This window comes from Pan paniscus, chromosome 9 (assembly GCF_029289425.2).
Source record: "Pan paniscus chromosome 9, NHGRI_mPanPan1-v2.0_pri, whole genome shotgun sequence".
In the NCBI taxonomy this organism is placed as follows: Eukaryota; Metazoa; Chordata; class Mammalia; order Primates; family Hominidae; genus Pan; species Pan paniscus.
In genome coordinates, this window is record NC_073258.2 from 125,009,648 (window position 1) to 125,071,154 (window position 61,507).

A 61,507-nucleotide genomic window follows, 5' to 3' on the forward strand; every position below is an offset into this window, starting at 1 on the left:
ATGCTCTTTTGATAATTCTTAAATTTTTCTACTAAAGTAACTTAAATGGCAGACAACAGTTAATATGCTAAAGGCATGAAATGAGGAAGAGAAGGCAGGTTAAAATTGAGGCAATTTTTAAGTCTCATTTATATTCAAACTTCTCTTACATCAACAATTTTAACATAAAAATTGCTGGTTTACACCATCACATTTTTAAGCCAAATTAGGTCTTTAAGAAAATGAACTCTGTTTATTCTTTACATGAGTTTTCCCAAGTCTATCTTCAGCTGTGCCTTGTCCACAATTTGAGAAACACTGTATTGTTTCCTTCCCAGGCATGTTAAGACACTGTGAATGTTTGTGAGAGATTAATGTTTGTGGATGATGTTATCACTCTAAATAGATTGTAAACTTTCATGCAGAAAGGTATGTGTATATGTATTGGGTCTGACATTTCATTACAAATAACTGTTTCTCAATATGTTGAGATTCTCTTTCAGGTCTGTAGCCATAAAACTGATAGTTTCCTCAGAAGTGCATATACATCTTTGCCTGTACCCATTTTAGGAAAAAAAAAATCCAAGCCCTTAAAGAAGAAAGGGCTTCATAGTTTTCAAGTCAGATGAATCATAACAAATGATATTGTATCAAATTTATAAAGATTTACAGTTTTATTTATTCACATATTTAACTTATCTTACTCTCATAACGGTTTTATAAGAAAGGAAGAATTGGAGTAGTGTGATTTCTTTACAAATGAGTATATGCAGGAATGCAGTTTCACAAGTGAATCTGGAGCCAGGGCTTCCTGTCTCCTGATTTACTCGTGACCTCCTTACTAGGAAAGAATAAGGAGACCAAAACTACAGCCAGTTCAGAAATGAGTCTGTATTAATCCGTTTTCACATTGCTATAAGGAACTGCTGGAGACTAGGTTATTTATAAGGAAAAGAGGTTTAATTGACTCACAGTTCTACATGACTGGGGAAGCCTCAGGAAACTTACAATCATAGCAGAAGGGAAAGCAGGCACATCTTACATGGCGGGAGGTGTGAGACAGAGCAGGAAAAACTACCATTTATAAAACCATCAGATCTTGTGAGAATTCACTCACTATTACAAGAACAGCATGGAGGAAACTTCCCCCATAATCCAACCACCTCCCTCTCTTGACACACAGGGATTACAGGTCCCTCTGTTGACAAGTGGATGTGGACACAGGGCTAAACCATATGAGTCCTTGACATGTAGTATAGTAAATGGTCGTATTTGGCTGATTCTGTGAAGTTAAACATTGTTCCATTTGTTTATTGGCTACTGGACATTCTGTTTTCAATGTAAACTGCTGCTTATATCTTTTGCCTGGTTTTCTATTAGGCTTTTTGTCCTTTGCTTATTAATTTGTGGGGCTTTTAAAATTATAGATATCAATTATTTTGTGTTTCAGTTATCCTTTTCTGATTTGTAACTTGCCTTTAGCTTTATGTATGATGCCTTTTATTGTAAAGTTTTTTAATGTGGCTATATTTATGACTCATTTTCTTTAAAAATTATGCTCATTTGAAGTCATAAAGTCCTCTATGTTTTCTTATTTTTATATTATAATCATTTCAAAATAATTACATACAGCAAAATGAACAGGTATTAAGTATATAATTCAATGAGTTTTGATAAATACATTCACTCAAATAACTAGCACACCTATCAAGATAAAGAGTAGCGGTGCAAAACATGGGTTATGGGGCAAATCCAGCCCAGAGTTTAGTATTGTTTATGAGCTAGTATCACTTTTTACATTTTTAAATGGTTGAAAAAAATCAAAATAAAATTGTGTAAAATTTAAATTTTAGTGTTTATAAATAAAATGGTATTGTAGAAGACCACATTCATTCATTACAATATAATAGTTGAGTAGTTACAATGGAATCCTTATGATCTGTGAAGTCTAAACTATTTGTTATCTGGTTTTTTAGAGAAAACACGTCAGTCTCTAATGTAGGCCATTGCTATCACCTGAGAAAGTTTTTTTGTGTTTATATCCAGTATGAGTATTTACTTCTTCCAAAGAAACAATCACCATTATAAATTTTATCTTCACAGGTTTATATTGCCTATTCTTGCACTTGAAATAAATTGATTTATACTGTGTGTACTCTTGTGTTTGTGGTTTCTCGGACTAGACATATTATTAAATGATATTCATCTGTTTGGTTGCATGCCACAATAGATTGTCCCTTTTCATTACTAAGTGGTGTTCCATTATACATATATTCCGTAATTTGCTTCTCCATTTATCAGATGATGGACATTTCTTGATTTTTTTGCTATTATGAATAAAGATTTAATAGACATTCTAGTATATTTTTATTTCTGCACTGCTTAACATTTTACACTACAACATGTAATATTTGAGAGATGCCATTTCTCTGAATCCTCTCCAATACTTGATATTTTAATCTTTTAAATTTTAACCCTTCTAGTGGGTGTGTAATGGTATCTCTTCGTGGTTTTAATTTGAATTTTCTTGATGACTATTAATATTGAAATGGCCTAATGTATTTGTAAGCCCTAGTATACAGTTCATATAAAGTTTCTTTTACTCATTTTTTAAATAATTGGTTGTAGGAATTATTTATAAAAGTTGGATATAAGTCATTCGTTGCACACATTTGTTTTGTGTTTGTATATGTGTGTGTACATTATTTTTCCAGCCTGTGTGTGCACTTTTTTATTCTAAAATAGTGTCTTTTAATAATAAAAAATTTTAAATTTTGATGGAGTCACATTTATCATTTTTCTTGGTATTCTGTGTAAGAAATGTTTGACTACCTACCAGTCACAAAGATAGCTCTTATGCTCCCTTCTGTAATCAATCTCTAGTTAGCGTGTGTGTATGGTGTCAGGCATTGAATCAGGTTCAGCTTTTGGATACAGACATCTAGTCAATCAGAACAATCTGTTAAACAGATTTTCTTTTCCTCGTTGATTTCCATCAGTGCGTATGCCTGAAAATAATAAAGATAGACAATAGAATATAGGGTACAAAGTAGGTCCCTATATAGATGGTCAGTTGATCTTAACAAAGGAAAATGTCAAGGCAAGTTGATAGTGCTATGATGCATGCAAATCATGGTGAATCTGAAAGTAATTATGCTGAATAAAAGACATCAAGTAAAGAGTATATACTGTATGGCCTTATAAACACAAAATTCTTGGAAATGCTAATAATCTACAATGACAAAAGTGGATTCATGATTGCCTAGGAAAGGGTGGAAAAAGGTTGAGGGAAGGATTATAATGGAGTATGAGAAAAGTTTGTATACAGTTCAAAAAAAAAAAGAAAATGACCAATTGTACAAGTCAATATAGTGGGTACTTCTTGAAGATGGGTATTGACTCGGGAAAAGCAAAAGGGGGCCTCCAGGAGTGATGCTAATATTCTATATCTTTACCTGGAGAGTCACTAAATAGATATAAACATCATTAGCAATTTAAAGAGCTATACTCTTGGTGCATTTTCTGTGTATACATATATAAAATTCATTAAAATGCAGTGGAGGAATGTCTTAAAAACTGATTGGAGTAGAAGATAAAGCCCTTTGAATCCCCTGTATTCAACACAGACACACAAAAATAATGTTAAAACACCCCTAAAACATTATCCTCATTTATTTGCATGCTACACACTTCTTTCAATATGAAAAGAAAAGAAAGAATGTCTGTTAAAGCACTACGGATTTTTCATTCAAGCGCGTCATACATATCAGTATCATTTATCATGCCCGTCTTCTTAACTTACTATATACTTTGCATATTGTCCCTGCCAGTACTATTTCACAAAATTATTTTAATGATACCATATTTATTCTACTGGATATCTGAATCTTACTCAAACCTATAACTTTGAAGAACATTTAACTCAATTCATTATTTTGTTATTGTCAATATATTTATAGCTCTGCCTTTGACATTGTCACTTTTATTTCTTAAGTATGCATGCCTAGAAATTGAATAACTTGGTAAAATTGTATGGAATTATTTGGCGTATATTATTTGATATATATTATCAACCTGTCTTACAGAAATTAATACAGTTATCTATATATATTATCATTCTTGTTTACCTCACCTTTAAGATTTATTAAAATATTATTTACCATTTCACAGGTAAATAAGTATATGACTTATTTTATTTGAATTTTTATTTTTAGTATGGTTGACCAAGTTTAATAGCTACTACATATATATAATGAATATTATATATATAATATTCATATAATATTCACAGTGAAACTTCTGCATACTTTTCTATGGGATATTAATCTTTTTTGTATTAACTTCAAATCACCATTTACGTATTTTTATTTTGGTCAGCTAAAATTCTTTTTCTCTTCTCCATTGTCCTTATTTTCCCTTCTGTAGTAAGACAAAAACATCCTAATAGTGTGCTGATGAGGGTTTTTTCAGCAGAAAAAGGCTTTTGTGTCACTTTTCTTAAGAGTTACTTCGAATTTCCCAATTATAATTTTGAATCTTCTGTATTTCTTGATTCTACTTTTCTCTAAAATAGCCTTGCCATTTTTTTCTCTCTTAACTGATTGGAATCTGTTTTTCTAAATCCTAGGGTATATGTAGGAAGAATGAGGCACCTCTCCTGGCTTCTGATGTTCCCATCCATGAGGAGGAACACCTATTACTCTAATACTCCCGCCTCTTTTTCACACCTTTACTCACTTTACCCAGGAACGTGGGATGACTTTTCTGATGATTAGTTGTGAAAAAGAAATGGTTCTCTTCTTTGTTGTTCTTTTTGAGAGTTAGCATATTTTAGAAACAATATATCCTTGGTTATCCTTGCCTATGAAATTCTACCTCTACTAATAGAGACCTACAGGGATCCAGCATTTTCTATGGTTCAAGTGGCAATTTTGTCTAATGCTAGAGCTTGGTATTAAGAAATTTATTTGCCCCAAAATATACCTTGCCAAACAACCAGCATCTGGTGGTTTGGACCAGGGTTATGAAGAACTTAAGAGCAAAAGTAGATTTAAGTACAAAAGTGTACTTACAAGTTTGGGACTTTCCATGAGGAGAGAGGATTTTGACCTCAGGAGCATGCAGTGACATTTATTTTGCAATATTTTATAGTTTACAGTTTATGTGTAACTTTTAACTGTAGTGATCCCAGCAGGCAGCTGTGGTTCCTGACCTCTGACAATGTAAGATTTTAACCTCCACTGGTGCATATACAGAAGAGTTGTTTACAAATAAGTGAATAACTTTAGAAGAGCACAGATTCATTCCCCTGGAGATCATGCTGCTAGTGCTAGGCCCTAAGCAAAAGGCAAATGCCTCAGGAAAGGCTGTCTTCTGAAAAATGTGAGCAAAGTGAGGCTCCACAAAGCCCTGGGTCCTATAATCCTAAGTAATTGTAGGCTGGATAGTTTGAGCAACCTTAGCAACTGTGAAAGCCACTTAAGAATCAGCAAATATTGGTGCAGCTTAAAATTGAACACAAAGGGGAAGCTTTTTTCAAGAAAGTCATGATATGATTATAGGGAAAAGAGAATATTTTCATATAAAGGTATTTTAGACACAGGGGATGGGATAATAATTGGTTATTTTCACAGTTTCCAGCTTGTCCACATGCTTGAGGGTTAACTCTCACCAAATGGTCTCAAGCTCTCTCTGGATTTGTTAAATATATAAGTTCTGAGCAGGGCTACAAATATCCGTCTTCTAAATTGTAGCTTTCCCTTTAAAGGGGTGGTAGATTTCACTCATGAACCAAAAAATAAAAAATAAAAATAAAAATAACGGGGGAAGAGGGTCTTAGCATAAAAATAATATTGCATCTAAATATACTGAGAAAGCGAAACAGTTCAATTGAATTATTGGAAAGCTAACAACTAAGAATACAGTTTTAAAATCTGGGTTTGGAACACCCTGTTTCTAAGAATCAAATCTGCTTAGAAAATAAAGTGATTTAGAAAGAATCCTTCAGTTTTATAACCCTAACAAGAGCAGAAGAATAATGAGACTAAAAGTAAAATAAGTTAATTAAACTGGAATAAGAGAGAGAAGAGGACAGGTTAGAAAACTATGTGACACCAAATGATAATTTGAAGGTCAGGATCCTGGATTCAGAAAAGTGTTAATTGCACTATTAAAGCTGCTGAAAAAGAGTAAGTAGTATGTGTCCCCCTCAAAAAGATCTTAAGGAATGGGAGGACTTGAGAAGATATAGGCACTGTATCTGAGAAACTCTAAGAAAACATTAAAAAATATTAGAGCAAGGCATACAGAGGAGAAGATGTATTAAGGGGAAGGTGAGCAAGGCCACGGTAAATGTTCAGGACCTGGTTCAACAAACTGATAGGAAGATGTATTCTGGGTGAGATTATCAAAATGTAGGAGCTAAAGGTAGACAAGCTTTGTTAGAACAGTAGGATTTTGGTAGATACAAAATTTACTGATTTCTTATTTCTTGCTTGGAATGATTCTTTAAGCTAAAATCTAGAGTATTAGGTTGTAAAAATTATTTTGGCAGAAACAAAGAAAAAGTAAAAGGAGAAAGGCAACTAATTTCAGCAAACACTAATGGTTTAATATGTGATATAGAGTGAAGAAAACTAACTTGATATGGAAGTTAAAATGCTAGAAATTCAATGGAATATTCCTGGGAAGAAGAGAAAAAAGCTGAGGGATGCAGAACAGTAGAGGCATCCTATTACTACCCAGCAACATACAAAAGCTAAAAACAAAAACAGAAGGAAATGTTACATGAGACCTAAGACCTGTGAAAACCCAAGAAAAGCATTGTATACAGAGCTCTTGGTACCTACTTTTACTGTAAGGTCACATGCTCAAAAACATGGACCACAGCTTCAGTTCAGGAATCTGCAGAGGACAATTCTCCAACTGAAACAAATGTGGGAGTTATATCTTCCCTATGAGGAAGGTTTTTCAACCTTAGGCAACTCCATTGCAATAGATAGTGAAAACACGTGGTCAGAGGTCCCTTAGTGTAGAACTGTGGTGTTAAAGTAGATATAGAAATACAAAAAAAAAAAAAAAAAAAAAAACCAGATCCATGAAGAACAACAAGGAAATGAAAATAAAGAGATTTTTAATATACTGAGTAGAAAAAAAAATAGTAAAAGCGATTTGAATAAGACCTGCTGACTAGATTTGCTATTCTTGTTCTTAACTTTTTCTTTTCTTTTCTTTTTCTTTTCTTTTCTTTTCTTTTCTTTTTTCTTTTCTTTTCTGTTCTTTTCCCTTGTGTATTTGTCTAATTCCCTGAAGAATTAATAGATATCTGGGATCAGGCTAACATACCTCTTAGCATTCATATCAGTGGACAACTCAGTACCTCCCACATAGCAAGTATTCAACAAGCAAACATGGGATATTAGGAAGAGAGGACTAACATCGGAGAAAATCTGAATTCTCATGTCTTCTCTATCATAATTGGTAAAAAAAAATTAAAACTACCTAGACCTCAGTTTTCCTATCAAAAGATAAGAATGTTAATACCTGCTTTACACAATTCTTTTATTTTGTTGAGAAAGTTGAATCAATCATAGATGGGAAAGTATTTTTAAAATCTAGATATTATGTATGTTACAACAGAATAACATGAAAATAGAAAAAAGGAATACATGTTCATTGGAACTATTCATTTTTCCCATCTATAAATCCCCCAAATCAGGACTCATTTTCCTACTAAGACCTTCCTCAATGCTTTCTTCACATCCTTATTCCTCAGACTGTATACTAAAGGGTTCAGCATGGGGATCACCGTGGTGTAGAATACAGAGGACACCTTCTCCTGGTCCAGGGAGTTACTTGAAGGGGGCTTGAAATACATGAAGGTAATGGACCCAAAGAAGATCCCCACAGCCATGAGATGAGAGCTGCATGTTCCAAAAGCTTTGGACCGGCCCTCTGAGGAGCGGATGTGAAGGATGCTGTAGAGGATGAAGGCATAGGAGACAGCAACAGCTAGAGTGGGCACCAAGGTGTTAAACCCCGCAATGATAAAAAGTAGAAGCTCATTGAGGTGTGTGTTGGAGCAGGAGAGATTGAGGAGGGGAAGAACATCACAGAAGTAATGGTTGATAATGTGGGATTTGCAAAAGGACAGTTTCATCATGGCACTTGTATGAGTCAAGGCAGAGAGAAAGCCCAAGAAGAAGGCAGCCAGCACTAGCAGTGAGCAGACCCATGAAGACATGATCGCATTATAAAGCAGTGGGCTACAGATGGCAACATAGCGATCATATGCCATGGCAGTCAGGAGGTAACCCTCAGCCACCACAAAGACCACAAAGAAAAAGAGCTGGACCATGCACTCAGAGTAAAGGATTGTATTCTTCTTTCCTAGGAAGTTCACCAGCATTTTGGGAGTAATGACAGAGGAATAGCAGAAATCGACGAAGGACAAGCTGCTGAGGAAATAGTACATGGGGGTGTGAAGTAGAGGGCTGACTGCAATCAGGAGAATCATGCCCAGGTTGCCCACTACTGTGACCACATAGATTCCCAGGAACAGGAGGAAGAGGGGCAGCTGGAGCTCTGCTTGCTGTGTTAAACCATCGAAGACAAACTGAGCTGCCGTAGAATAATTTTCCATGGTCATTCTTCTTTAGGCATTTCTGTGAAAATAGAAAGTATGAATTACCTTAACATGGACCCTCACTGCTCTTCCAAACAAAACCAAATTGCATAAGGGAGGTTGACAGCAGCTAACAGACTGAGTCATAGTTTTCATTGTCTCTAAACTTGATACCTCTGCTTTGTCTCCCTAAAGTTCCCTGGGCCTTCTCCAAGTTGGTCCAGAATTTAAGTTACAAAAAAGTACTTCCTGACTGACTCAGTAACATTTGCCTCCTGAATTTGGTAGAAAAAAAGCAAATGTTTACTTTGTGGGGAGAATTTCTGATAGCCAATTTGTCACAGTTAAACAGTAGAAGAGATTGAAGGAAGATTCAATCACTTTTTCAATTTCCCCAGTTTTCTCCTACTCAAAGGCCTGCACATACTTCTCACAATATCTGAAAACAAGGAGAGGATGACGCCTCAGCCTCAGAGAATTGAAAGTGTCTATTACTTCCAACTGGAGTGATGGTGGGCATGGGGTTGGGTGTAAGGCATCTACTCATTATGCTGAATAAAAATACCTCCAGTGTAAAAATACTGCAGAAGTGGGAGTCTCCACATAATACCTCTGGCCCTCTGCTAAGCTGGAGAAGGGTGGGGGAGGCAAAAGCTTCATCATTGGAATCACTGATGAGAACAATCTCTTGTAACCCAGGTGTTCATCTATAAAGTTCACAGAGTCTTATCGGACCTCAACTATTGCCAGAAGAGTTGGCTGGCTGGAATCCTAGCAGTGAACTACTTCCCCCCTGACTTACGAGATCTGCACACCCCACAGAATAGACCTTACGGTGGCAGGAAAAGGTGCTTCTGAAGGTGTCTGAGAAGAATGTTGCTATGGGTGTAAATCTTGAATTTTCCAAAGTGTGGTACCCTTGGTGGTTTGGGCCCTGGATACAAAGAAATAAAAGAGAATGCTGTACTTTTCCCAGAAGAAGCACTAGAATCTAGTTGGTCCACCCTTTTCAACATGAACTGGCTCCCTGGTGGAGCCATTTCAGAGGAGTGTGTGTGTTGTCAGGTGCCAGTTATTCATTTAAGGCTCCAAATAGTCCAGCTAGAAAGAAACCTGTTCAATTTTGCAAACTCAGCACTTCCAATGTCTATTTGACAACAGAAATATTGAATGAGCGTAATGAGGTGAACTATAGTCTACTCAGCAATGAATGGAAAGGTTTGGGTATCAAAGTAGGTGTATTTCAAGGGTTGACTTTACTGCAGACCAGTTTGTAACACTGGGCAAGTCATTTCATGTAAACTTCATTGTTCTAATCTGTGAAGTGGGATACCTGTTTCAAAGGTAAAATGGTAAATGTAAAGATTCATTATCTAAAAACACTTGTCAACATTTCATGTGGCACATATTGTTAAATACAATTGAACAGAGAAAAGTACATAACATCAGGAGATGAAAATACACTACCTTTGTATGAAGAAAAGACAGACACATGTGTTTCTTTGCCCTAGGTCCTTCACTTTGGTAAGAATAACCAAAATGTTTTAAACATTTGGTGCTGGTTAGGTTTTAAAATGTTTGTTTTCAGATTTGGAAATTTTGAGAGGGATTTAAAGTGTTTGGCCTTTTTTGAAGGAGTTGGGGGCACTGAAGTGTTTTCATCTCCAAGGGACATGTGCTTATGAGGCCAGGAGGAAACACAGCAGAGCTATGCAAGCTGAATGGACCCTTGATCCATCTCCTAGTGACCTCAGAACATTTTTCTTTCTTTCTTTCTTTCTTTCTTTTTTTTTTTTTTATGAGATAGAGTTTTGCTCTGTCGCCCAGGCTGGAGTGCAGTGGCGCCATCTCGGCTCATTGCAACCTCTGCCTCCCAGATTCAAGCAATTCTCCTGTCTAAGCCTCCTGAGTAGGTGGGATTACAGGCATGCACCACCAAGCCCAGGTAATTTTTGTATTTTTAGTAAAGACAAGGTTTCACCATGTTGGCCAGGCTGGTCTCAAACTCCTGACCTCAGGTGATCCACCCACCTTGGCCTCCCAAAGTGCTGGGAGAACATTTCTTTAGATGGATGAGAAGGTAGGAATTTATGTTTAATACTCTGTCCAAAATGAATACTCTACCTGGGATTGTATCTTTATCTCTTAGACATTTGAGCCAGGCGTGGTGCCTCATCCATGTAATCCCAGAACTTTGGGAGGCTGAGGTGAGCGGATCACCTGAAATCAGGAGTTCAAGATTAGCCTTGCCAACATGGTGAAACCCTGTCTCTACTAAAAACACAAAAATTATCTGGACGTGGTGGTAAGCATCTGTAATCCTAGCTACTCGGGAGCCTGAGGCAGGAGAATCGCTTGAACCTGGGAGGCAGAGGTTGCAATGAGCCAAGATCGTGACACTGCACTCCAGCGTGGGTGACAGAGCAAGACTCCATCTCGAAAGGAAAGAAAAAGAAGGAAGGAAGGAAAGAAAGAAAGAAAGAAAGAAAAGAAAGGAAAGAAAGAAGGAGGGAGGGAGGGAAGGAAGGAGGGAAGGAAGGAGAGAGAGAGAAAGAAAAAAAGAAGGAAGGAAAGAAAGAAAAAGAGAAAAAGGAAAGAAAGAAAAAGAGGAAAGAAAAAGAAAAAAAGAAAGAAATTTGTATGTGTAGGATGGTGTGCAAGAAGACAAGTAACACTAATAAATACGTAAGCCAGAAGAATTTCAGGGAAGCAAACACTTCAGTCATATGGAAATTCCTGCACCAGAGCTGGTTGAACTTAGACTAGGAATCATTCCTGCAGATTTTGTGACCCAGGTTATAAAGAAGTGACAAGGCAAAATCAATAGAAGAGGAGAAGGGAGGACATAACCTAGAGGAGAGAACGGTGGGGCAGGTGCTCCTCAGTAAAGAGAAAATGTTGCACAAGGGTCAGCATGGTTGTTAATCACCAATTGCCCTTGCATTAGATATAATATGATGGTCATAAAGGAGATGGGACACTTACCTTGGTCCTGCACAGAAACAGAATTTCTTAGGAATTGTTCACTTTGCTCAGGTCGCAGATCCCTGTAATAGCCAACAAAGAACAAAGTCTTTCCTACTACCTTATACACACATTTATATGCCAAGGGCTGAATTATTTGGTTGGCTAAAAGTAAAACATCAAAATATATTAAATAGTACAAACAACTCTTGGACCCTGAAGCAGATCATGATATCCAGCTCCCCCAATCTTAAAAGCAAGAGGGCAGCATGATATGCAGCTTTCATCTGAGGTTTAGTGAGCTTAGGGATATCATTAGGAATAAAAACACACCCATACACACACAAATCCCCCAAGACCTATTGAGCCCAGAGATTACTGGTGTGCCCAACATTTAATAACCCTCTGCAGAAATGATCACATCATGTCCTGGGCCCCCTATTGCCGTTTATCCCAAGAGTGTTGGAGGTCCTGAAAGAAGTTTCTTATTTTATTTTTAATGTTACCAATAAGGATTCTGTAACACAGAGGAATTAGATCAATGATTCCCAAAATTGATTCCGAAGTCAGTTGCTGGTTCTTGACTAAAAGTTCATTAATGAGTAAAAATTGTTTTAAACTGAAGAAAAACAAAGACAACATAATATTTTTTCTAAAACTAAACTTATTCAATTCAAAGGCTGTCCTTTTCTGAGGTTGTCAATTTTACCTCTTTAAATGTTTTGGGATTCGAAATATTCTTTCATTTTATTGTATGGTTCTGACAGTAGATAATAGTTATGTCTTTTGGTTGCTTGCTTATTTATTTTTACATTGTATTTGAATGCCTTTACTTGGAAAACCAAATTTTTGGCAACCCTATTGTGGTCTCTCATTGCAATTATATTGTCTTGGGGCTGGGCGCAGTGGCTTACGCCTGTAATCCCAGCACTTTGGGAGGCCAAGGCAGGTGGATCACTTGAGGTCAGGAGTTTGAGACCAGCCTGGCCAACATGGTGAAAACCCATCTCTACTGAAAATACAAAAATTAGCCTGGCGTGTTTGCACATGCTTGTAATCTCAGCTATTCCGGAGGCAGGAGAATCGCTTGAACCTGGGAGGTGGAGGTTGCAATGAGCCGAGGTTGTGCCACTGCACTCCAGCCTGGGTAAAAGAGCGAGACTCCATCTCCAAAAAAAAGGAAATTATATTGTCTTGGGAAAGCCAAATTCTGAGAACTGTAAAGTTGGTTACCATAGATAAGCAACATAGAATGTCCTGGTTGTCCTTGCTGTGAAAGAGTTCAGATCAGAAATCTGCTAAGATCCTGAGAAATATCTTCCATGGAATCTTTTCCACTGAACCAATTTTTAATTACCAGAATTCAGTAATCGTTCAGCCTCTGCTCCTGTACTATTCCCTGTGACTGCAGTTTATGTCACTCAATGGCTTAAAAAGCTTTAATCTATTCCACCCTGTCCAGGGTACCTCCCATTCCAGGTCACATGAGTTCTATGCTTTCCTGATGTAGAGCCACCGTCAAAGGGGATGTAGCTCTTAAGAGCCACCTCAACTTTTTTGTATTGGTCCTGCCAGAAATAAACAGGATTTCCCCAGTGACTCACTTCTTTAGTGAAGTCAGCTATAAAGCATCCACAGATCTCTAGTAATGTTTACACATAAAAAATATGTTAATACAGTTGATTCAGAACTGGATTTACTCAGTAGCTTGTTTTAATTTCAAATCTGCCCCAATACTAATATCATCAATTATAACAACTACTCCTTTTTATAGTATCATAATTAGTAATACTGCTTATAGATGCTCACTGTGTAGTGGGCATTGAACTAACCACTTCATATATATATATATATTATATATAATTATATATATATAAAATGTTCATTTAATTAAAATAAATATGTGTCTCTAAGGAAGTCATTGAGACTCTAAGACTTAGATTCCTTATCAATAAAATAATCAGAATTAAGTAAATTATTTTTCAAATTTCTTAGTGCTAGAACTTTTATAATGAGAAAAACTTCTACCAGAAGCAGAAGGATTTTTTTTTGTAGTTCAACTATTCTTTGATTCAGAATTCATGGTAAAAATGTTTTCAATTTCATACCAATAATTGTTTATGATGAAAAGATAGAAATAATCCTGGTTGGCATTTAGGAGACTCAGACTTTTATCTTGGTTTTATAGTTACTATCTGTGGAAAAGGCAATTTAACCTTGTCAAACTTTAATTTTCTCATCTGTAAAATATTCCTCATTTGCCTCACAGGGAAGTCATAAAGTAATATATATTACAAAATGCAGTTTGAGGCTGGGCATGGTGGCTCACATCTGTAATCCCAGCACTTTGGGAGGCCAAGGCAGGCAGATCACCTAAGGTTAGGAGTTTGAGACCAGCCTGACTAATATGGTAAAACCCCATCTCTACTAAAAATACAAAAATTAGGCGTGGTGGCAAGCACCTGTAACCCCAGCTATTCAGGAGGCTGAGGCAGAAGGATAGCTTGAACCCGGGAGGCGCAGGTTGCAGTGAGGGAGATCATGCCACTGCACTCCAGCCTGTGACAGAGAGATTCCGTCTAAAAAAAAAAAAAAAAAAAAAAAAAAAAAAAAAAAAAAAAAAAAAAAGCTATTTTAACTGGAGCGAGATGATATTTCATTGTAGTTTTGATTTGCATTTTTCTGATGATCGGTGATGTTGAGCACCTTTTCATATACGTGTTGTCATTCTTATGTCTTCTCTTGAGAAATTTATTTCAAATGTGTTGCTCTTTTTAAAATCAGATCATTAGATTTTTCCCATAGAGTCATTTAAGCTCCTTATACATTCTGCTTATTAATCCCTTTTCAGATGGATATTTGGCAAATATTTTCTTCCATTCTGTGGGTTATCTCTTCGCTTTTGTTGATTGTTTCCTTTGCTGTGCAGAAGATTTTTAATATGATGTAATCCCGTTTGTCCATTTTTGCTTTGGTTGTCTGTGCTTATGGAGTATCCCTCAAGAACTATTTGCCCACTCCAATGTTCTGGGAATTTCCCCAGTGTTTTCTTTTAGTAGTTTCATAGTTTAAGGTCTTATATTTAAGTCTTTAGTCCATTTTGATTTGATTTTTGTATATGGTGACAGACAGGGGTCAAGTTTCATTCTTTTGCGTATGGATATTCAGTTTTCCAGCATCAAGTATTGAAGAGACAATCCTTTCCCCAATGTATGTTGGCTCTTTTGTCAAAAATGAGAATATGTATGGATTTGTTTCTGAGTTCTCTATTCTGTTCCATTGGTCTATGTGTCTGCTTTTATACAAGTACCATGCTCTTTTGATTACTATAGCTTGTTGTATAATTTGATTTCTCCAGTTTGGGAGGTAATGTGGTTCCTCTAGTTTTGTTCTGCTCAGGATAGCTTTGGCTATTCTGTATCTTTTGTGGTTCCACATAAATTTTAGGATTGTTGTTTCATTTCTGTGAAAAAATGCCAGTGATATTTTGATAGGGATTGCACTGAATTGGTAGATTGAGTGCAATGGGTAGTATGAACATTTTAACAATATTGATTTTTCCAGTCCGTGAACATGGAATAACTTTTTATTTGTGTGTGTGTGTGTGTGTGTGTGTGTTCTCTTTCTTTCATCGATGTTTTATAATTCTCATTGTAGAGATATTTCACTTCTTTGGTTAATTTCTAGGTATTTTATTTGAATTGTAGGTGTTGTAAATAGGATTACTTCTTAAATTTCTTTTTCAGATTGCTCACTGTTGGCATGTAGAAATGCTACTGATTTTGTATGTCAACTTTATATCTTGCAACTTTACTGAGTTTGTTCAGTAGTACAAAATGAATTTAAACTTTTCTGAACAATTTGAACTTCTCTGAAAAGTTCAAAAAGTCCAGAAAAAAAAGTTCAAATTGAATTTGAACTTTTCCAAATCAGTTCTAATAGTTTTTTTGGTGGCATCTTTAGGCTTTTCTAAACATAAGATCATGTCATCTGCAAGCAACGATAACTTGACTTCTTCCTTTCTAATTTGGATGCCCTTTCTTTCTCTTGTCTGATTGCTCTGGTTAGGACTTCCAAACAATTAGTTCTGATTTATGGGAACTTGTAAAGTGGGAGAAAAAGAGAAAGGGAATAAAAGAGATTATAGGAAAGGGGGAGTAGGCATGTTCAGATAGTGGAAAGGATAAAAAGAGATGGAATAGAAACTATCAGAAGGTGATGAAATGAATGGATCATAAAACCTCAGTGTTAGCAATGAACAAAGGGATCAGTTTGGTCATATTCTTAGCCAGCATTTGATTCTTCTCAGAAATATTCCAGACAGAATGGTTGAATATTCTGTCTGGAATATGTACTTAAATCCCTACTGCTGGATAGTTCATAAATTCCCAAGATAGCTAATTATTTTTTGATAGTTCTGATTTTTGGAAGAGTCTTCTTTAGCCTACTTGTGCTCTGTGGCAAGAACTACTAAAACCTCAATAACTAGCCTACATATGTGTAACTCCTATGTGTAACTTAATTATCCTCTAATATCTGTGAGCAATTTCTATCCTCTTGGCTTTATTTTCTAAGACATTTTATGATCTGAGATTCTATGATGTATTTTTCTCCCTGTTTATTGCCTTTCTTTCAGGCTAAAACCTAAATCTAATGAAGGCAAGGAGTTTGTGACTTTTGTTCATCTCTTTATCACCAGTATGAGGAATAGTGACAAGTATGTAGTGGGCATTCAATGAGTATTCATTAAATGAATGACCCAAAGAATAAACAAATCAATGAATGTGTGATTTCAAGTTGCTTCATCGTGGCCACGCGTCTCAGAATATATTTCAAAATGCCAATGGCCTCTTAAATAGTAATATCAACAAAGTAAATTACTTTCAAGTGGACACAGTCTAATTGCTGTTGTGCAAGTGATGACTAGAATGTTCCTCATTCTAAATACTAAAATGTAGCTAATGCAGACAAGGTAATAGTAACTTTCTAGTTAGTTATCCTTTTTACTTATATTGTCAAAAATCCTTAATTCTCAAAGTTTTTCCCACTCTCTTCATTTTTGTAGAAGTATAGAATCTTATATTACCCATGTACATTTTAAAAATCTCATTAAATGCGACTATCACTCCAGCCTTTAAAAGTCTTTGTGAATCATGCTCTGTCATCCATTAAATCAACTATTTCAAGTCTGAGGATCGTGACTCAGGCTTGTAATTCCAGCACATTGGGAGGCCAAGTTTGGAGGATTACTTGAGGCCAGGAGTTCAAGACCAGCCTGGGCATTCACAAGATCCCATTTCTACAAATTAAAAATAAAAACTAGCTTGAGTGGTGGTGCACACCTATAGTCCTAGTTACTAGTGAGGCTTAAACAGGAGGATTACTTGAGCCCAGGAGATCGAGGCTGCATTGAACTGTGATCCTGCCACTGCACTCAAACCTGGGTGATAGAGCAAGACCCTGTCTCAAAAAAAATCAATCGATCAATTTTTTTTTGCAATTTCACATTGTCTGCAAGTCTGATTAGAACTTCTTTGGTATTCTTATTCAAATCTTTGACCAAAATATGCTAAATCACACAGCTGGATTCCTAGCTACCTCATGCACATATCACTAATAAAGAGTGCTATAATTAGGAGTAAAATGATCTGGAGGTTATGCACTAATGCTGGAATGGTGATCCACCATGGGAAACTATCAGTAAGATTGTTTTCCTGTTTGCTGAGAGTTGGATTCCTGCACCAAAGGGAAATGGTAAATATAGGCACAATCACAGGTATTCAAAAACTGGGATTCATGCAGGGCATATAAAGGGGCTTCAGAGTTCCAAGAGAAGGCCGGGCGCAGTGGCTCATGCCTGTAATCGCAGCACTTTGGGAGGCTGAGGCAGGTGGATCACGAGGTCAGGAGATGGAGAACATCCTGGCTAACACAGTGAAACCCCGTCTCTACTAAAAAGTACAAAAAATTAACCGGGCGTGCTGGTGGGCACCTGTAGTCCCAGCTACTCAGGAGGCTGAGGCAGGAGAATGGTGTGAACCCGGGAGGCGGAGCTTGCAGTGAGCAAAGATCGCACCACTGCACTCCAGCCTGGGCAACAGAGCGAGACTCCGTCTCAAAAAAAAAAAAAAAAAAAAAAAAAGAATTCCAAGAGATAAGAAGCATCATTTGCATCATTAAAATGATTATCGTAATGCAAAATCAGAAATAAATTCTACTTCCCAGATAAAAGGCATGCTCTACCAGACTTTGTGTTGGATAGTCATAGCCTAAGTAGTAACCTCCAAAGAGAGGTAATGTGGGGCTTCAGGATAGTTATTAGTGATCTTTACTCAATATGTATAGGTTCTTGATGAGACCCACCAATGTCCTTGCCATCTTTTACCTTAACTCACAGCCTAAACGTAGTGTGTGCATTGCATATTCTCTCTCTCTCTCTCTCTCTCTCACACACACACACACACACACCATGATCTACCCACAAATTGTTCTTCACTGTTAGTAATATGCCCCTCACAGCACCTTCTCAATATCCTCAATATCTCAACATAAAGCCTTTGGGGCCAAAAAACAACCCCTCTTCTTAAAAAGTTTAAAGACATCCTTCTTTCTGCATTCCTGGAATTCTGATTTCCCAATTAGCACCATCCCTTCTCAGATACAGCCCTTAACTTACTCTCTGATTCTCAAACACTTTCAAAAGTAATATGTTCAATAAACTGTTTTTAATGTTTATTTGCCCTTCCTCTTCTGTCATCTCCCATTTCTCTAATACATTTTCGAAGATTATATTGACCATCAGAAAATTTTATTGTTTCATAATCTCCAAAAATGTCTTAATCATTCTCTAATATAAAATATACATTTTTAAGTGATGATAATTTTTCTCTCTCCGAGAGAGACAGAAACTTACAAAGATCCTATAACAACTTTTTATATGGTTTATTTTTTCTGGCTGCCAATGAGAACCCTCTTTATCAGGATGACTGCCTTCCCCCAGTCATCTTCCTCAGTGCATTTTTCACATCCTTGTTCCTCAGGCTATAGATTAGAGGATTCAGCATGGGGATTATTGTGATGTAGAACACAGAAGACACCTTCTCTTTTTCCATAGTAGTGCTGGAAGGGGGCTTGAAATACATGAATGTTATAGACCCAAAAAAGATGCCCACAGCCAAGAGATGGGAGCTACAAGTGCCAAAGGCTTTGGATCGCCCCTCAGTGGAATGAATACCAAGGCTACTAGAGAAGATGAAAGCATAAGAGATAAGGACCGCCAGTGTAGTTGCTAAGGTATTAACTCCTCCAATAATGAACAGCAGAATCTCATTGATGTGGGTGCTGGAGCAAGACAGAGTCAATAAGGGGAGAATATCACAAAAATAATGACTGACCGTATGAGACCTACAGAATGACAACACTGACATGCGGGTAGTATGGACTGTGGCCCACAAAAAACCCAGTGAGTATACCACAGCCATCATTATGGAATAGACCCTGTGGGACATGACAATATTGTAAAGCAGTGGGTGACAGATTGCAACATAATGGTCATATTCCATGGCTGTCAGAAGGTAGCCTTCTGCAATTACAAAAATAAGGAAGAAATAAAGTTGAGTAATGCATTCCAGAAAGGAGATAATGTTCTCCTCTGGAACAAAGTTCACCAGCATCTTAGGGGTAATGACAGAGGAGTAGCAGAGATCAATGAAAGACAAATGACTGAGAAAATAATACACTGGAGAGTAAAGTTGAGAACTGAGAGCAATTAAGAAGATCATGCCCAGGTTCCCCACCCTTGTGACCACATATATTCCAAGGAACAGGAGGAAGAGTGGCAGTTGAAGTTCTGGGCATTGTGTCAAGCCTGCCAGGATAAACTCAGCCCCTGAAGAATGGTTTGAAGTAGCCATGTCTTTTAAGGTATTATCTGTAAGAAGAAATAAGAGAAAAGAGGGACATTAGATTTATTTTCTGATTCCCAAAGCACAATGACATGCCCCATGTTGGTTGCTTCCATTCCTGAGAGCCTCATCTGTCCCGTGATTGCCTCCTTTCAGGGACCTCTTACAAGATCAAGGGCAAATATTATGAGTATAACCAAGAACCTTGATTTCACCCAAAACCCTGTTGAATGCTCCTCTTTTAGTAAGAGCCCTCCCGTTTTGTTTCCAGGCTTATGCCCATAATTACCTCACTGCTGGAGGAAGCACAAACTTTCCAAATCTAATTAGTTTGTCATTGCTACCATTAAAACAACACTGCTTACCTTCTTTATCTGAGCATATGCCAATAGAGCCTTCAGACTTTGTTACAACATGGCTTCTAATCCAGCTCTGATGATATAAAAGTAGTCCATTTCAGTTTCCTTACCCATCAACGTGACTCAACATAATTAGCATTTGCTAAAACTAGGAAATAAGAAACAAAAAACGTCTATAAAGAGACCTTAGTACAAAAAAAAAAAGTATGGATATGGTTCTAATCAATTCTGACCCTCATTAGCTCACTTCTGTTCTTTGAATGGAAAACTTGAGTGGGCCAGGAGATTCTTGTACTCAGTGTGGATATGGTTGACAGAAATGTTGTGCCAAAGGCTATCCTGAGATTCTAGTTTAGATCTTTCCTGTTCCAGAAACAGCAAAGAAGTAAGGTTGACTTTCAGGTGTAAGACCTGAACCATCAGCAACTCAGCGCTTCCCTCCCTGGCCCTTTCCTGCTATCCATTATTCATGGCCAAACTCTCACTGACCTTTCTCTTTCAAAACTGTGAGATCTGTACTGGAGATTTCTTATTCCCTGACTTAGTTTCCCCTAAAGTTTAAGCAAAGGATTCAGGGTGTGTTGCTTTCAGCTGAAACACTGTATATTACCTAAGACATCAGGTTTCATAATTTTTTCCAAAGTGAAAAAAAATGTCAAGGGAGGAAAAACTCCATACATAGAGTGAGATGTTGTTTGCTTTTATTTTGCATAAAAATATATTTTTATGATCACAAACAAAAATTTATAAAAATTTGCTTCTACAACGTTTTAAGGGTACTCAATATATATGTTGATTTAAAAGCTGACAGGTGGGGTGTTATCTCCAAGAGCACTTGAGAAGACAGCCATGTTTCTGAATTAGGGGAATTAGAGAATACTCTAAGAGAAAGAGAATCAGAGTTACCAGAATGCAACTCTAAGAAGCCCTGTTACAGGAAGTTCAGGAATTCTAGATTTTTAGCCTTACTTGGAAAAATATTCTACCAAATGACTGAATTAGCCAAAAAGAGAATTTGTTAAAGAAAAATAGCACAGAGCTTATTTAGAGAGAGACAGTACACTCTGGAAAGGTGAGACAGAGCTGGCTGCTGAAGGGGATGAGCCAGCAGCAGCTTGAGAGTTCTGCACTGGGTTTTTGAGATGATGTCCGACATTTTCTTGAAGTTCCCACCTCTGTCATGAGCCTCTGCCTTTTCCTTTGTCCAGTTTCCCGCTTCTGCCTTAAGTCCCCTTCTCTTGCCTGCCTAGTTCCCATGCCAGGCTTGTGGAACCCTCCCTTACTATTGGCTGATGTGCATGCATGGACCCTGTGTTGGATATGAATCCTACCTAACAGCCACATTGCCACCCAAGGGAGGCTGCTTAATAATAGGTCTAGTGATTGAAGCACATTCTTTCCTATATCCATAACATTTCTATATTGATATATTCCCAAATTATTTTCATCACAGAACTATCACAAATAATGCCTAGAGTATTTCTTTTAGAAAAGACTATCTCAATAAAGTAGAAAGGTTAAGAATTTAAAATTACATGCTATGGAATGAGAACTTTACCCTCTTTATTACTCATTACGCTAAGCATAATGATATATAACATACTACTTTTTTTACTTTAAATTCTGGTGTACATGTGCAGAACGTGCAGGTTTGCTACATAGGTATGCATGTGCCATGGTGGTTTGCTGCACCTATCAACCCATCACTTAGGTTTTAAGCCCCAAATGCATTAGCTGTTTGTCCTGATGCTCTCCCTCTACAAATTTATACCATGAGATTGTATTTATACTTTCTTCTCCCACAGACATCAAGAGTAATGACTACATTTATCATCTGGTGTGGTAAAGACAATCATCTCTTCCTTGCTATGATCTGAATTACTCTAAGTTTTTTAAAAGTGTTACCCTACCTCTGCCGATTCTCCTTTCTGTGAGCCATCTGTACTAGGAAGTTGTTCCCACATACTGAGGCCTTATTCTCAATCTTGTTCATGGATTAGTTTACTGTTCACTTGAGTATAGCTGTAATCAAAGTTTTATAACCTTATTGTATTGTGAAATTTAGCTTAAATACATATATTAAAATGTAGAAAATATATATACTTCCACCTACTATAAAATGAGCAGCTTTAACCACCATGCAGATCTATAAATAGAATATCACCAGCACCCCAGAGCCCTCTATGTGCCCCCTTTTTATTGTAGCTTCATCCATCCTTCCATTCTCTATCCTGATTCTATTGCAATCACTCTCTGGTTTTCGTTATAGCTTCATCACCTAAGTGTGGCTTCATTGGTTATCTGCATCTAGCCCAGAAAAGGGCAAAGAGAAAGTGAAAAGGGAACAATGTAGCCCTGGAATAGCATCCATCATCTCTAAAATAGTCACATGCCACACGGCACTGCAGGAGACACTGGGAAATGTGTGTTCTGGAAGAACAGTGAACAGCAACAATCTCTGACACACTGGGCTAATCATATTGGTGCCTACCAATTATCAGTGGTTGGTTATGTGTCTTTTTGAGTCTTGACTTGATGACATTTTGCTGGCTCCTTTCTTTCCCATACCCCTACTTCTATTTTACAGAATGAGGTGTTGCCCCATTCTAGAATGGCAAATAAAAGCCAATTAGAGCTTTAAATCAAATGTGTTATAATTTTATCTTTTGACAAAACTAATGTACATTCACTGTGGATTATGTGTTTAATCAAAGCTTAATGGATAATGCAGAATAATTACAGTACTTTACAGAATGGCATACAAATTCGGAATAAAACGCAGTTTCTAAAACTTCTTTGACCATTTCCCACAGAGGGACCTTGCATTTATTGGCCATGTGTCTTCTTGGGTATTAACTTAATGACATTTTGCTGACTCCTTCCTCTCCCATGCCCCTACTCTCTAAATTACTAGTACTTACACATTCAAAATTCTCCTTTTTAAAAAATTTGGCTGAAAAGTCTCCCCTCTGTTTAACCCACTCACCTTTCAACTATACCAGCTCAACAGGCCTCCTCTTTCCCAACAAAAAGAACCTTCAAATGATTTTCCTAAACATACACACAAGATAAATGGAAAAACAATACCCTACCTGAGAAAAAGTCATGTATCATCTCAGAACTAAGCAGTCAACATTCAAAATAGCAATTTTTTTATATATTGTACTTGCTGAAATAAAATAATAGAATGAAGTAGAAGCAAAGTAAACTAGAAAGAGTAGTCAATTTAAAATCAGAAGGCTAATAGCTTATTCTAAGTTTTTTCATTAAGAAGCTGGGTGACTATAAGTAAATCAATAACCACTCTGAGCCTCCCTTTCCTGACCGTGCAATAAACACATATTGAACATCTGTTATATGCTACTTTGAAGGCACAAAGGTAAATAAGAAAACTCTTTGCCAAAGGAAGCATAATGAACAGTGTTTATAGATGCAAAGTGGGTTATAATTGATAGTCTTTATGAAACTTTCAATCTCTGGCATTTAAAGGAAACATCTATTTTCTCAGTAGAGGATGTAAAGATGAGAGTTAAAATAGATTGTCTAATTCATGTTTCCAACAGCAAGTGGCAAAAAACCATCCCAATACAACAATGTTGTTCTATTGTTACTTGGTTCATTTATTGTCAGGCTATTCATTTTTTCCAGTAGAAAACAAAATGAAGTTCAAAATGGCAATGAATAAAGAAACAGGTATAATAAACTTCTTCCTCAAAGTTATTACTCAACAAGAAAAAAGTGAGAAAAATAAATTATACAATGATTAAGAAAATAGGAAGATCTACTCTATAAAAAGTACAAATAAATTATCGAGAGAATACTCCAATGTCTTTCTTTCTTTTTCTTTTTTTGTTTACTTTAAGTTCTGGGTTACATGTGCTGAACGTGCCGGTTTGTTACATAGGTATACATGTATCATGGTGGTTTGCTGCATCTATCAACCCGTCATCTAGGTTTTAAGCCCCACATACATTAGGCATTTGTCCTAATGCTCTCCCTCCTCTTGTCCCCCACCCCTGAGAGGCCCTGGTATGTGATGTTCCCCTCCCTGTGTTCATGTGTTCTCATTGTTCAACCCCCACTTATAAGTGAGAACATGTGGTATTTGCTTTTCTGTTCCTGTGTTAGTTTGCTGAGAATGATGGCTTCCAGCTTCATCCATGTCCCTGCAGAGCAATGTCTTTCTTTCTTAAGAAAGAAACAAGATAAGAAAGTTGCCACTGAAAATATTTTAATTAAACCCACAGAATCTCCTTGTCCTGTAACTATATGCATGGAGAGAGATAGTTTCAAATGGAAATTTTCTCCAACTTAGGATTTTTCTCCAGGCAAGTTTAACATCATTGTTTCTTAAGCTGTAAATTGAGAAGTTTATCATGGGAACTACATCAATGTGAAAGACAGAAGATATTTTACCTTCATTTATAGTCCCAGTTGAGGATAATTTAAGACACAATGATGCACCTAATCCAAAGAACAGAGAAATGGCAATTTTGTGGAAACTGCAGGTGCTGAAAACTTTTGACCAGCCCTCAGTGAAGCTGATAGGATAATGGAGAAGTAAAAAAATAAGAGATAAAGATGGTGATACTGGGCACAGTGAAAATGATGCCTGCTGCAATGAAAACCATCAACTCACTGACGTAGGTGCTGGTGCAAGAGAGCTGGAGCAGATGAAGGGTGTCACAGAAGTAGTGGTTGATGGTGTTTGCCTCACAGAAGGTCAGTTTCAGCATGCACCTGGTATGGGCCATGGCCCCAGAAAAGGGCCAGAAGTAGGAACCAAGCATATGGCTGGAACACACTTTAGGGGACATGGCAATGTTATACAGAAGCGGGTTACAGATGGCCATGGCCACTAGTGATCAGAGACCATTGACGTCAAAACATAATATTCAGAAATAACAAAAAAAAAAAAAGAAAGAAAAAAAAGCTGACATGCAACCTGCATAGGAAATAATATTCTTCTCTGTTATGAAGTTCATCAGCATTTTTGGAATAAACACAGAAGAATAAAAGTGGTCTATAAAAGCTAAACTAAAAAGAAAAAAGTACATGGGTGCATGAAAGTGTGAACTGAACACAATCAGAATTACCAAGCCCAAATTCCCCTACCCAGTGACCACACCCATTACTAGAAACAGGAAGAACAGGGGCGGTTGGAGATCTGTCTGGTCTTTTAACCCCACCAGAATTAATTCAGCCACAGTAGAAATATTTCCAGGAGCCATTCTTCTCTATGGAAAGCTGTGGACAAAGGACAAAAGTGTTGCATTAGAGGACAACCCAGCTCTTCCCACAGTATTTTCTCCCACAACGTGGGATATTGCTGGGATTGTTTGAAACTAGCCCAACCTGGATCCACAGAATCTGGCTTTACCAATGTCATGATACTTGGGTGACACTGACTTAGGCTTTTTAGAGTCTTATTAAACTAGATAGAGCAAAGAGCAGTGCCACTTTAGCCTACAGCCAGTGCTGCCATATGCAAACATGATTGCTGAAAGACCAAGGGATAAGGGAGAAGGGTGGACTAGGACAGAATCCGCATTCTCTCATCTCATCATTTCTTCATTCACTTGCGTCCTCCCGCCTCTCATCAATAAAATTAGAGGCAGAGGCCATAGGACATACTCATTGTCATCTGTCCTTACATCTAAAATTGGCCATGTGACATAGCCACATGATTAAAGGGAGAAGGGAAGCCATCGACTAGCTTCTGGAAAGGATTCACCTCGTGATAAATATAAAGAGAGGTATGTACGGAGAGCTGTATTTCTTGTTGCCTTGTTTCCATCTTTGGGTACAGTTGTGTTTAGATGTCATTCATGGAGCTATGACAGCAATTTTGTGATTGTGAAGTGATAAGCCTGAGGTCTAAAACTAGCAGACTGAAGACAGTGGCATGAAAAGCCCTGGTTGTTGATGAGAATTGCTTAGTTGCTAAATCAATCCTAGGACACGCTCCCTCCAGATTTATTGTTACATGAGGAAAAAATAGTTCCTAATTAAAATAGGTTTTTATTTGAACATTCTATAACTTGTTGCTAGAAACTTTCCAACTGATATCATCAACTGGAGGCTACGTTCTTGAGATATTTTTTTAAAAATGCATTATTTTAAGAAATGAACACCTTGGAGGAGATGATTTTCTTTTCAATAAATATTGAAGAGTAAAACTAATTCAGTATGATAAGTAGAAGAGTTGTACAGTTTCAGGTATTAACTTTAAATAAAATCTTTGGTTCTTCTTATTAGTGTTCCTTGCTTATTATACCATTGGGGTCCTTTTTTAACTTTTAGGTTCAGGGCTGCATGTGAAGTTTGGTTATATAGATAAACTCATGTCATGGGGGTTTTGTTGTACAGATTATTTCATCACCCAGCTCTTAAGCCTAGTACCCAATAGTTATTTTTTCTGCTTCTCCCTCCTCAAAATCATGCAATTACATGGAAATTAAACAACATGCTCCTGGATGACTTTGGGGTAAATAAAGAAATTAAGACAGAAACCACTGTGGTCTTAAAATGTAAACATTTTCCAACTTTTTCTGTATTTTTAATTGTGAGACACTGAGTTTAAAAAAATACTAAAAGTGCTTAAAAACACTTAAACCAATTAGAATAGTCCATTCATGATGTCTTATCAGCTACATGTTGAGCATCTCAAATCTGAAAATTCAAATTTTCAAATGCTTCAAAATCTAAAACTTGTTTTTCTTTCTTTAAACTTTTTTGTATTTTTCCATAAGTTATTGGGGTACAGGTGGTTTTGATCACATGAGTAAGTTCTTTAGTGGCGATTTGTGAGATTTTGATTTACCCATCACCTGAGAAGTATACACTGCATCCTATTTGTAATCTTTTATCCCTCACCCCCCTCCCATCCATCCCCCCAAGTCCCCAAAGTCCACTGTGACAGAGCAGGAGCACCATCATCTCAGTCACTTTAAGTTCCAGCTCCCTTTCTAGCCTCATGGATTTCAAGGAAATCATTTCTCTTCTAACTACAAGAAGCCAGAAAGAGCAGACAGTAAAACACAGATAAGACAGCTCGGGCACAGAAGAAGGTGGGAGGAAAGTCTTTTGGGTAACTGCCAAACTTCAATAGTCCCCAGTAAAACAATGGGCCTTAATAAACACATTCCTTTCCCTTCAGGTATGCTAAGATAGGAAAGCTAAAAGCAGACTCATGGGGTATGCCTGCAGCTGCAGAAAGATGTATGGGGACAGACACACAACTCTCCCTCCCAGATGAGCACAACAAAGAAACACAGAAGCAGTCCAAGCCTCTGATAAGCTCTCCCACCCTGAATCCTTAAAGAAACTGTCTGTAAGAGAGTGTGGCTCTGACCTAACTCAGCCAGAAGCCCCTCTCAGGTTTGTTTTCTAAAATAAACCTGTCATTGTTGACTGTTGAGCCACACTTTGTATTTCTTTCCTCTTTCTTTAATTCTTACATATTGTATCATTCTTATGCCTTTGTGTCCTCAAAGCTTAGCTCCCACATATCAGTGAGAATACACGATGTTTGGTTTTCCATTCCTGTTACTTCACTTAGAATAAGTCTCCAATCTCATCCAGGTTGCTGCAAATGCCATTAATTCATTCCATTTTATGGCTCAGTAGTATTCCATTGTATAAATATATCACAGTTTCTTTATCCACTCATAGACTGATGGGCATTTGGGTTGGTTCCACAATTTTGCAATTGTGAATTGTGCTCCTATAAACGTGCATGTGCGAGTATCTTTTTTGTATAATGATTTTTTAACTCTGGGTAGACACCCAGTAGTGGGATTGCTGGATCAAGTGGTAGTTCTACTTTTAGTTCTTTAAGGAATCTCCACATTGTTTCCCATAGTGGTTGTACTAGTTTACATTTCCTCCAGCAGTGTAGAAGTGTTCCCTGTTCACCGCATGGAACTTCCTCCAAGATAGAGCATATGATAGGTCATAAAACGAGCATCAATAAGTTTAAGAAAATTGAAATTATATCAAGCATTCTCTCAGACCACAGTGAAATAAAACTGGAAATCAACTCCAAAAGGAAGATTCAAAACCGTGCAAATACATAGAAATTAAATAACATGCTCCTGAATGAGCATTGAGTCAAAAACGAAATCAACATAGAAATTTAAAAATTCTTCAAACTGAATGACAGTAATGACAAAACCTATCAAAACCTCTGGGATACAGCAAAAGCAGTGCTAAGGGGAAACTTCAAATCCCTAAATGCCTACATCAAAAAGACTCAAAGACCACAAACTAACATTCTAAGGTCACACCTCAAGGCACTAGAGAAACAAGAACAAACCAAACCCAAACCTCGCAGAGGAAAGGAAGTAACCAAGATCAGAGCAGAACTAAATGCAATTGAAACAACAACAACAAAAAGAAAGATAAATGAAACAAAACACTGGTTCTCTGAAACTTTTTGAGCACCAACACAATGCTCAGAGAAAATGTTCATTGGAGCATTTGGATTTCAAATTTTCAGACTTGGCATGCTCTACCCCTAAATATGTAATGCAAATGTTCCAAAATCTGAAAAGATAAGAAATCCACAACATTTCTGGCCCCAAGCATTTTGGATAAGGGATATTTAACCTGTATAACCAGGACAGAATCGTCATTCTCTCCTCTCATCATTGCTCCATTCACTTGAGTTTTCACTTCACCAGGAAAATTGGAGGTAGAGGCTTCAGCAACCTGGGTGCTGGCTTCTAATACAGATTAGACCCAGGTGGGATGGGAGCAAAGAACACTGTGTCTAATCCACAGAGGACCAGCATCTAGAAAATGTTAAGTTACTGCACATGTCATAGAATAAAAGACCTACATCTAGAACAGGGAGAGTTCTGTTTATGGAGAGAAATAGTAGTAACTGAGGTACTACTCTCCCTGAGGCCCCTAATGTCTATGAATCTTCTCTGATCCTCCACCATTTTACTTAAGTGTCAGAAATGCACAAAATGGGAAAGAAAGTGGTGTATCTAAGTCTTAGATTACCACTGAAAATGAGGAGGACCTATGCTAAGTGAAAGAAACAAGACACAGAGAGAAACACTGCAGGATCTCACCTATACATGGAATCTAAAATAGTCAAATTAACAGGAGCAGAGAGTAGGGTATTTATGGGTTTCCAGGGGCTGGTGGGAGGGAAAATTTTTGCTAGATCTTAAAATTCTCCACATATTTTGGAATATAATCCATGGCAAAACAGAGGGAGCACTGGATCTTCAGGAGAAAGCCCCACAAATGTAAATTGCCATAAAAAATAAGAATTTTCTTCTGTACCATAATGAATACAGTGTGAAAAATTAAGCTAATGCTCCCTATGAATTAAGGCATGTAGCCATGTGGCTGAAGTGGTCCATATTACAGCATGGACATTTTCTAATGTGGAAATTAATGTTTCAGTAGTAACACAGGTAAATAGCACCCTCTGATGGGAACTATTGACTTAGATAAGATTTGTACTAATTAAAAGAAAAAAGATGTTCTAAGGAATAATCCAAATGAAGGCTCTTAAGTAGGATAAAGCATTGAATTTTGACTCAAAACTCAATTAAGATTCTTGGAATATATGTCTAATTTTAACAACTGAAGAAAATATTACAAAATGCAATCTGGTAGAAGAAAAGTTTGATAAGTATTTTGTACTCTCCTTTCACTTCCCCTTCTGTCACTATGAAAAGCATTTGAGCTCATGCGTTTTAGAAGCTAAGGCAGTTCTTTCAGAGTGTTTCAAGAAAAGAAAGCACTGAAGAACTCTTCCTCTTTCCTCCCCACCTTCACTCTTCCTGTTCTGGATGATAACAAATGATGAATATAGTCATCTGAAAGCATTTTACCACCACCTGTACCTTTATTTTTATCTGTTAACCAATGGAAATAGTAGCCCTTAAAGAACAGATACCAAATTAGCTGAGTATGGTGGTAAGTGCCTGTAATCTCAGCTACTCAGGAGGCTGAGGCAGGAGAATTGTATGAACCCAGGAGGCAGAGGTTGCAGTGAGCCGAGATCATGCCATTGCATACCAGCCTGGACGACAGGGCAAGACTCCATCTCAAAAAAAAAAAAAAAAAAAAGATGCCAGTATAGTAAGAAGCTCATATAAATAACAATTGAAGAAACAAAAGAATTAGCGAATAGACACAAATTCACTGTACTTACTAGATTATACATGCATGCACGCATGCACACACACACATAATTTATGGTCAGTTTATTTTTGAGAGGGATGCCTAGACAATTAAATGGAGACAGAACAGTCTTTTCAACAAATGGTGCTGGAATAACTGGATGTTCATATTCAAAACAATAAATTGGACACCTACACTATAAAAATTAAAAGTATAATCATGCCTCTAAATGTAAGAAGTAATATTATAAAGCTCTCAGAAGAAAACATCAGAAAAGACATTATCAAGAGAGTTAAGAGACAATCCACAGAAGAGAAATGTTTTCAAATCATATATCTGATAGGATCTAGTATTCTGAATACACTGAGTATTGTAACAGCATAAAAATATTAAAAGACAACCCAATTTTAAAATAAGGACAGGATTTGATAAAACATTTCTTCAAAAAGGTATTTTAAAAAGCAAATAAACACAGAAAAAGATGCTCCATATCACTGGTAATGAGGGAAATGTGAATCAAAACCACAATGAAATATTACCACACACAAACACTAGGATAACTATAATTATAAAAAATAAAAGATAATACCAAGCACTGGTGAGATGAGGTTGTAAAAGTTGTCACTGGTGGGAATATCAAATAATGCAGTCACTTTGAAAACCAGTCTAGCAGTACCACAAAACATTAAAAATAGAATTACCATATAACCCAGTGTTTTCTCTCCCAAGAGAAATGAAAACCTATGTCCACATAAAAGCTTGTATATGAATGTTCATTAGCACCATTACTCATAATAGCCAAGAACTAGAAAAATCAAAATATCCATTAACTGACGAATGGGTAAACAAAATGTGGCATATTCATACAATGGAATATTATATGATAAAAGAATGAAGCACATTTATAAGTTACAACATGGATAAGCCATGAAAACGATATGCCAAGCGAGGAAAGCCAGTCACAAAGAACATATGCTATATTACTCCATGGATATAAAATGTCCATAGCTGCAAATCCACAGACAAAACATCCCTAGAAAGTAGATGGGTCATTGTCCAGGGTCAGGGGTGGAAGATAGGAGGACAATGGCTAAATAGTTTGGGGTTTCCTCTGGAGGTGACATGAAGGCTCTAAAACTGATTATGGTTATGGTTGCACAGTTCTGTGAGTAAAGCCAAAACCATTGCATTGCACACTTTAAATGTGTGAATTACGTGGTGTGTTAGTTTTTATCTAAAAAAAGCTGTTTCCAGAAAAAAAGAGTAAACTTTACATAAACAAAAACATGAAATAAAACAGAAATCAGAAAATATTTTTAAGTGAATGAAGACGTAAATACAACATATGAAAATACATGAAACATAGTTAAATATAGTGCTTACATGGCAATTTATGGCATCCAAGTGCCTATATTGGAAGAGAGATTTCAAGTTAGACGTAAACTTCTATCTCATAAAATATCCAGAAAAAAATTTTTAATTCAAAATAAGCAGAAAATAAGAGTAAAGATAATGGTTGAAAAAGTAGGAAATAGAAGAATATATAAGTAAGTTCATTTGAAAGCTGTGCTTTTTACATCAATAAAAGTGATATTCCTCTAACTAGACAGTTTGGGCAGAAAAGGAAAAGATAAAAATTAGCAATATTAGATACATCAGAGAATGTGGCTACAGAGCCTACACACATTAAAGGAAAATAAGGGAATATTATGAACAAATTTACAGTTATTTAATTTGCAAACCAATGAAATGGACCAATTATTGAAAGATATAAATTGCCATCATTGGGCAAATGAACTTACATAAGATGAAAAAATACATATGCCCTCATTTTGATACCCTTAAGCTAAGCACAATGTTATATAATATATGACAAATGTATATAATGGGATTATATATTGACTTTTATCCTCCTATAAACACCGGAGAAAATCCCTCAACTCATACTTAGTAAATAAGAATACTCTCTGTCTGCCCTGGTCTGCACTGGATTCTTCTGTATGTCTTATACTACCGCTGCTCCTCTTCTGTATAAGCCATTCTGTGTTAACAAGCTGTTCCCATAACTCGAGGCTTTATTCTCAGTCTCTGTTTATGGATTAGTTAATTGTTCCCTTTAAGTAGAGCTCAGGCTTTGTAAACTTATTGTATTATGAAATATAGCATACATATATATAGATGATATAGATGTAAAAGTATACAAAATATATACTTCAACCAATTTTTATAAAATGAGCAGCTTTTAACCACCACACAGATCTATAAATAAAAAATCACCAGCACCCCCAGAGCCCGCCATGTGCCGCGTCTTGATTGTAGCTCCATCTATTTTTACATTCCCCATCCTGATTGTGTGGCAGTCACTCTCTGGCTTTGCTTTATAACTTTATAACTAACGAGAGCATCTTTGTCATCTGTATCCTGCTCAGAGAAGGACAAAGAGAAGGTGGAAATGGCACACATTTGCCTTGAAACAGTGTGCATCACGTCTGGAACTCAGTCACATGCAAGAGCACACTGCAAGAAAGACTGGGAAATGTATGTTTTGGAGGAAGATTGAACAGCAGTAATCTCTGCCACACTGGTATATAATGATATAACTATCATTATATCAGTGTCTGCCAATTATCATCAATGTGAGATTAAATAAGACATTAAATGTAAAAATGTACTGCTCACCCTGGAACTTAGTAAGAACCAATAAAAATCATGATTTATCTAGGCCATTCTAATTTTTTTATTTATTGTATTGGCCAGGAGAAAATAAGAACATATTCACATATTCTAAATTGAACAACAGAAATATGAAATCTGAAATATGAAGAATACTCATAAGACATTTTTTCTTGAGTATTTTGCTTTTATTTGTATTTCAAGACGTTTTTATTTACTAAAAATAATATTCATAATTAACTGATTTTTAAAGTAGAAAAATTTTGTATAATTAAAAAGAAAGTAAAATCCTGATCAATTTAGAATCCAACACCCAAGTCCTGATCCCAGCTCTACCACCTATATGTTGTAATTTACAACAAGCCACGAACATCTCTGAGCACCACACCCACCATCCGTGGGACTGAATCTGGGATTCCCTTGCTCCTTTACCTCCCACTTCTTCCTGAGGAGCACAGGGACTGACAGATGGGACAGTGCAGAGGAAACTGTGCACAACTCTCCTCCAAAGACAAACTACAACACCTGGACACGTCTCTATATTGATGTTTGTAGTGGGTTAATTCAACTCTATGGCAGAAAGACTTTAAACAGTGCAAGTGATTCCACCAGCCTCCTCCTCACTGAGGACGATTAAGTCTCTGCCCTCAAATGTAACGCTTCTGACAACGAGTGATAACTTAATGTTTAAAGGCATTTCTTGGCAGGGTGCGGGAGCTCATGCTTGTAATCCCAGCACTTTGGCTGGTGGATCATGAGGTCAGGAGTTTGAGACCAGCCTGGACAACATGGTGAAACCCTGTCTCTACTAAAAATACAAAAATTAGCCAGGCGTGATGGCACATGCCTGTAATCCCAGCTACTTGGGAGGCTGAGGCAGGAGAATCGCTTGAACCTGGGCGGCAGAGGTTGCAGTGAGCCGAGATCACCACTGCACTCCAGTCTGCGTGACAAAGCAAGACTCCGTCTCAGAAAAAAGAAAAAAAAAAAAGAAAGTATTTCTTTTGCACAACAAAGCCTGCAGATAAACTACATGCTTGATCTGGTGCAAAGCTTAATTAACAGTGAGTGACATGTCCCAACGCTAGAGAGAAAAACCGACTGTGCCAGATTTATGGGATTTCTCAGTTTTAGATTAGAACATATTTTTAAGTTTATCTTTTCTGAAAATAAAACTGATTTCATCTGCATTTTGAGGATCTTCACATGAAAGATCAGTGACCCAGTTTAATCCACCTCTTTGGCCATTTCAAACAGTGATAAAATACATAAAGTATGGACACACCTCTGAAATGTCCACCGAGTACCAACTAGCACAGATATTATTTACTTATTTAAATACATTTTTTAACTGAGGAAAATAATTTTATCAAAAGGGACAGCAAATAAAAGAAATGGTAAAAATAAACCTCCAACCAACTTCAGCTATTTTGTAAGAATAGAATTTGTTAAGGGTTAAATCAGGCATGTTGATACCAGGGTCAGCAATCAGGAATGAGCAGCCATTTCAAACCATAAGTCAAAAATTTAGCAATGCTGAACATCAAAAACAATAAGCCAACAAAAAAGTTAGGATGAATTTTTAATACCAAAATATTGAGTAGAGATTATAAAATGGAAAAATAGTAAATATCGTTATAGTTATGTTAGAAAATAGTTGTCCATTTCTATATAAGATTGATGATTTTTGAGTAGTCATATTTTTGTCTGATTTCCCAAAGGAAAAATAATCTACCCTCCTATTCCAGAAAAGACTGATACGATTTGTTAAATTCGGTAAATCAATTTTTTTTCAAATTATCATATCTCTCTCAGCTACAGTTTGAGGTTTTCATAGCTTAAAATCCATATGCAAGGAACACATGAAAACCAAGAAAAGCTAGTGTGATTTGGCTGTTCCTAGGACTCCCAGCCCTCTGGAATTAATATCAAGCAATGTCATCTTTTACACCACTAAGATAAATCCTATGATCTCCACAATTTCCTATAGCCTCCAAGGAGAGGAGAATTCTAAGTAAGGGATTTCATTTTCCATCATTTTACTTTCTAAATTGTGTCTTCCTGAGTAGAATTTCAAACACCACTCATTTTTTTTTTTATCAAGAAGTTGTTGCTATTCCTTCTCTACCTGATTCCTCACAAATGTGGCCACAGCTTTTCCATTTACATTCCCCAAATAATAACACCATGTGCATGTTATAATTGTTATAGAAGCTTAATGGAGAGTACAAGATACGGTGCTCCACAGAATAGAATACAAATTCAGATTACTCGCAAAAATTAAAAATAATTTTAAAAATTTAAAAATAACAGGAAATGAAAGTGGTTTCTACAGTCTTACTGACCATTCTCTACAGAGGGATCTCATTTATCAGCCGTGTGTCTCTTTGAGTCCTTTCACTCCCATGCCTAGATCTCTCAAATAAATGATCCCGATAACATTTCAAAGTCATTTTTTTATTTTCTGAAAAACTCACCTCCTGTTTGACTTTTTTAAAATTATCTTTAGCATATATTCTTTAAGAAAGAGTATTTGTTTAACATTTAAATGTATTTTGAGGCTAACAGTAAAAACAATTAATTAATCAGTAATTAATTTAGTTTTATAGATGAAGAAGCCACAAATACCAAGAAACATATTTGCAGATAAAGAATTCATCCAATTTGAGATATGCCATACATTGGATAATTCTTATATTGATTATTAAAAGTGTGCCGTATTTTACTTTATGGACTCAATTTAAGATTTTTTTTTTTATTATACTTTAAGTTTAAGGGTATAAAAACGGACACATAGTTCAATGGAACAGAATAGAGATCCTAGAAATAAATCCATGTATTTGCAGCCAACTGGCTTTTGCCAAAGATGCCAAGAATGTACCCATTGTGGAAAGGATACTGTCTTCAATTAATAGTTCTGGGAAAACTGAATATCCATAGGCAAAAGAATGAATCTAGATCCTTATCTCTCATATACAAAACTCAACTCAAAATGGATTAAAGTCTTATATGTAAAACCCCAAATTATAACACTACTGGAAGAAAACATATAGGAAACCCTGCAAGACATTGGTCTAGGCAAAAATTTTGTAGGTAAGACTTCAAAAGCACGGGTAATAAAACAAAAACAGAACTGTGGAACACTAAAAACCTTCAGCACAACAAAGAAAACAGTCAACAGACTGAAGAGACAACCTATAGAATGGTAGAAAATATTTGCAAACTATTCATCCAACAAAGAACTCAAACAACTTGACAGCCAAAAATATACATATTTTAAAATGAGCAAAAGATCTGAATAAACATTTCTCAAAAGAAGACATAAAAATGGCCAAGCATATTAAAAAAGGCTCAAAATCACTAATACTCAGAGAAATGCAAATAAAAACCAAAATGAGATATCATCTCACCCCAGTTAAATTGGCTATTGTCAAAAAACAACAAATGCCACCAAGGATGTGGAGTAAAAGGAACTCTTACATACTGTTGGTAGGAATGTACATTTGTAGAGCCATTATGAAAAACAATATTGAAGTTTCTCAAAAAACTAAAAGTAGAGCTACCATGCAATCCAGCAATCCCACCACTGGGTATTTATCCAAAGAAATGGAAATCACTATATAAAGAGATACCTGCATCCCATGTTTATTGCAGCTCTATTCATAGTAGCCAGCATGTAGGATCAACTTAGATGTTCATTGGTGAATGAATGAATGAGAAAAGTTTGGTGTATATACATAGTGGAAGACTGTTCAGATATAAAAAAGGAAGGAAATCCTGTCGTTCATGGCACTATGGGTGATCCTGGAGGAAATTATGTGAAGTGAAAAAAGCCAGGTACAGAAAGATAAATATTGTATTTCTTACTCACATGTAGGAGATAAAAACATGTTGAGCTCATGGAAGTAAAGAGAAGTCAAATTCTGGTTATTAGAGGCTGGGAAGAGTAAACAGAAGTGGAGGATAGGGAGAGATTGGTTAACAGAGACAAACTTAAAGCCAGATGGGAGGAACAAGTTCCAGTGTTATGTAGTATCTTAGGGTGAATATGGTTATCAAAATTTCATGTATATGGTCAAAAAGCTAGAAGAGAGGAGTTTGAATGTTCACAATATAAATAAATGATAAATGTTCAAGGTTATGGATATGCTAATTACCTTGATTTGACCATTACACCCTGTATACATGTATGAAGATATCATTCTGTATCCCATAAGTATTTGTAATTATTATATGTCAATTAAAACATAAAGAAAATATATATAATGCAAGCCAAATATAAGTTCATATTTTTAAGAACTTAAGCAAATTTACAAGAAAAAAACAAACAACCCCATCAAAAAGTGGACGAAGGATGTGAACAGACACTTCTCAAAAGAAGACATTTATGCAGCCAACAAACATGAAAAAAAGCTTATCATCACTGGTCACTAGAGAAATGCAAATCAAAACCATAATGAGATACTATCTCACACCAGTTAGAATGGCGATCATTAAAAAGTCAGGAAACAACAGATGCTGGAGAGGACATGGAGAAATAGGAATGCTTTTACACTGTTGCTGGGAGAGTAAATTAGTTCAACCATTGTGGAAGACAGTGTGGCAATTCCTCAAGGATCTAGAACTAGAAATACATTTGACCCAGTGATCCCATTACCAGGTATATACCCAAAGGATTATAAATCATTCTACTATAAAGACACATGCACACGTATGTTTATTGCAGCACTGTTCACAATAGCAAAGACTTGGAACCAACCCAAATGTCCATCAGTGATAGACTGGATAAAGAAAATGTGGCACATATACACCATAGAATACTATTCAGCCATAAAAAAGGATGAGTTCATGTCCTTTGCAGGGACATAGATGACACTGGAAACCATCATTCTCAACAGACTAACACAAGAACAGAAAACCAAACACCGTATGTTCTCACTCATAAGTGGGAGTTTAACAATGAGAACACATGGACACAGGGAGGGGAACATCACACACCAGGGCCTGTTGGGGAGTGGGGGCTGGGGGAGGGATAGCATTAGGAGAAATACCTAATGTAGATGATGGGTTGATAGGTGCAGCAAACCACCATGGCACCTGTATGCCTATGGAACAAACCTGCATGTTCTGCACATGTACCCCAGAACTTAAAGTGTAATAAAAAAAGATATAGGTAAAATTAATTTTACCAATATATTTTATTTAATCCAGTAGGTCAAAAATATTATCCTTTCAGCATGCAGTCAATATAAAAATTGTTAATAAAATATTTTACTGCATAAAAAATGAGAAGTCAGTACAAAAATAGATGGAATTATTTTACCAAGTGCAAGCATGCTCTTAATATCATTCTTAATAAAATAACTCATTTAAATTTTGCCTGATAAAAGCTAAATAGAAATGAAATTTGAAGAAACTGCTAAAATTTAGGTAACAACTTCTTTACCAGAAATAATTATCATTCGTTATTCCTTTACAGTTAAGGGAAGAGTTAAGGGAATCTTTTTAGGCTACAGTCTTTCTCGTTTAGCAGTTTGTTTCAAATCAAATTTCAGCTTTCACTTTATTGAATGAACTTCTATAGCGTGAAGAAACAACGTGTTCGCATTACTCTTGTCTGTCATTCCAAACCCCGGTGGCTTTAACTATGTAAACTATGTGTCTATATATTCAAGGCTGTAGCATTCAGCTATGCTCTATAACCATAACTCTCAGTTATTTAGTCTTAATTTTGTATTTAAATAATTCAGTGCTTACTCCCAGGCTTCTACTTTCTTGAGTTCTTTTGATTCATTTGTCAAGCATTTTCTTCAAGACTAGCTTAGAAGGACTATATTGTCTGAGGTCTTGCCTGCTTCAGGTTTTTTGTATGACTTTTCGTGGCAGTATATTATTGAAATGTAATTTTAGTACATAGTACGCACAAATCCTAAGTATACAAATTTGGGGGAGGGAGCTTTCCTCATACTTCTTTTTTGAGGCAAAATTGCTATACAATAAGCTATACATATTTAAAATGTACAATATGGCAAATGTTAACATGTGTTTACAACGTGAAATCATCACTGCATCAGGAAAATGCACATACCCATCACCTTCAAAGCCTTCCTTGAATCACAGTACTAAAACTGTATAATCATCTTAAAAAATGAAAAAAAAATTCACAATTGTCAGTGTTTATATAATATTTTAAAAAATTAAACCTAAAAATAAAAAGGAATTCTTAACATGATGAAGGGAATCTGCAAACAAACAAACAAAGCTACACCTAACTTCACACTTAGAAGAGTGAATTCTTTACCTATAAGTCTGGTGAAAAGAAAAAAAAATTCCACTCTCACTGCTACTACATGATCATGTAGTGGATTCATGGACAGTGCAATAAGGCAAGAAAAAATAATAAATGACAGATACATTGCACAGGAAAAAATAAGATTATTTCTATTTGTAAATGACATGGTGTTCTATGCAATGAACAATTGGAAATTGAAGTTTTTAAAAGGCAATATTACAACAGCACCAAAAATCATGAAACCTTCAAAATAAATCTAATAAACTACGTACAAGATATGTACACCATAAACTAAAACTAATTAAAGAAATAGAAAACTTATGTAAATAGAAAGATATACCATATTTATATTCCTTTTTGTTGCTGTGTATTATTCCATTGTAAAGATGAAGATACCATAATTTATCAATTAAACTGTTGATAGACATCTAGGTTCTTTACAGTTTTTGGCTGTTAAAAATAAACCTACTACTAACATTTGTGTGTATATGTGCATATATATGCGTACAATTTTTGAAATTTTAGCAAATTCAATTCTAAAGTACAAAAAATAGATAATACATCATGACAAGTAAAGTTCAATCTTGAATGAAATAAGCCAAACATTGGAAGACTGAATATTTCTAACATGTCCATCTTTTTAAAGTTGATGTATACAATCCACGAAATTACATTAATTCCAAGTAAGTTTGATTGTGAGAAATTGATGACAAAATTTATATGGATAGACAAAGACACAAAAATAGCCAAAAAAAAAAAAAAAAATAGCCAGAACAATTTTTCAAAGAAACAGAGTAGGAGGTCTCACACTACTTGATTTCAAGACTCCCTATAGTTCTGCAATAATTAAAACAGTGTGATATTGTCAGAAGGTTACACAGATGGATCGATGGAACAGAACGTAGAGTCCAGAAATAGGCCCACATATATTAGGCTAATTGATTTTGACAAATGTGCAACGGCAATCTATTGAAGAAATTATGGGCTTTTCAAGCAATCACACTGGAATAATTCCATATTCATAACAAAAAGAAAAAAATCTCAAAACCTACCACTATGGTTTGAATGTGTTCCCCAAATTTTATGTGTTGGAAACTTAATCCCAAGCTCATATGCTGATTGAAGGTGAGGCCTTCTGAGGTTAACAAGGATTAGATAATGTCATTAAGGTGGACCCCCATGATGAGACTGTTGGCTTTGTAAGAAGAGAAAGGGAGACCTAAGCTGACACACAAGCTCATGCCCTCTGCCTGTGATGCCCTCTGCCATGTTATGTCTCAGCAAAAAGGCTCTCCAGATGCTGCCACCTTAACGTTGGACTTCTCAGCCTCCAGAAAGTGTAAGAAATAAATTTCTTTTCTTTATAAATTACTCAGTCTTGGTAGTCTGTTATAGAAATGCAGAAGAGACTAAGACACCTAACTCACATCATTAATATAATTACCACAAAATTACTCAGACATAAAGATAAAACATTAACCTTTAAGATTTTTAGAAGGGAGCAAAGGGAAAACTTTTTGACATAGAGTAAGGCAAAGATTCCTGATAAGCTACCAAAAACAGAGTCCATCAGAGAAAAAAGATAGTTAATTAGACATTATCAAAGTTAAAATCCTTTCCTCTAAGAAAGATAATACTCAAAGAATGAAACAAGCCAAACACTGGAAGGTTATATTTTCAAATCATACTTCTATTAAGTAATATACATCCAGAATCTGTAAAGAACCAGTAAACCTCAAAAATAAGTAAAGCAACAACTGATTAAATAAATGAACAAAGGTTGTACCTAGACACTTTGCCCAAAAGCGGCATATGGATGGGAAATAAACTCATGAAAGGATCCTCAACATCTTTAGTTATTAGGGAAAGTCAAATTAAAATCACAATGACATACCACTAAAAACCTATTAGAAAAGTGAAAATAAATAAACAAAGTGACTAAATCTAATGCTAATGAGTACACAGAGCAGCTGAAATGTTCATTCATCAGTGGTGGGAATGCAACATGGTGCATCTGTTAGAAAACCGTTCGTAGTTTCTCTTAAGGTCGTCACAATTTAAGGTATTTGCCTACAAAAATAAAAGCTTCTGCTCACACACAAAAACTGTACACTTATGGTCATAGTGGCCTAAGGATTATTCTAACGCTCCTCCTCTTCTTTTTCTGTAGAGATGCTAAGGGCACTTATAAGTTTCAGTCTTTGATGTCAGTCAAATAAAAGTCATGATTTTTAATTACGATTTTGCCCAGAAGTAATCATGTAACCAAAAACAAGGCATCTAAACAGCAATCTCTGTTTTTGAGATATTATAATAATTACAGGTAGCATCATGTAAGCTATTTTATTCTGATATAGTGGCTTCTCCAGGAGCCTATCTATAATTCAAGTGCTTTAATAAAGACATAATTATGAAGTCGTTTATACACAGACCAAGGTGCTTTTGCCTTGCTGTCTTTGGAGGCTTAATATTCTATTCAAAATTTTACATCACAAATAACACATTCCACCAGGCCTAAAAGATCGGGAACTTTCTTCTCCCCTCCTTTTCTAACAGTGTCTGTTTGACTTTTAGGTACAGTCATTATCACACAGTTAGTGACTCCAGAAATGCCTGTCAAAAAATATATTACACACACACACATAGTCTGCGTAGTTACGTAATTTTAACATTATGATATACATGGCCATATAATGCATAATGCTCTGTAATCTTTCAGATGAAATCACTTTTTTTTTTTTACTCAGCACTACTTTCCTCTTAGCTCACTCCAATTCATTGCCCTTATTTGTTTCATGTTTATAACCTACAACACACCCTCCCGTATGTTGTTACATGCTTATATTATCTGACAACTGCAATATGAGGTTCTAATACCTTAAAATGAAAATACCTAATGAAAGCCACAAAACCATGAGTGATTTAGTTGTCTGCAGGTCCTCCAGCCCTCAGGTTTAACCTTTCTTTAATATCAGATAACTTATGCCTTCGTCCTACTCAGAAAAATTCTATGATCACCATAGTATTTGTAAGGCCTTCCAATTTAGAGAAAAAGGAGTCATAGGTAGAAGCTTTAATTTTCCACTGTTCTACTTTCTAAGTTCCTCTTTCCTAACTTGAAATCCAATTGCCACTCATTATTTTTCTGGTTGAAGTTTCCTTTCTTTCCCTTCCTGGTTCTCCACAAATATGACCATAGATTTTTCACATTCACTCCTCGAAACATTATTTAATGTATAGTCGTTTTGGATTACAAATTTTATCAAAGCTTTATGCTAATAAAAGATAGTTACAGTAATTTACAGAACAGATACAAATTCAGACTGAGAATTTAAATTGAGAATTTCAGATGGTTTCTAAATCCTAATTGATAATCCCCACAGAGGGACCTCTTGTATATTGGCTATGTGTCTCTTTGGATTCTTGCCTAAATGACAAATTGGTAGGCTCTTTTCTCTCCTATGCCTCTATTCTCTGAGTTATAAACACCAGAAAATATTTCAATATACTTTTTGATTTTGTAAAATACATCAACTCCCTACTTGAGCCAATCAATTCGCAACTACCCCAGCTTAATAGATCTCCACTTTCACAATTTCACCCAAAAACACAATTTCCCAGAACAAAAAACTAAAGCAACAACCATCCTGAGATTATTTATCATCTAGAAACAAAGTGCACTCAACTGTCCAAAAGAAATGTTTTCTCATATAGTATCTCGTGTTTAATAAGTGAAATAATAAAGCATACCAGAAAAAGTAGTAGACTTGAAATCAGGAGTCTATTAACTTATTTTAGGCTTTTTTATAAAGAAATTGTGTGACTTTAAGGGAATCATTAGCATCTCTTAGTTTCAGCACCTCATAGATGCAATCAGTGTATACTGGTGATCTATATAAGCTATTTGGGGTATACCAAGGTAAACGTAAAATTAATGCCAAAAGAAGCTCATGTGTAGTATTTAAAACTGCAAAGTGGGCTGTATTTGTTAAGTCTTGTTGAAACTTGTCTGTCTGGAAAACGCTGGCGTTTAAAGGATGCATGATGCTGCCCAGTGGAGGATGGAAAGACAAGAGTAGAGACAGGTTGTCAGGCTCTTACATGCAGCGGAACATTGTTATCCTAATTTTACTTTACTTGATCATTTGAAAAACCAATCATCTTTTCTAGAAGAAAAAAGGAAGTCCATAATGACAATGGAAAAAGAGAAAAACTTTCTTTATTATTACACAGGAAAAATGATGAAAAGGGGAAAGATGTGCAAAGGGTGGGGGGAAAAATCTACTATAAAAAATTGGAGACAAATTGACAGGATGATACTCAACTAACCATCATGAGATAACAAATAGGAAAAATTATTTCCTCCTAAATTATTATAATAAAATACAGAGAATCCCCATCCTGTAACTACATACACAGAGAAATGTTGTTTATGACAAAAACATTCTCCTACTCAGAGATTTTCCCATGGCAAATTTAACATCTTTGCTCCTTAAGCTGTAGATTAAGGAGCTCATCATGGGAAGCCCATTCATATAAAACACAGAAGAGAATTTTCCCTCATCCATAGACCCAGCAGAAGATGGTTTGAGATACATAAATGCACTTAATCCAAAGAACAGAGAAACAGCAATTATGTGGGAACTGCAAGTGCTGAAGGCTTTGGACCTTCCCTCATTGGAACTGATGTGGAGGATCCTGGAGAGGATGTCACCATAAGAGATAAAGACGGTGACAGTGGGCACAATGGTATTGATGCCTGCCACAATGAAAACCACCAGTTCATTGATGTAGGTGCTGGTGCAGGAGAGCTGGAACACAGGGAGGATGTCACGGAAGTAATGATTGATGGTGTTTGTATCACAGGTCAGCCTCAGCATGCATCCAGTGTGGGCCATGGCCCCAGAAAAGGATAGGAAGTAGGAACCAAGCATAAGGCTGAAACACACTTTAGGGGACATGGCAATGTGATAAAGAAGTGGGTAACAGATGGCCACACAGCAATCATAGGCCATTGACGTCAGCATATAACATTCAGAAATAAATTTAAAAAAAAAAAACAGAAAAAGAAAAAGAAAAGCTAGATCATGCAAACCATGTAGGAGATAACATTCTCCTCTGAAATACAGTTCCTCGGCAGTTGGAGTATAAACACAGAAGAATAACAGAGGTCTGTGAAGAACAATTTAGAAAGGAAAAAGTACTTGGGAGTGTGAAGATGTGAATTTCGCATAGTTAGAATTACCAAGACAAAGTTTCTTATCACAGTGACAACATACATTACAAGAAACATGAAGAACAGAGGGAGTTAAAGATCTGGCTAGTCTGTTAACCCCACCAGAATGAATTCATTCATCAAAGAGCCATTTCCAGGAGCCATTCTACTCTAAGGGAATCTATGGACACAGGAGAAAAGGGTTGCATAAAAGGACAACCCAGAACTTCCCATGGTATTTTCTCCCACACCTTGGAATATTGTTGAGATTGTCTGAAACTAGACTGATGTGGACCCACAGAATCTGCCTTTACCACTACTGTGTTACTGAGTGACATTGACTTACCCATGGTAGAATCTTACTAAACCAGATATAGCACCAACTTAGCCTATGGAGTGAAGGCTGGCTCTCCCATATGCAAACGTAACTCTTAAGAAGTGATAGAATAAGGGAGAAAAAGGATGAACGGGGACAGAATCATCCTTCCCTCATCTCATTATTTCTTCATTCACTTGAGTCCTCCCTCACCATTAAAATTGGAAGCAGAGACCTTTGCGACCTGGTGCCCATCTCCAATGCAGATTAGACTGTGGTGTGGGAGGGAGAAAGAATCTTGTTTCTAATACACAGGTAGGGGAACCAAGTCTAGAAAAGGTTATATTACTACTCCAAGTCACAGAAAAAGCCATAAATCTAGAAGAGGTGGATTTTCATTCATGGAGAGGGAATTACTGACTAAAATACCGCATCCACCGCTTTCTCTGTTTTCTCTGAACATTCCCAGCTCCCACTTTAAATAGATTCTTACATCAGTTGCACTTGAATCTCAAGACTGACAAGGTGTAAAATAAAAGGCAATATGTTATATCCCTGTAATTCCGTTTCAAAGCAAGACAGTAATATAAATAGAATTCAGAAATACACCCTGTCATGCCAGACAACCTTGGTGCGTACTGTTGATTACTTACCCAGTGGTCCTGGAAGGGCAATTTCAGGGTCTGAGGCTTTGGGTTTTTTGCTTCTAAGAAGGTGCAGCCCAAACTCTATTTCCAGTATGTTCTGAAATTTTTTCTGAACTACAGATCATCTAATTTATTATTATTGCTTTGAATCCTCTCAAGCATCAGAAAAAATAAAGTCTTTATTGTTATCATATATGCCATTTAATGAGACACCAGAAGACTTACTATGAGTTTAATGATAATAATACAAGTTGTTCTAAAGAGGATAGAAGCTTGCTCAGTCTCTTCCCCAGGAAACAGATTTTAGGAGTAACAGGAAAACGGGGGAATTGTATTTTCACCCTGGACCATAATCTGCCTTTAGTTCCTTAGAGACTCAATATTTTACTCAAGTTTTCTTTTCACTCTGGGGATTGTACATCAGCCATGCAGAGCCAGAAATAAGCTTCAGTTTCTCAGTCAGCAAGATGGTGCAACAGGAAGCCCTAGATCCTCCTTTCCCCATGAACAAAGTAATTCTACAACAATTCATGGACAGATTCTATTTGTGACACTTCTCAACCTAGTTATAATGTTCCTACACCCCAGTCTAGCATAAAACCAGCCACATGGAATCTGGTAGGAACATTTGCATTATCCTTGTGCCATAATCTCTATTTCTGGCAGAGCATCATGCAATTGGAATAAAAGCTTCTCCTTGGGAAGGGCATTGGGGTACACCATGCATCCAGTGCCCCATATTTTCCACAGGTTATGCAGAGGACTGACTTCTATCTAGCCTGTCTCATAGCACTGACAGGACATAAGACATAGCATGCTCTGATCATTAAGGGCCAGTGAGAACAGAGTAGGCAATGTAGACAAAATAGCTCAGTACAGAGACAGAAAAGAAAGAAAGAAAGGGAGAGAGAGAGAAAGAAAGAAAGAAGGGAAAGAGGGAGGGAGGGAGAGAAAGAGGGAGGGAAAAGGGAAGGAAGGAAGGAAGGAAGGAAGGAAGGAGAGAGAGACCCTCCTAACTTCTCCCTGGAGAGGGAAAAAGATACACTGCACTCTTCCAATGCAGCCTGTCTCCAAGGTTCATCACAGACGCCAGGAGTTAAGGCAAACTCTAGCTCTCAGCATTTCCCTAAGGAGGGAAAGAGGTGTATCAGAAGTCAGGCTACCTGAGCAAATAGCTTCTGCCTCACTTGTTTCAGGGTGCTGACTGGATCTTGCACTCTCTGGACAACTGGTAGTTACTAAGAACAAAGATGTCTGGTGTATTCTACCAAACATTTAAAGAACTAATGCCAATTCTTCTCAAACTCTTTCAATAAATTGAAGACAAGGGAACACTTTCAAATTTAATTTATGAGATCAGCATTATCTTGATACCAAAACCAGAAGAAAAATCACAGGAAAAGTCTTATCTCTTTTTTTCTTGGTTAATGTAACTAAGGATTTCTCAATTTTGTTTTTTTTCATAAAACAAACTCTTATTTTTGTTGATTTTTTATTGTGTTTCTATTCTCTATTTGATTTATTTCTAGTCAAATCTTTATTACTTCCTTCCTTCTTCTAATTTGGGGTTTAACACACCAACATATTGGGTTTTTTTCCTAGTTCCTTAAGGTTTAAGGTTACTTGAGATAGTTTCAATTTTTTAACATAGATGTTTATAGCTTTATACTTCCTTCTTAGCACTGCTTTTGCTGCAACTTGTAAGTTTTGTTATGTTGTATTTTTGTTTTTGTGTGTCTAGATATATTTTTTAAAATTTCTTTTTGATTTCCTCTCTGACTCAATGTTTGCTCAATGTGGAAATGTTGAGTTTCCACGTATTCCTGAATTTTCCCATGTACCTGCTATTATTGATCTCTAGTTTCATTCCTTTGTGGTCATAAAAGATATTTGAAATGATTTTAATCTTCTCAAATTTGTCCAGATTTATTTATGACCTGAAATGTGATCTATCCTGGAGAATTTTTTACTTGCCCTTGAGAAGAATGTGTATTCTGTTGCTGAGTGAAAAGTTCTGAATATGTATGTATATATATTTGTTAACTCCATTTGGTCTATAACATTGTTAAGTTCTGCTGTGTTCTTATTAACTTTCGGCCTGGATGACCTACTCATTATAGAGAGTGAGGAATTTAAGTTTTCTGCTATTATCATATTCCTGTCTATTTCTCCGTTCATATCTGTCATTGTGTGCTTTCTATACTTAAGTGCTTTGATGTTGGGTGCATACATCTTTATAGCTGTTACATCTTCTTGTTGAATAAAGTCTTTTATCATTATATAATGACCTTATTGACTCTTTTGACACATTTTACTGAAGGCTATTTTGTCTGATATGTTCTTTTTTGGTCATCACTGAATAAACTATTTTCCTCCACTGCTTTATTTTCAGGCTTCATGTGTTCTTAAATCTAAAGTGAGTCTCTTGTAGATAGCATATAATATGATCTTTTTTTAAATCCACATAGCCACTACATATCTTTTGATTTAGAAGTTTAGTCCATTTACGTACATATAAAGTAATAACTCATAGGTAAGGACTTATTCTTGCCATTTTTAAATGGATTCTAACCAGTCTTAGCTGGTCTGGTTACAAAGGAAACTTTTTCTCACAAGCATCCTGTTTCTTAAAGATAGGCATATAATTGCTTTTTTAAATCCATCTAGCCACTCTGTTTGATTTGGGAATTTAGTTCATTTACATTAATTATTGATAGATTAGGACATACTCTTTCTTGCTTTTGTTTATTGTTTTCTGTCCATTCTGTGTTTCTCTTGTTTCTCTCTTCTTCTCCTGTGTTTCTTTGAGATTTGATTTTTTTGTAGTGATGTGCTTTGATTATTTTAATTTTTTTATGAATCTACTGTATATTTTACAGGGCTCTCATCAAACATTTTATAGTTACTGCAGTCTGTTTTAAGCTAATAGCAACTTGAATTGCATGCATACTCTATACTTTGCCATCCCCCCCACACAAACACTATGTTATTGCCATCGGATTTTATTTCTTTCTATGTTGTGTTTGCATGAAGAACTGTATGTTGTTATAGCTATTCTTACTACTTGTGTCTTCTATTTTATATAGTGTTAAAAGTGATTTACATGCCACCATTAAAGTTTTACAATACTTTTTCTTTCTTTTTATTTGTATTTAGCAGTTAGATTTTTACTTTGTTTATCATCATTTTCTTTCAACTTGAAGAATATTTAGCACTCTTTGGCAGGTGTAGTGGTGACAGACTCCCTCAGTTTTTGTTTGTTAGAAGGTATCTCCAATTCATCATTAAAGGACAACTTCCCTGAGTAAGTCATTCTTTGTTAATATTTTCTTTGACTATATCATCCAGCTCTCTCTTAACCTGCAAAGTTTCTATTAAGAAAATTGCCAGTAGTCTTGTGGAGCCCTCCTTGAATGTGACAAATGACTTTCTCTTGCTTTTTTCAAAATTCTTTGCCTTTGATTTTTTAAATTTTCTTTTATCTTAAGTTCAGGGATACATGTGCAAGATTGTCAAGTTTGTTACATAGGTAAACATGTGCCATGGTGATTTGCTGCACCTATCAGGAAACAACAGATGCTGGAGAGGACGTGGAGAAATAGGAAGGCTTTTACACTGCTGGTGGGAGTGTAAATTAGTTCAACCATTGTGGAAGACGGTATGATGATTCCTCAAGGATCTAGAACCAGAAATAACATTTGACCCAGCAATCCCATTACAGAGTATATACTCAAAGGATTATAAATCATTCTACTATAAAGACACATGCACACATATGTTTATTGCGGCACTATGCACAATAGCAAAGACTTGGAACCAACACAAATGCCCATCAATAATAGACTAGATAAAGAAAATGTACTTATACACCATGGAATACTATGCAGCCATAAAAAAGCATGAGCTCATGTCCTTTGCAGGGACATGGATGAAGGTGGAAACCATCATTCTCAGCAAACTAACAGAAGAACAGAAAACCAAAACCCACATGTTCTCACTCATAAGTGGGAGTTGAACAATGAGAACACATGGACACAGGGAGGGGAACATCACACACTGGGGCCTGTCACGGGGTGGGGGGCTAGGAGAGGGATAGCATTAGGTGAAATACCTAATGTAGATGATGGGTTGATAGGTGCAGCAAACCACCATGGCACCTGTATGCCTATGGAACAAACCTGCATGTTCTGCACATGAACCCCAGAACTTAACATATAATAAAAAAATCAAGTATATTGATACTGGAGTCAGGGGATGAGATATGAATGCTGTTTTAAAATCAAAAGTCAGGGATTTAGCAATGCCTAACATCTAAAAAAAAAAAAGTCAACAAATCACGTGATAAGTTTCACAATTACTAAATATTGAGTGGAGACTTTAAAAATAGTAAAATAATAAATGCTATTATAACTATTCTTCAGATGTTTAAATTTTTACTTGATAAATCAGATTAAGAATTTTGAGAGTGGTCATCTTTAGGCCTATTTTCTCAAAGGAAAAATAATCCAACATCCTATTATTTCAAAAACATTGTCAGCTAATGTTTCCTTCAAATTGTTATTAATCTCCCAGCAGTAATTTGAGGGTTTTGTATCTTAAAATTCATAAGGTAGTAGTATATAAAAGCCAGTAAAAATGGGTATGACCATTTTGTTCCTGGGCCATCAAGACCTGTGGTTTTAATCTTTCTTTAATATCAAATAACTTAAGCTTTCATCCCATCCAGAGAAATTTTTTATCTCCATAATTTTTCTAGAGCCTTCCAGAAAAGGGAGGAGAGTCATAGGAAGGGGATTTCATTTATTCATCATTTTTCTTTCTAGATTCCTTCTTTCTAACTTGAGTTTCAATTACCCCTCACTATACTAGCTCCTAAAGTTATGGTCCTCTCTCTATATGGCTTACCACAAATGTACCATAACTCTTCTAACATTTGCCCGAACACTTTTAATGTATTGTCATTGCAGATGGTAAATTGTATCAAAGATTTAATGAACAGTGTACAACAATTACAGTGCTCTACAGGACAGATACAAATTCAGATTGCAGTGTGGTATCTGAAGCATCTTTGATAGTTCCTTACAAAGGGAAATCTTGTTTAATTGCCATTTGCCTCTTTGGGTCTTGGCCTAAATGTCATGTTGCTGGGCTCCTTTCTCTCCCTGATCCTGTTCTCTTAATTACAAGACCTTGAAATCATCTCAATTTTTTTTAATGTTGTAGAAAAATTCAGCTCCCTAGTTGAAGCAATCATCTTCCAACTATCCTAGCCTCAAAGGCCAGATCTGTCCCAACAACAAGAATCATCCAGTTGTTTTTCTAAACAAAAGATAAAGCAGCAACAACTTGGAGAAAGATTTATGTATCATCCAAAGAGAAAGCACATTCAAATTTTAAAATAGAAATATTTTTCATACTCATATTTTTGGAAATAAAAATAATAAAATGAAGTAGACCAAAAGCATACTTGAGAGAGTAGTAGACTTGAAATTAGGAATAAATAGTATATTCTAGACTTTTTTATTATGAAACTCTGTAAATTTGTAAATTTAAGTAAGTTATTAACTTCTCTGAGCATCGGTATCGTCTCCATACAATAAATACATATTAGCAATTGAGTTTGTGCTGTTTGGGTATACAAAGGTAAATAAGAAATATCTACCAAAAGAAGGTAAATGCATGGTATGCAGCTGCAAAACAGGTTATATTGGATGATCATTATGGAGCCTTTTATATCTGTGACACTGGCTTTTGAAGGGAACACATTCCTGCCATTGGATGATGTACAAGCAGAAGTAAAACAAAATTATCTGATTCAAGCTTCCAGTGGGATATTATGAGTAGAAAATAAGAAACCCCACACCAATGAATTAAATTCTCATATGTACCCTGAAAATACATACATCTATTATGTACCAATACAATAATAACATTTTTAAAAAGAAAACCCACACCCAATGAGTGATGAGTGGCACAGTGTCACCCTAGTTCTACTTTACCTGATTCTTTGCATAACAATTCGTCTTTCGCCAGAAGAGAAAGGAAGTCCATAATGGAAAAGAAAAAACATAGAAATAAATTTCTTCCTTAATGTTATTCCTAAACTGAAAACATGGTGAAAAGATTTTTTTTAATAGTGAAAATTATAGAGAAAAGAAGAAATCTATTCCAAAAAAAATTATAATCAATTTAAAGAAGACTCAGTTTTTTTTACCATGGTAAAAAGAAATAGGATAAGAAGGCTGCTACTATAATATTATAATTAAACAAACAGAATATCCCTGTCTTGTGACTATACACACAGACACATACTATTACTTATCAAAGTTTCCTACTACTCAGGGCCTTTCTTAGGGCAAATTTAACATCTTTGTTCCTCAGGCTGTAGATTAAGGGGTTCAACATGGGAACCACATTTGTATAAAAGACAGAAGATAATTTTCTCTTATCCATGGACCCAGCAGAAGATGGGTTGAGATACATAAATGCACCTGATCCAAAGAACAGAGAAACAGCAATTATATGGGAACTGCAAGTGCTGAAAGCTTTGGACCTGCCCTCCTTGGAACTGATATGGAGGATGCTGGAGAGGATGAAACCATAAGAGATAAAGATGGTAACAGTGGGCACAATGATGTTGATGCCAACCACAGTGAAAACCACCAGCTCATTGATGTAGGTGCTGGTGCAGGAGAGCTGGAGCAGAGGGAGGATGTCACAGAAGTAGTGATCGATGGTGTTCGCATCACAGAAAGTCAGTCTCAGCATGCATCCAGTGTGGGCCATGGCACCAGAAAAGGCCATCAAATAGGAACCAAACATAAGGCTGGAGCACACTGTAGGAGACATGGCAATGTGATACAGAAGTGGGTTACAGATGGCCACAGCGCTCATACACCATTGACGTCAGCACATAACATTCAGAAATGACAAAAAAAAAACAGAAAAAGAAAAGTTGGGTCATGCACCCCTTGAAGGAGATAATATTCTTCTCTGAAATAAAGCTCATTAGCATTTTGGGTGTAAACACAGAAGAATAACAGAGATCTATGAAGGACAAGTTAAAGAGGAAGAAGTACATGGGGGTATGAAGGTGTGAGTTCAGCCCAATTAGAGTTACCAAGCCCAAGTTTCCCAACAGAGTGACCACATAGATTACTAGAAACAGGAAGAACAGAGGGGATTGGAGATCTGGCTGATGTGTTAATCCCACCAGAATGAATTCAGTCACGAAAGAGCCATTTCCAGGTGCCATTCTTCTTTAAGGGAATCTCTGGAAACAGGGGAAAAAAACAAACGGTTGCATTAGAGGACAACCCAGCTCTTTCCACAATGGGTCTGCCTGAGATTAGCCTAACCTGTACCCACAGAATCTGCCTTTACAGAACACCGCCAATTAACCCTAGAGAGTGAAGGCCAGTGCTGCCATATACAAACATGACTGCTGGAAATAAGGGATAAGGGAGATGGATGGACCAGGACAGAATCGTTTTTTTCCCGTCTCATCATTTCTTCATTCATTTGAGCCCTCCCCTCACAAGTAAAATTGGAGGCAGAAGCCTAAGCGACCGACATTGGCCTCTAATGAAATTAGTCGGATGCAGTGAAAACCAAAACATTGTTTCCAATCCACTAGTAGAGGACCAGAGTCTAGGAGAGGTTACATTACTGTCCCAAGTCACAGTGAAAAAGTTATAAATCTAGGACAGAGAGGGCTCTGTCCATGGAAAGGGAACTTACTCAGTAAATACTGCAACCATTGAGCTTACTAGTGTCCCTGAACATTCTCTGCTCCCCCTTCAAACACATTCTCCAATTTCATTTGAGTTTCAGGATTGCTCAAAATGAGGGGAAATGGTGGATTTTAGATCCCTGGACTTCCATCTCAATAAAAGAAAACACTAATGTAAATAGAATTCAGAAACTCACCATTCTTAGTCCGGAATACCTTGATGCTTCTTTCACTTTCTTATTTCCCTGTGATTCTGGAAAAGTAATTTCGGGTGTCCAGGTATTTGTTCCTTTGATTCTAAGAATATACAGTCCAGACTTAATTTCTTGTATGTCTTTATGTGTGATTATGACTTTGATTCCCCTCAAGCAGTAGAGAAAAAATGAAGTCTTGATTACTACCCGTTTAGTCACTTGCTAAGACATAGTAGGTTTAATATTAGTTTAATGATATAATGTGCTTGGTTATAAAAAGGGTAGAAGCTTACTCAGCCCCCTCCCCAGGGAACAGATTCTGGCTGTAATAGAAAATAACGGAACTGTATTTACACCCTGCATCATGATCTGTCTTTACTTCCTTAGGGATTCAATATTTTTACTCTAGTTTTCCCTTCCCTCTAGGGCTCCTACATAATGCAAAGCAGAGCCAGAAATAAACTCCCACATCCCCACCACCTTGATCTCTGAAGGGAAATCATTGTTTTGGTTTTTTTCTGTCTTTCTTCCTTCATGCTGAGCGGAAATTTCCCATAAGGTCTACTTTGAGACTTCGTGTTTTTATGTAAAAATTTTGAAGGACCATAGTAACTCACTTCAGGTATTGTCTCTCCTAGGACATCACCAAAATAACTTTGAATGGCTTACATCACTTCTAAAGAAGGTTTTTACTTTCTCAGGTTTATAGTTTCTGAAATAGGGATACTAATAATGATATCTCATTCACTGGGTGGTGGCAATTAAATGAAATAAGTACAATGGTAAAAACAGCCCCTGGCACATGACAAATAATCAGTAAATATCAACTATTATTATTTGTGTTCTCATAACTTCTGGCAGATTCTCCATCAGGATTTTTCCCCTTGAATTTTTGTTTTCCTCTAAAAACTATAAGTTCTGTAAAGACAAAGATCACTTCAGACTTGTTTACTACTTTGCTTCTAATGCTAAGTACAGAGAAGAGTACATAGCAGCCCCTCTTTAAAATTATGAAAAGTATGTTATCTGGCTGAAAGTCTTCAGAATAGAATTTCCATGGTTCTCAGATGCTTAGAGGCTACAAACACAATGACCTCCATGCCTTTCTCTCAGCCACCTCACAAGTTCAGACACTCCGTAGGTTTTAACGGAACTGTGCTATTGAATTGTAGTAGCTTCTAACTGTTATTCTAGCATTTTTCCACATAGTTCCTCTTGTTTAGCCACCTATTCTGTTGCTAAAATAAGCTCTGGAAGTGCAGCTCTGCCTTCCCTAGTTTTAGAACTTCCAGTGGCTCTCCATTACCCACTGAACAATTGAAGCTGTATAATAAAAGTGTAAGTTTCAAAACTATTATTCAGTCTCAGTTAAAATTAGCAAGGAAATTGAGTCAGACAGATTATAGCTGATGAGAAGCCATGAAAGAACTATTCTGATTAAAGGAAGTATTTTGAGCACGTTTGATATTGTGTAATTTCTTATTTTTCTCAACAAATATGGGAAAAAGGATATTGGACAATGTTTATGTTTCAGAGTCTGTAAGAGTGTACAAAAAAACAAAAAACACTAGCCAGGGGAGATTACATTTAAAATTTAAGTTTAAATCTTCACAAGCTCTCCTTCTCATCATAATAAATTATAGTGTTTTCTCTTCAATGTTTACCTAAAACAATTAAGAATGTACTCCAAGGTGTTCATCTGTAAAAATTATATGTTTTATTTACTTTCCAAGAAATGTAACTTTCAACCCACATTATCAGTTAGAAAAAAATTGGCTTCAAATTACAGAATCTCTTTAAAATAGGAGCTCGTTTCATTCACATAACAATAAATCTAGAGGCAGAGTGTCCCAGTGTTGATTCAGCAACTAAACCCTCTCATCAAAGACCCATCCTCATTCATTCCACTGTCCTCAGTCTGCTGACCTTATTCCTCGGGGTTTTCATTTTATGTTCACAAAACATCTGTTATAGCTCCAAGAATCACCTGTATCCAAAGAAGAAAGCAAGAAAACAATGCAGAATAACTCTCCTCACATATCCCTCTCTTTTTATTCGGAGGTAAGTCTTCTCCAGAAGCCTAAAAATGACTTCCCTCTATGTCTTATCAGTCAGAAATAAAACACACAGCCAACCTCATTGCAGGGAGAACTGTCAAATGATTATCTCTTATTTTTAGCCACTATCATGAGAGAAATTTTGTGGCATTAGAAGGGAAGGAACAATGTCTACTATAGGGCAGGACACCAACATCTTCTACCTCAGTGAAGCTTGTGAAAGATGTTCATAATAGGAAATTGTGTTTATTCAATTTAACTGTAGAGTATACTTGTTATTTGTTAAGTGAGTTACTCTCTGAAGCTTTAAATCAAATCAGCTGCCCTAGCATATTCAAACAATTATAAAAACATATATGTGAAATATATGTATACATTGAGTTCATATTTACACACACAGTCCTTATGTAATTAAAAGAAAAAGGAAATCATTGTATATTTATAGAGGGTTTTTTATTAGCCAAAAAGCCACAGACTCTCTGAATGTTTTCAAACTCCTCAAAATAAGGGTCATTCCCAAAAGACATTATCAAGAAAGTGAAAAATCCCACAGAATGGGAGAAATATTTGCAAATTATATAATCTTAAAAGACCTAGTATGCAGAATGCCTAAATAACACTTAAAACTCAATAATAAAAAGATAAAACACTCAATTTTGAAATGGGCAAATGATTTGAATAGACATTTCAAAGAATATACACAAATGGCCAATAAGTACATCAAAAGATGTTCAATATCATTAGTAATTAGGGAAATTCAAATCAAAACCACAGTAAAATATTACCTCACACACACAAAGATGGCTATAATTTTTTAAAAATAATAAAACCACGTGTTGGTAAGGATGTGAAGAACTGAAACCTTTGTACACTCCCGGTGGCAATGCCAACTGACTGCAACCACTTTGGAAAATGGTCATGCAGTTTCTCAAAAGGTTAAACAGAATTACTGTTTCACTCAGAAATTTCTCTCTTAGTTATATACATCAGAGAAATAAAAAACATACATTCGCATAAAACCTTATATATGAATATTTATAGCACCATTGTTTTATAATTGTCAAAATGTAGGAAAAAACACCAAATATCTACCAACTAGTAATTTGGTAAATAAAACGTGGTATATTCACACAATGGAATATTATTCTGCAAAGAAAAAGAGTGGGTAGTGGTGAATGAATGAAGTATCCTTACAAGTTAAAGCATGATACAGCTTGAAAATATATTAAATGAGAAAAAGTAGTCACAAAGACCACATATTTTATTATTTATTTTATAAGAAAGATCCAGACCAAAAAAAAAGGCTATTAACATATTTTGACACATTAACATATTTTGAATGGACAAGTGTAACGGTTCAGGTATAGGAATGAAAAGGAGGTGAATCAAAGGGGCACAGGAAAATTCTGAGGGAAATACCTGTGACAATATATGTAGCTATCTAATCTCCTCTAGGTATTTTCTGTCCTGTGTACATTATTTACATGATTCTGTATAATGTTAAAGTCTACCAAATATGTAATGGAAAGAGACTTACAAAAACTCACAAAACTGAAATATATAGCACCTCACTTTCTTAATGCTAAATATACAAATATTTCTTCGGCTATCATCAAAAGTTGAACTATATAGTGAGTGCACCCAGTCCACTGGTCCTAAATTGGACTAAGCTATTTAACAACTTAACTATCTCATATTGTTGGATTAGGTGTTTGAGACCTAAACAATCACTTGGGGGAAAATGCAGTGAAAAATACTTAATAAAAATGTCTGGCAATGCTTTATGAACTTGGTAGTGATTACATTGACTGCTTTCATTGTTCATTTAATTATAAATGAATATTTTGTGAACTTTTCAATGCATATGATAAATTTGTTGATAAAATAAGGAAACAGAGTCTTTTCAATATGTACCACATTAATGTAAATTATTTAAAACCCAAAATACACTTAAAATCAGAATTGTGATGTTTTATTTTTATTAGATAACATTTTCAAATAAAATATCTTCATAATAATCAACAAAAATTGGTGCTTGCTCCTGGAAAGTAATTTTTTCTATCAGGTTTTGTGAATAAAACAACTACTTGTAATTACTGCATGACAATTCTTAGTAATTATAACTAACAAATATTTACAATCACCACCAACAACAAATTTGAATGTAAAAGTAACAGAATTTAAAATTGTTTTGGAAAAATCAGCCAAATATTTAAAATTGAAATCCCATTCAAATAATGCAAATGGTCTTTTCTTTGATTGACAAATTTTATTTTGAAGCAGTTTGGAACCAAGTTCACTTTTTTACTTAATATTTCCAAATAACAAAGATACCCTAATTTGCAGTAAACTTGTGCATTTTTAGACCAGTCATGCTAACAGATGATACTAACAGAATATATCAGCTGGAAATGGGCAGAAGTATCTGATCTGGGAACAGAGAGACCAGACCACAGACAGTAGCACTTACTTCTTGGGCACTGTACTTCTTGGGCACCTGAAAACCCCGTCAGCAAACCCATGGGCCTCTTGTTCACAATAAGCTGTGTCCCCCTCTGCATGTGACAGCTGTAGCTGGTATCCAGGGGTGAAGCATCTCTTTGGTTGGGATTTTAAAGTGGAGCAATGAGTGCTATCTTGTCTCACTGCTCTTGCTCCTGCCAAAGACATGCTGTGCTGTCACATCATACTTCTTTACTCTTGACCACCCAGGAGCCCTTCCCAAGCTAAATCTGCCAAAGCAACCAAACTGAAATTCCCAACCTGGCTATCCTAGGCTCAGTACCTTAACCTCAAACCCCTTTTGCCATTCTATCTGCTGTGCAGTAGTTAGAAAGCTCTGTCCCAATCTATTTTCATAAAGGAGAAAGAATGAGATGTTTGGAAAGAAGTACCTCAAAACCTTTTCATTAATAAGTCAGCCTTGCTGCTATGTCAAATCCAGGACCTGATAACATTTCAATTCCTTCGGGTGATGAAGTGAACTTGGTTGGTCAATAGGCACCATTTCATGAACCTCAAAATATAATTTCTAACTTAACGTTTTTCCTGAAAGTTAAACCTTGGGATATTGCCATTTTAAGTTAATGCAATATAATCTGTGTTTAAAATATATGTAATTAATATAATTAAGCTTTTATGTAAAAAAGATTTTATGTGTCTTTAACATATGTTAGTATGTTTTTCCAGTTTGAATTGTGTGCATGGAGAAACTGTGATACAACAAATAAGAAACAAGTATTTGACAATAGCTATATCTTTACCAAATTACACATACAAAGCTTGTAAACATTCAATAATTGTAAAATAAGCTTATACATTCGAATGTTATTTTATGTCTAATTTTCTCATTACATTAATTTTTTTTTTTGAGATGGAGTTTCGCTCTTGTTGCCCAGGCTGGAGTGCAACGGAGCCGTCTCAACTCACCACAACCGCTGCCTCCCAGGTTCAAGTGATTCTCCTGCCTCAGCCTCCTGAGTAGCTGGGATTACAGGCATGCACCACCACCCTCGGCTAATTTTGTATTTTTAGTAGAGACGGGGTTTCTCCATGTCAGTCAGGCTGGTCTTGAACGCCTGACCTCAGGTGATCCTCCCACTTCGGCCTCCCAAAATGCTGGGATTACAGGCATGAGCCACCGCGCCTGGCCTCATTACATTAATTTTAAAAGATAATAGGCTTTAATTTAAACGTTAGTTATAAATATTATTAGAAGTGGTTTTAATTTAAAAAATAAATTACACTTGCCAGGTCAACACAAGAAATTCAACCTGTAAAATAAGCCTGTTGACTTCACAGAACTAAGTCAAGCTAGTTGCTGATTCATTTTCCATGAAGGAGTGCTGGAGACTACAATACAGTACTCAGATCACAATGTATATTCTATGCCTGCAATTCACATTTTACTTTTTTGTTAAGTACTGGGTGGTTATAGACATGAATTTTATACACCTTTTTCTATGTCATTAAAACGTGAACTTCTAAAATATGTGCTTTAGAGCAAAATCCAAACCAAACAGTTTTAAGGTTTCTCTTTAACCAAGCACTATAATGAATGTAGGCACAAGAAAGGTAGAAGCAAATACAGACATTCAGACTCTGCTTCAGGAATAAAAGTTTTAAACAAAATTAAGTAAGATAAATATCATAATGAATATAAAAACTTGACTCTTCACTCTAACACCAATAATTTTAATCACATAGAAGTAAAGTACTTAGCCAGCAATATCATCTTCTAAGGCTATTCTCACAAAATGTTTTAGAACTTTTCAAAAATTATGGTATCTTTGTATAAACATAAAAATTACAATGATAATTAATCATGTCCCCTACCTATGATATATCCTTTGAGGGGCATCTTGCCCTAAGTTCATTCACAGTAGTAATGATGCAGGATTTTTCTCAGCCACTTTGCCAACTGGGGACTTCCATGGCCTGTGACACCCCCTACCCCCTGCCAGGGCCTTGCTCAGCCTGTGTCCTGCTGCTAGAGGCACCCCACCCACTCAGCCTGCCTGTCTTATAGATTGTACCCACATTCAGCAGTTCCTGAGCTCTTGTCCTGTGTCCAAGAAGAACGAGGTTACACTGACAATTCAAAGGGTGAGGATGGGCAGAGAAGAATTTTACTGAGTGAGAGAACAGCTCTCAGCCGAGAGGGGATGTGGGGAGGTGGCCCCCCACCACTGCATTCTGGTGGTTTCTCTCCCAGTGTGGCTGGATCCAGGGATTCTTACGTACTCAGAATGGGGAGTGCATGCTGATTGGTTTGTAAGTACACAAAAAAGATTAAAGCAAAGACACCATTCAAAGGTGGGCAGAAGACGGTGTAGAAAATCAATTGGGAAAGGGTAGGTAAATGTAAAATAGGTGAAGTGTGGGGATCAGAGGAAAGTGCACCAGACAGAAAGACAGGTTCTCAATCCAGTCCATGGATTTCACTTGTAACTTGGCTTTCAAGCTTTAAACTGTCTTTGGCTTGAAGGTAGAGTTTCACCGGGGACCTGCCCCTATCTGCCTAGGCATTTCTGTCTCCTGCCACTATCAATAGTAGGCAATAGACAGTTTAACTTCTGTGTAGAGCCTGATTTTCTATTCTTTTTGTCATGAGTAACTATTTTTGTTTCTAAATGAAGGCATAATATCTAATAGGCCTGTACAGTACATACACTACTATGGAAATAGTGACATGCCTTATCAGGAAGGCTTGACCCAAACTCCTCAGCCTCACCATTTAGGAAATTATCACTATTATTAAAAGATCTGGATGAAACATTTCTTTGGAGCTCACCCTGTTTACCCTACCTTAAAATCAAACCTTTGCAGGGGCAAGTTCATTTTGCTAGTTGTGGATCAAAGCCTTGAAGAGCATATCTGTGCTACAGGCATTTTGGCTGAGGGCACCATCATTCCCATACAACCCCCATCTTCCAGCTCATTCTGAAATAACTCCCCAGAAGCCCTCTTTCTTCCCAGACTTCTTTTTTTTTTTTTTTCAATTTATTCGTGGGACGAACAATGGTTTCAAAAATCAGGCTCTGCGTCATTAGCTGTGTGACCTTGAGCAAGTCACATATCATTTCTTCATCTGGAGCACAGGATAAGAAGATCTAAATGTAAAGTGATTTGTTAAAAATGCAGCACACAGCATGGGCCTTGGATTCCGTTTTTGATTCTCAGAGGAAAAAAAAGTCAAATTTACGTATGAAAAGAATAAATCTCAATCAGGCAAATTTGTGCCATATAATTTTGTTTGCTTTTTAAAAGAAGTATTGGATCTCTTTTTCCAGATAAGAACCCCTGTTACACAGCTAGGTAGACAGAAAATCTTGACACTCATTATACATGGCACTTTATTCTTTTGCCAAGAATATCATTGTAAAACTTTTAATCACAATCACAATCCACAGACATTGTGGACATAAACAAGGTGGTAACAATGTCAATTCTATTACAACAAAATATAAGTTGACCAATGTATCGTCATTATTGGTAGGATTTGAGAAAGGTGGGTAGAGTTGTGAACCTAGTCCGTCTGTAAACATCTGTAAGAACAGAACCTTGGTCCAATAAGGTGTGCAGTTCCATTACAGATGTGAGGCCAGAAATCCAGAATAAGAACCACTCTTAAAAGAACCCTGAAAAATTCTGGAGATTTTTACAACTTTACCTGGTCCACAATTGTTGTCATCCCTTCTCTCTTTTAATGTGGTTATAAATAATAAAACTAATGAAACAAGAAAGGGTTCTATGTAATTGTTTCAGAGAAGGCAAGAAAGAAATGAATTTGTCAGACAGCATCCAACTCTCTGGCGTACCTTCGATGAGGGAGACATGTAAGAAAAAATAGTAGGTAGTGTTATCCTTAGATAGGAAATTATATCAACTCAGCATCTCCACC

At 36.2% G+C, this 61,507-nt stretch overlaps 4 protein-coding genes and 1 pseudogene across 4 annotated transcripts; all 5 read right to left on the minus strand.

Moving 5' to 3' along the window:
- Positions 1 to 5,001: 5,001 nt before the first annotated feature.
- On the minus strand, positions 5,002 to 11,974 carry LOC100995078 (olfactory receptor 8D1). The gene has a single exon (XM_055095022.2). It carries the CDS (start codon positions 8,624 to 8,626, stop codon positions 7,700 to 7,702), a length of 927 nt encoding a protein of 308 aa, XP_054950997.1. The 5' UTR covers positions 8,627 to 11,974; the 3' UTR covers positions 5,002 to 7,699.
- A 6,569-nt stretch (positions 11,975 to 18,543) lies between these two features.
- On the minus strand, positions 18,544 to 19,479 carry LOC100994750 (olfactory receptor 8D2). The gene has a single exon (XM_003819942.5). The coding sequence runs from the start codon at positions 19,477 to 19,479 to the stop codon at positions 18,544 to 18,546; it is 936 nt and encodes a 311-aa protein (XP_003819990.4).
- A 4,491-nt stretch (positions 19,480 to 23,970) lies between these two features.
- LOC134731169 (olfactory receptor 8B3-like) lies at positions 23,971 to 25,416 on the minus strand (annotated as a pseudogene).
- Positions 25,417 to 38,485: 13,069 nt separating this feature from the next.
- On the minus strand, positions 38,486 to 44,710 carry LOC100974228 (olfactory receptor 8B8-like). Its single transcript, XM_034934175.3, has one exon. The coding sequence runs from the start codon at positions 43,968 to 43,970 to the stop codon at positions 43,374 to 43,376; it is 597 nt and encodes a 198-aa protein (XP_034790066.3). The 5' UTR covers positions 43,971 to 44,710; the 3' UTR covers positions 38,486 to 43,373.
- A 6,732-nt stretch (positions 44,711 to 51,442) lies between these two features.
- LOC100973880 (olfactory receptor 8B3-like) lies at positions 51,443 to 52,163 on the minus strand. The gene has a single exon (XM_008973359.4). The coding sequence runs from the start codon at positions 52,013 to 52,015 to the stop codon at positions 51,443 to 51,445; it is 573 nt and encodes a 190-aa protein (XP_008971607.4). The 5' UTR covers positions 52,016 to 52,163.
- Positions 52,164 to 61,507: the final 9,344 nt, after the last annotated feature.

What these genes read in the sequence shown, in the direction of transcription:
- LOC100995078 (XM_055095022.2), bottom strand. Translation starts at nt 8,626, where the DNA reads ATGACCATGGAAAATTATTCTACGGCAGCTCAGTTTGTCTTCGATGGT.
- LOC100994750 (XM_003819942.5), bottom strand. Translation starts at nt 19,479, where the DNA reads ATGGCTACTTCAAACCATTCTTCAGGGGCTGAGTTTATCCTGGCAGGC.
- LOC100974228 (XM_034934175.3), bottom strand. Translation starts at nt 43,970, where the DNA reads ATGCTGACGTCAATGGCCTATGATTGCTGTGTGGCCATCTGTTACCCA.
- LOC100973880 (XM_008973359.4), bottom strand. Translation starts at nt 52,015, where the DNA reads ATGAGCGCTGTGGCCATCTGTAACCCACTTCTGTATCACATTGCCATG.